At 46.2% G+C, this 65,291-nt stretch overlaps 3 protein-coding genes across 14 annotated transcripts; 1 reads left to right on the plus strand and 2 right to left on the minus strand.

Moving 5' to 3' along the window:
• Positions 1-12,100: 12,100 nt before the first annotated feature.
• Nfya (nuclear transcription factor Y subunit alpha) lies at positions 12,101-34,895 on the minus strand. 11 transcript variants are annotated; one of them, XM_076915367.1, is made up of 10 exons: positions 34,728-34,895; positions 25,744-25,886; positions 24,319-24,399; positions 20,574-20,720; positions 18,288-18,419; positions 18,025-18,130; positions 17,129-17,277; positions 16,664-16,837; positions 15,932-16,033; positions 12,101-13,898 (listed from the first exon to the last, which is right to left on the minus strand). In XM_076915367.1, the coding sequence occupies exons 2-10, from the start codon at positions 25,816-25,818 to the stop codon at positions 13,845-13,847; spliced, it is 1,020 nt and encodes a 339-aa protein (XP_076771482.1). In that variant the 5' UTR covers positions 25,819-25,886; positions 34,728-34,895; the 3' UTR covers positions 12,101-13,844. The 11 variants fall into 11 exon arrangements, with proteins under 11 accessions (XP_076771482.1, XP_076771480.1, XP_076771481.1 ...); XM_076915365.1 differs by having other exon boundaries at positions 24,316-24,399; XM_076915366.1 differs by having other exon boundaries at positions 24,319-24,402.
• Positions 34,896-35,128: 233 nt separating this feature from the next.
• On the plus strand, positions 35,129-41,871 carry Oard1 (O-acyl-ADP-ribose deacylase 1). 2 transcript variants are annotated; one of them, XM_034521237.2, is made up of 6 exons: positions 35,129-35,488; positions 35,954-36,030; positions 36,376-36,520; positions 38,865-38,923; positions 39,841-39,953; positions 41,306-41,871. In XM_034521237.2, the coding sequence occupies exons 2-6, from the start codon at positions 35,992-35,994 to the stop codon at positions 41,406-41,408; spliced, it is 459 nt and encodes a 152-aa protein (XP_034377128.1). In that variant the 5' UTR covers positions 35,129-35,488; positions 35,954-35,991; the 3' UTR covers positions 41,409-41,871. The 2 variants fall into 2 exon arrangements, with proteins under 2 accessions (XP_034377128.1, XP_034377127.1); XM_034521236.2 differs by having other exon boundaries at positions 35,130-35,488; positions 35,951-36,030.
• Positions 41,872-43,845: 1,974 nt separating this feature from the next.
• On the minus strand, positions 43,846-57,311 carry Apobec2 (apolipoprotein B mRNA editing enzyme catalytic subunit 2). The gene is made up of 3 exons (XM_034521585.2): positions 57,051-57,311; positions 47,828-48,391; positions 43,846-44,261 (listed from the first exon to the last, which is right to left on the minus strand). Exons 1-2 carry the CDS (start codon positions 57,179-57,181, stop codon positions 47,848-47,850), a joined length of 675 nt encoding a protein of 224 aa, XP_034377476.1. The 5' UTR covers positions 57,182-57,311; the 3' UTR covers positions 43,846-44,261; positions 47,828-47,847.
• Positions 57,312-65,291: the final 7,980 nt, after the last annotated feature.

Below are 65,291 nucleotides of genomic sequence, written 5' to 3' on the forward strand. Positions count from 1 at the left end.
CTATGTCCTGCCAACTAGGGGCATCAAGTTTCTTGGGGCAAGTTTGATGTTTGCTAGCAGGATATCTAATTTCTTCTTGTTGTTTTTTTTTTCCTTTGTGCATGACTACTTAACAAATGTTGACCAACATCAACCACCAACCCACCCACCTCTCAGGGCCTCTATATAGCATTTATATACCCTCTGAAAAGTCCCCAGAATTCCAGATGTCACACAATTGCAGAAACTGTCTGCAGCTGGCAAATCCACACCCTTGCTAGAGCACGAGGCAAATCATAGTCAGCTGCTGTGAACCGTCTGAAGCAGCCTCATATCCCACACCTGGGATTACAACAAAGCCATATTCTTAGAATGTTTTGGTGTTTTTCAAAGAAGCCAAAGTTCTCACTATACAGGACTTAGGTGTATTACACTTCCTGTGTCCCTTTTGTCCTCAATCTGTTCATTTTATACTTTTTCCTTGCTCAGCTTTCTCTTTTTCATTGTAAATCTGCACAAGACTAGCAATAACAACACAACACAGTCAATACTGTACTGCTTTGAAATCTCCCTTGCCAATGCCGTTAAGCCAAAACTCTTCAATTTAGCCTCAGGCAGGATTTTTGGACAAGGGCAAAAGCCATAGTCTTCAACAAAATATCACAAGAACAATCTGTAGTCCACTTACTAATATTCTTCTTTTCTGAAATCTCTTGTGCCCAGCCCCACACATTTCAAATCACCCTCAGCACTGTCCTCCATGCTCCTACTAGGATGGACCCTTAAACCCCACTTGAAGTATCTAATCACTTTTTCTAGTCCAAAGTCCCAAACTGTTCCATACTCCTCCAGACAAAAACATGGTAAGGCCTATCGCAGCAATACCCTACAGTACCAATTTCTGTCTTGAGACACCATGGCCATGGCAGCACTTGTAAAGGAAAGCGTTTAACTGGGGCTGGTTTATGTTTCAGAGGTTTAGTCCATTGTCATCATAGCAGAGAGCATGGCATCAGGGAGGAAGACATGGTGCTGGAGAAGGAGCTGAGAGTTCTGAATCCACTGGCAGCAGGAGAGAGAGAGAGAGAGAGAGAGAGAGAGAGAGAGAGCACTCTGGGCCTAGCTTGAGCTTCTTAAAGCCCACCCCCAGTGACACACTTTCCCCAACAAGGTCACCCCTCCTACTAGTGCCACTCTCTATAAACCTATGGGGACCATTTTTGTTCAAACCACCAAACCAACCATGGCTCTTTAACAAAATTATCACTCATGGGTCCTAGTTAGGGTTACTATTGCTATGATGAAACACTATGACCAAAAGCAAGTTGAGGAGGAAGGAGTTTATTTGGCTTATACTTTTACAGTACAGTTCACCATCAAAGGAAGTCAGGACAGGAACTCAAGTGGGACAGGAACCTGGAGACAGGAATGATGCAGAGGCCATGGAGGGGTGCTGTGTACTGGCTTGCTCCTTATTGCTTGCTCAGTCTGTTTTCATATAGATTGCAGGACCGCTTACCCAGAGATGGCACCAACCATAATTGGTTGGGACTTCCCCATCAATTACTAATTAATAAAATGCCCTACAGCGTAGGGGCAGTTCTGATGCTAAGGTCCTGTTCCCCATTGGTTCTTGATCTATGCTATGGGCCAATTGATGGGTGGAAAGACTAGGCAGGACTTCTGGGTCCTCACAGGCAAGCAGGCAGATGCAGGAGAGAGAAGAAGAGAGAGTTTGCCATGCTTTGGAGGGAGAAAGGTCAACAAGCCATGTTAGATCTCGGGTGGAGCAGCCACAGGCCGCTTCTACAGGTGGGAGGTTGGGAGTGTTGAGCTGGGACTGAAGGTGGCTGGGCAACTGAAATTGAGTGCGGATTTAGGATGCTGAGCTGGGAGTACTGGGAAGGGCACGCAGAAGTAGCCAATAATCTGCTACCCAACGGTTGAGCCAATAAGGCAAGTTGAAATTAAACAATTATGTTTAGCTGTGTTTTTTATCTGTCGATTCAATAGTCTCTGGGTGGGGGCTGGTAGTGCTGTCCATTCCTGGAGCAGAGTAGCAGAAGCTACACACAACACTACAGTTTTGCCACAGCTTGATCTTAAGAAGATATTCTCTGAAAGTTCCTGCATCTTGGATGACTATAGCCTCTGTCAAATTGGCATAAAACTAGCCAGCACACTGATGTAAGGCTCTAGGTTTGTTCTTAGAGTCAGAACTAGGACGCCACAGAAAGATAAAGGCTGTTGACACACCTTCAAGGAGACCTAATGGGGGCCACTGCTATTCAGCCTTGCCTTGGGCTAAAGAAGGGACACAAAAGAATCTTTCCAGAAGGACATAGAAGCTGGGTGGAAAATGTCCTTAAAAGCTTTTAGAAGCCCAGCTTGGTGATGTGCAGCTATAACTCCAGCACCCTGGAGACTAAGGCAGGAGGATCTTGAGTTCCAGAATAATTGGGCTAAATAATGAGTTCCTATTTTTAAAAAAGTTATTCAAAATATTGAATAGCCTCTGGAGAGATGTACAATAACTTAAACGATTTCTATGTGCCCCTAAAATTCTACCCTCTCCCACAAACCCAGGATGAGACATTACTATGTAGCTAGGGAGGTGTGGACCCCCCCCAGCTATGTTCCTCTGAGAGATTATTTATTTTATTATTATTTTTACGTGCACTGGCATGTTTGCCCATGTGTGTATTCATGTGAAAGTGTCAGAACTCCCGGAACTGGAGTTATAGACAGTAGTGAGCTGCCATGTGGGTGCTGAAAAATTGAATCCAGGTCCTCTGGAAGAGCAGCCAGTGCTCTTAACAGCTGAGCCATCTCTTTGCTGCACCCCCACCCTAAGAGATTAGAACAGAGCTACACTCAATGTTTAGTGAAATACAGATAGTCATCAAAGGGCCATACAATAATCCTATGAACAGAGAAGGCAACTGGGCCAAAATATGTTGTCAAGGTAGGAACTGGGGTGCAGGACACATGGAAAAGGGGAACAAAGAAGCCCTAGAAGAAGGACACCTGCAAGTGGCATGTGCTCCTCAAACCTTAAAAGACAGGGCACAGGCTATGGCTTAAGGACAGGCCCATGGTGACCTGTGGTCCAAACCTTGGGCTCCATCTGAGGTCTGGATTCCTTAGGAATACAGCAGAGCCCTGGACAAGCTTTACCCTTCTTGTTATTTTTTTTATTAATTTTTTTCACACGATATATTTTGATCACATTTTTCCCTCTCTCATCTCCTGCCAGATCCTTCCCATCTCTCTATCCACCCAACTTCAAGTTTGTTCTTTCTCTCCAAAACAAAACAAAACAAAACAACTTGTTTGTTTGTTTGTTAAGATTTATCTTCCTTATAAAGCAGCAGATCTAAGTCAGTAGAGAAGCAGGCCAGGCCAAGGACATCGTGACCTTGGGGAATGTCTGCCCATTGACTCTTCCTCCAATGGACAAAGAGCAAAACTGAACAGCCAGGAAGCCAGCGGAGGAGATGAGAGGAGCGTATGCTTTCAAAGCAATCCTGCATCTTAAAGATCACTTCACAGTTCTATTTATACGGAGAACATCTGTGCCCAGAATCAGAACTGTCTCCAGGCATAGAATGTGGGAAAATGCCCGGGGGAGTGGAATGACTGCAGTTTTTCTACTTTTCTGCAAGGGCATGGGGAGGGTCAGGGCACAGAAGAGCATATTCACAACTTTCAAATAAATTCCAGTTTTCATTTTCACTCCAGAACCCCTGACCTTAAGATACTTCTTCTTGGTGAGCATCACTGGAGTCAGAAGCATACAAATAGATGGGAGTGGGGGGATGGGGGTGGGGGGGCGCAGGTAGTGCAGAAGATGGGGAAGAAAGGAACATGAGGCAATGTCAACCAAATTAAGTATGTGAGAAAATGCCATAAGGAAACTGGCTACTTTATATTAATTTAAAACTAAAATAATCTTCTGAGGAGATGGCTCTATGGGTAAGGATGCCTGCTCGGTAAAAATGGGGACTTGCGCTTGGATGCCCCCAACACCTACATAAAAACCAGCTGCTTCCCCCTCTGTTTCCCCCTCTGATCCTCCCAGCTGCTCCCCAGCTGCTCCTGGTTGCTGTTGCTGTAGTTTGATGAAAAGTTGGAAATATCCTGACAAAGAAGATTGGACTTGCCTCCAGAAACTCAACACCCCAAATCAGTAGGAAGTAGTCTAAAGAGGTCTACACCCCCTTTCCCCTCTCTCCTTCTTTCTCTAACTAGTGTTGGGGGGTTGGAAGGGAATAAGATGAAATAAAGGTTGGAATGGAGGTAGAGATATAAGAACCCAATAAAATAGTTTAAGAAAATACACCGACAGTATGTTGGTCTAGCTATGGGCTTGAACACTCAGCCCCAAACCCAACACATCTAAGCCTCTGCTCCCATCTGATAGCCAAGGTAGAGTCTGGTGTAGCATAAGGCTCGAATGGGCAGGGCCATGGTCAGCAGTCCCTTTCTGAAGAACTCTTCTAAATGAACAGCTGTGCACAGAGCGGCCATTTCTCTCTTGTCCATGTTCTGAGAGGATCGCTGGAGCTCTACAGAGGCACTGGCAACCTGAAGGACACCAAACAATCCCACCGTGCATTCTTTTGCTGTTTCCACATGGCTTCTTTCTCATGTCAGCTCAGCACCTCTGATAGTGTCTGGGCATCAATCTGCCTGCCTGCAGGGCCCTCCACAGCGGCCAGGAAATGGCTCCTCCTACCTCCATGCGTCTAACCTTCTCACTGCTTGGCCTGTAGACAAATTACTTTCTCTCCATGCTGTTCCTTAGACACTTCAGCCCAAGGGTTTCTTCTTCAGTAACACAGACCAACCACTTCTTTTTGCTTTTTTTTTTTCTAATGAAAAACCCGGAGTCTTGCTCTTTAGAGCCCTTCCCATCCAATCCGCTTCCTAGATCATTATTTCAACCACACACACATCTAACACAGGATTGGCTCACCTCTTTCTGTGCATGTATACATGTCAACCTCAAGTGTGGTTCCTCAAGTATCCTCCACCTTAACTTTTATGTCAGGGTCTCTACCAAAAATGTACTTTTTAAGCTAGGCTGGCTGGCCAGGAAGCCATAAGTATCTGTCTGTCTCTCCTTGGGTTAGAAGTGCATGTGACCAGACGTTGAGTTAGAAGTGCATGTGACCTGTGCATGTGACCAGACCTGTGGGCTCTGAGGCTTGAACTCACATCCCATCCTTGGGTGGAAAGCACTTTAGGAGCCATCTTCCCAGTCCCAGCCTCTAAGGACACTCTTTTTCTGCCTTCTTTGTGTACCTAGATCACCACGCCCTCTTGTTTTCCTCCTGGCTGCTTTTGCTAAACCAACACTTTGACTTTTTTTTTCTACACTCATTCCATTAATATCCTGTGCTGGTTGGTTTTCCTCAACTCGATCCAAATATGGACATAGCAGGGAAGAGGTACTCCTCCATCAGATTGGCCTGTGACCATGTCAGTGAGGCATTTTCCTGATTGCTAATTCATGAGAGGGGCCCAGCCCACTGTGGGTGGTTATATTCCTAAGAAAGGGAAGTATAAAGAAAGCAACCCAGAGGAAGCAAGCCAATAAGCAGTGGTCTTCCATGGTCTCTTTTAGGTTTCAAACCCAGGACTCCTAACCCTGTTAGTACAGAGGCAATTCCTGTATGTTGGCACCAGGTATGTCAAGTGTGTGCTGCAGATAAAAGGACCTGCCAGTGACCCCAGATCCCCCCTCTCTGTTTCTCTCTGCCTCTCCCTCCCTCCCTCTATCACCCTTTCTCCTCTCTGTATGCTCACTCCCTTTTTCTCTCTGTTCTTGTCTCTCTTGTCCTCCTGTCTGTATAGAAATTTCCCTGACCTTGTTCTCTGAGACCAGGGAACCTGCCCAAGAGTTGCCTCCAATAAACCTGCTTTTATACTTTTAATTTGGCTTGAATTGGCTTGCTTCATCCACAGAGAAAACCTTTTAGTTTCTGCCTTCAGGTTCCTACCTTGGCTTCTCCCCATGTTTGACTGTGATCAGTAAAATAGATGCTTTCCTCCCCAGGTTGTTTTGGTCATGGTGTTTCTCACAGCAACAGAAAGCAAACCAGGACATGCCCTCACTCCAAGTCATAGGTCTCCGGAACATCCATTCACTGACAGCTTCTACATTTGTATTTCTAGTCTGGTCTTTTCCTCTGATGTCAGACCCATGCACTCAGAAGCCTCCTCCAGCTCTGCCTGGCTGCCTCACAGGCATCTCCAGCACATGCTTTCCAATCTTTACCCAAATCTGTTTCTTCTGCAGCTTAGAATTATTTCCACCCGTCTTGAGACTCAGGAAGTAGATCTGGGGATTATCCTTGACTCTTAAACATCTCACATTCCAGGACAGAATCACAAGTGAGTTGTACTAGCTACATCTAGACAAAAGGGCGCTCCTTCCCACTCTGTTGCTATCATGGTCCGAGCTTGGAGGACACAGTGACAAGTATGTATATGTATATATGTATGTGTATATGTGTGCATATGTGTATATGTATACGTACATGTATATGTATGTAAGGCCCTGTGTCAAACAAGTGAGGACCAACATTAGGGATTACTCTGACCTCACAGGCACACCATGGCATCCCTCCCACACAATAAATAAATATAAATAAAAGTAAACCTTGCTATTTTGGCAGGCTCCACCAGTGGCTCCCCATTTCTTTCAGAGCATACACCCAGTCCTCCAGTGACTTGTGAGGCCATCTGCCAGCCTTCCCTCCCCAGGTCCTTTAGCTCACCTATTCTCCCTCATCTTTCCTCCTCACAGAAGGAACAGCCATGCACCCCTCCATCTACGCCTGTTCACTGTCTCAGATCTGGTATTCCTTCAGGTATTTGCTCTCATGTCATCCCTCTGCAAGACATTCTCCAAGCATTTGATTAAAATTGGCCTCCCAGAATCCTATATTGACAAGAGCCATGTAGGAAAGGCTATGACAAGCAAGTGAGTTTTCTGGAGATGGCCCACTGTTTTGCATGACTGCCATGGATGCACTCTGAGAGGCATGGACCCCAGAGACTTCCTTCCAGGATTGCTTCTCATTGCTGATATGCCTGTCCTGCCACTATTACAAAGCCTAATGACTCCTGGGCATTAGCCCACCCTATTGGTAGAATCAATATGAAGATGTACTTTCATGTAATAATGCTGTCTAGACGAAATGATGATTTCATAATTCCTGATAATGATTATCTAGAACTCCTGAATTGAACAAGTAATCTCAAGGTCCCTGTAGGAAAAAAAAAAAAAGCTACAAATAGAGTCCTGTAAACCTTCATGTTTCTGGGCTAAATGCACTAGGAAAAGAAAGCTGGCTTGAAACAAATTTATGATCAAGAAAAATATTTCTTCTAGGTTAAAAACCATGTAATTAATTATCCTGCTGTAACAGTTCTACCTGCTATGGGGTAATTTTTTGTCTAAAAAGGTATAAAAACTAAGAACAACAATAAAGTAACAATGTAGCCCTTTTCTGCTTCATTCAGTGTGTGTGTGTGTGTGTATATATATATATATATATATATATATATATATATATATATATATACATACCTGACTTTCTGTTTTTTCCTTTCCTTTTCCCTTCCCTTCCCCTTTCCCTTCCCCTTCTTCCCTTCCCTTTCCCTTTTTCCCTTTCCCTTTTTCACTTTTCCCCTTTCCCTTTTCCTTTTTTTCCCCGTGTCCCTTTCCCTTTCCCATTACCCTTCCCTTTTTCCCCTCCCCCTTTTCCCCTTCCCTTTCCCCTTTTTTCCCTTTCCCCTTTTTTCCCTTTTTCCCCTTTTCCCCTTTTTTCCCTTTGCCCCTTTTTTCCCTTTCCCCTTTTTTCCCTTTTTTCCCTTTTTCCCTTTTCCCTTTCCCTTCCCTTTCCTTTTCTCCTTCCTTTCTCCTTTCTCCTCCTTTCTTTCTCCTTTTTCTCCTTTCTCCTTTTTCTCCTTTCTCCTTTCTCCTCCTTTCCTTTCCTTTCCTTTCCTTTCCTTTCCTTTCCTTTCCTTTTTCCTTTCCCTTTTCCCTTTTCCCTTTTTTTCCCTTTCCTTTCCTCTTTCCTTTCCTTTCCTTTCCTTTCCTTTTCTTTCCTTTCCTTTCCTTTCCTTCTTTTCTTCTCTTTCTCTGTAGCTCAGAGTCAACAAACTCTGAGCCTCCTGCCTGGCCAGTCAAGCAGCCCCTGAGTTAAAGAGTATAGAGCCCAAGTAACTAAGTTTCTATTCTTAATCCCATGCTGTGATGCAGGAGTTAATTGCCAGAAGCCATCAGCTTTTGGCCTCAGAATAACAAGAGAGAATTAAATAGCCAAAAGTAACCAGCTCTTGGTCCCACCAATGCCACACCTCACTGCCTTCCTCAGTTTACTCTGGATGCTGAGCTGGCTTTCAGCATCATACCTGCTGCTACTGTTCATTTGTGTTCACCACCTAACACACACGCACGTGCTTTCCTATATCCTAACAAGCTACATGCATCCCTAGAGCCCAGTTAAGTTTCTAGCACCAGGATCTATGGCTTCTTTTATTAAAAACACTGAGTAGGCAGGTATAAGGTAATGATGAACACTAAAATTATAACAACCAGTTTTCCTTCATTTTTCCTGAGTTAGTGGTTCCAATACCGTTTACAAACATGGACTCTGGGAGAGTATGATGAAAGCTATGATTATCCTCATCAAATGGTCCTTTTTATTAGCCTATGTATTGATTGGATGCTTTGAGAGTTTGGTGTTTAATTATTACAGTTTTTATATCTTTTATACATATTTTTTCATCCCTGCCCGGCTTTTATGTAAGTGCTGGGGATTTGAACATGGGCCCCCTTGCTCACAGCAAGTGCTCTTACTTGTTGAACCATCTCCCTAGTCTCCTGGATATGAATCTTGTCTGATATATATATTGGATGTACTGGCTGGTTTTGTGGACAGTTCTTGACACAAGCTGAAGTCATTAGAGAGAAAGGAATCTCAGTTGAGGAAATGCCTCCATGGTGTCCAGCTGTAAGGCATTTTCTCAATTCATGATCAATGGGGGAGGGACCTGCCCATTCTGGGTGGTGCCATCCCGGGGCTGGTGGTCCTGGGTTCTATAAGAAAAGGCTGAGTAAGCCAGGAAGCAAGCCAGGAAGCAGCACCCCTCCATGGCTTCTGCATCAGCTCCTGCCTCCAGGATCTTGCCCTGTTTGAGTTTCTGTCCTGACTTCCTTCAATACTAAACAGCAATATAGAAGTATAAATCAAATAAATTATTTTCTCCATGTTGTGTTTTGAGTTAAAATGGTCCCCGCTAGACTATAGGTAATGGCACTATTAGTAGATGTGTCCTTGCTGGAGGAAGTGTGTCACTGTGGGAATTAGGCTTTAAAATCTCAGTTCAGGCCACTTTCTCTCCCTGCTGTGTATGGATCAAGATATAGAACTCTCAGATTCTTCTCCCGCACTATATCTGCCTGCACAGTGCCATGTTGCCATGACGATCATGAACTAAACTTAACTGTAAGCCAGCCCCAATGAAATGTTTTCCTTTATAAGAGTTGCTGTGCTCATGGTGTCTCTTCACAGCAATAAAAACCCCAACTAACACAGAAGTTGGTACCAGGCCAGGGACTGGGGTATGGTCATGGCGGCACATACCTTTAATTCTAGTACTCGGTAGACAGAGGTGAGTAGATCTCTTGAGTTTGTTGGATTTTAAAGATCCAAAACCATGGGATGTGCTCCCCCAGAGATACTCAGAGAGGACTCGCTGCAATCACATGAGGTTTATTAATGAATTGATAGTAGCTGGTGCACCGGGGCCCTTCTGCTCACAGGCGAGAAGGAACCCCGAGCTGAGGCAAAGGGTGGTTTATATACAGAGTTCACAAGGACAGTTAATTGCTTCTTGGACAATATTAAAAAGGTTTTTTTTTTTTTTTTTTTTTTTTTTTGGTTTTTCGAGACAGGGTTTCTCTGTATAGCCTTGGCTGTCTTGGAACTCACTCTGTAGACCACGCTGGCCTCGAACTCAGAAATCCACCTGCCTCTGCCTCCCAAGTGCTAGGATTACAGGCGCGCGCCACCACTGCATGGCTAAAAAGGATTTCAAACAGTCGTTCCCAAGCCTGGTTTCCGTTTCTGTTCCCAGGCTTGGTTCCTAAGTAACTCAAATTTGCACTTTTATCTTTATAAGGGGGGCGGGGGGAATTTGTGTAAGTGGCTTCTGTTTATCCAGGTGTATTGCATTAAGGGCTCATCTCCCTTATCTTGGGCCCTTTCCTCTGGAATGTTTGTTCAAGCCTTTGAAATGTGCTTCTCCCAGGATATGTCCCTGGGGGAAGTTAATGTTTGAGTTTAAAACTGAAATAGGAGCTTTTTATTAATTTTAAGTTTCTACAAGTTCATGGCCAGCCTGGTCTACAGAGCAAGTTCTGGGATACCCAGTTTAAGAGGTGAAGGAAACCGTTGAGAATAAATGTGGTGAAGATGTAAATCAACAAGGGGGATTATTTTCTAGCCTCAACAAACTGCAGAACTTGGCAGCTTTGGCTAAGTGGCTCTGGTTTTAGAGTCAAACAGAATAAAGGGGTTATGAAATCTTCCATAACTAAGGAAAGGTTCTGAGGCCAGGTATTTGTCAGGGGTGTCCCTACATGGAGGCCTAGAGAGGCCATTATGTGAAGCTGGGTTGCCTTGGAGACCCTAAGATGTTGGAGATGCCAGATTTGTGAGCTACCTGCCAGAGATCTGATAACAGAAAGTGGAACCAGCCCAAGAGAAAGAAGTGTGTTGTAGTCAACAAAGCTGAAAGGCGTCGGACACCTGAAGAATGCTCAGCAAACCCCATGGACTGTTCCATCTTCACATCCTTGTTACTGAGAGTGAGTCTGGGCTCCACCATGCCTTTTGTACGTAGTTTCTAGAGCTCTAGAACTGAAATGAGACCTTCAGGCTCGGACAGCACCAGACTGGATTTTGGGTCTGCTCAAAATATTAGAAGTGCATCTTCACTATTTAGGTCTATCAATGGAAAATGAGGGCTATGGCAGTGATAAGAGGCTAATTCTACCCAGGGGGTTACTTATTTTGATATCCATTTCTAAGGGGAATTAAGAGAGCAAAGCGGAGTGGCCTGACCGACATCATGTTTACATCGGATAGTCCCGTCAGCATTGTAAATGAGTTTCCAGGCGCAGGACGTGCAGATCCCTCAGCTGTCACCCATGATGGTGTGGGGTGCACACCAGGCAAGGCAGGAAGATCTTGAGTTGGAGGGCAGTTTGGGCTACATAGCCAGACGAGGTCTCAAAAAAATAAAAAGCCCCCCCCCCCCGAAAAAAAAACCCACAACCCAACAACAGGAAAAACAAACAAAACCACCCAATGCCCCTCCCTCGACAAATGAACCCACAAAAAAACAAAAGATGAAAACACCAAAAGTCAGGCCACTTTTTAGTATTTTTATAAATTTATTAAAAAAGAAAAGCAATTGCAATGACATCAGTGATCACCTGTACTCCCCTCGGGGGGGGGGGGGGAAGGGGGGGTGGGGAGACCTACATAGTTGAGTCCCAAAGAAAAATCAAGACATTATTATCAGGCACCCTGTAGCCAGGAGAGGCTGTTGGTGCAGTGGTCTAGACACTGGCGTGTCCCATTACCAGTGCGATTAAAATATATACATTTAGTTTTCCTGCAACAGGAAGTAGAGTGCCCAGTAGACCAGCAGCCCACTCCTCCACTTACTCTGTATCTTTGAAGCCATCACTACAATCACAAGAACAAACAAGTAAAAAGAACTAAGTTAAACAAATAAACAAACAAAAATAAATCCAAGTCAGCCCCCCAGGCCTCTGTTAGTCCTACGCTGTGCCAGAGTTAGAATGACCAGAGACAGGGACAGGAGGCAACTGCAATGCAGTCACAAAATGGAAACCCAAGCATCTGCATCAAAGGAAAGAAAACTCAAACTTGCCTTCCTCAAAATGAAACTCAGCAACAATAGGAGGTTAGGGTTATGTACAAACTTACAGACACAAATAAATAGCACTCTACAATTGCTGGCTGAAGCACTACAGTTAAGTCTGAGGAATCCCTGAAGCCCCCCCTTAGAATCCTCTCCATCTCAAAGGTAGAAATTCCTCATGGTTTTCAGTAACATCTGGAAGCTCATGTGAAGAGCCAGAAGTTTGTAGTGAGTTTACTAAAAAATAATCAGCCCCCTCTGACCTCTGGAAGCCAGAAGAAATGGCAAGATTCCTGGGAGTAGGAAGAGATGGCTTACTTCATGCTTCTCCAATTAAACTAGTTTCCCCATGATATTTCTTCATAAGGTCTTTCCCATCTTTAACACAGAACAAAGTCAAAGAGCCAGTCTTTAGACTTGACTAGTATTTTAGTCTTTAGAATGGCTGCGTTTGACTTTGATCGCAGAGAAGGCAGCCAACTCTTCTGATGTATCATCGTTGGTCTTTTCTTCCAGGCCTCAGCATCTACGGGGCTGGGGCATGTGTGTGTGTGGCTCAGTGGTAGAGTGCTTGTCCAGAAAACACATTTCTGAGGCCCAATTCCTGACCCTGCAGGAATCCTCACAGGCTGTAGTTGGTCCCTACAGCACTGATGCAGTGAGCAAACCTTGCTGCAAGGCCTACAGAGAAAGGAGAAAACAAGTGGAAACTGGCACCAAAGAATCAGCTGCCATGGGAAGAACATTCACCCTTTGGGTCAGCACCCAGGCAGGGGTGAAGCACACGTCTCTCCTCCACTCTGCACTCTGGCAGTGCTCCAGTCTGCATCCAGGACAGCTGGCTCCACAGTGCTTCTTCAGGCAATAAGGACTCTCTTTTAGTGCACGTCAGAAGGTGTCAGTGTGAATGTGACTTGGTTTCTCCAGCCTAAGAGCCATGCCTGGTGTCCATCCACTGGAGAATCGTGCTCTCCAGCGGCACTCGGGCTGGCAGGGCACTTGCTGTCTGGATTGCAATGCACAGATCCTTCCTTTTGCTACTTGCTGTCCTAAAGCCCATGATTAAATATCCTAGGTTTGCCTCTGTTGAAGAACAACTGTGAAAGTCCTCAACACTTCAGCATAGATGTTGTGAAGTTTTGTTCTCTACTCTCTAAACTGTCTCTAAAGTGGCCACAGGATGAACTATGACCTAGATGGCCGTTAACAGAAATGAGCAGATCACAGTCAAAGCTAAAAATGTACCTTTTAGGTCCATCTATCCTTTTATCCTGAGTCCAAAATATCCTTTTTGTACTTTCTTGGCTGAAGTAAAAAAAAAACAAAAAACAAAAAAACCAACCTAGCACGTGGGCAGATCCCTGTCAGCACAGGTCAGAAGACTGCAGCTCAGTTTGTTGCTCCGAGTCCTAACAGGAAGCTTCTTTGCTTGGGAGCCACCGGAGTGCAAAGTGTCTATGCATCAGGCAGCCCACCATCCCACCAGGGGATGGATGCTGTTCAGACTCCACAGGGAGGCAGGGCCTGTGGCTGCCTTGGCTGAGGACCAGGTTGAGAAGGCTGCTCTCCCCTACTGCAATGGCTGACTGGCTGGCTTTACCACTCAACCTAAGTGCTGTGTTTGTAATGCTGGGCTGGCAAGTACCTCTTTTTATCATTCAAATTTGCAAAAGATCAGTGTCCAACAGTCTGAAACAGGTCCTCAATGAAAGGGTGAGACAAGAGCTGGCCACTTCAGTTCATCAGCCATCACTGCAGCTGTAATACTGAGCTAAGTAGTTTCTGTCCTGAGAGAGGGCAGAGTAAGACTGTTAGTGCCCCACTGGAAGTCAGTCCATTTCCAGGAACAGTGGAGAGGACTGTGACTGATCAGCTCGGCCACCCTCCTGTGGTTAGGAAACTCGGATGATCTGTGTCATAGCCTCTTCATCAGCTTGGTTTGGATCCTACAGAGAAAGACAGCACAATAATCCTTTATACCAGCAACAGGAGTCCCTGGCTCTCACAGCTTAAGGATTTAGGTATTTGGGTGGCTAGGACAAAGCCCCAGAGCAAGCACAATGATACGCTGTAGTTTTGTGTCATTATTTATCATCCCCAAAAATAGAATCCCAGTAGTACTGCATTCCACAGATGAAGATGCAGATGGAGAGGTCAGCATGGAGAATGACATGGAGAATGAGGAGAGCCTCTAACACCACAGCCTACGGCTGGCAGCTCCTAATCACAGACGTGCGCGGACACTAAGAACATAGGGTTGTCAGGATGTTTGCAGTGTGCTTCACTAAGAAAGAGGAACCTGGAGACTGCCGTGGCAGATTATAAAAAACCTTCAGTATCCGATACGGCACTGCCCCTGGCCAGCTGAAGGAGCCTCGAGTGTGAAGGAATTCCACACTGCTGATAGTAAAGTGAGCCAGCAAAAGGAATCCATGAACTCAACTGGCAGTGAGCATTTGCTCAGAACTGGATTCTAACCAACCCCCAGACTACAACAGAACAAAGCCTTCAATTTTAATGTAATGAACTCTCCAGTAAAGGACGCAATGTGGACCAAATAGAAAAAAAAATCTCTTGATGGTTATATAAATAAATATACAAAATAAATATATAAAAATCTCTAGATGGTTTTTATAAGACAAGGGATGAAATTACAGGAAAGCCCAAGAGTAAAAGAGCTCTACGAGAGATGAGAGCAGGCTCAAGAGCCTCTCAGATCTAAGCTGGGCCTAAAGCAAGGAAGACGAAAGCTGTCTGTGGTGGCACGCTCCTAGAACCCCAGCACTTGGGAAACTGGGGCAAGAGTACTGCCAAACTGAGGATAGCCTAGGCTATGCAGAGAGAAGGGATAGTCACAGAAATGATGGAGAAAAGAACATTACAGACTAGACACTGAAAAGACAAGGACCAGGCAGAAACAGATAAATGGGTAAATGGAGAGCAAATAAGAACAAATGAATCTAGATGAAGAAACACGCTGACAGGCCACGGTGGAGACTTACAAAAGGGCTAAGAAAGCAAAGGCAGGATAAAGTGTGATGTGATGCCTGTCAAACACCACCCTGACATGTGGAAAATGCAACAGTTGGATATATTAATCTAAACCAAGAAAGAGGACTAAGCCAGACTGGCATCAGTTAGGAGGGTACAATTACCAGATTCAAATTATGTTTCAGAAACAGAACCAAAAGTACTTCAGAATCTGAACCATCTACACTGTAATAACTGGGTGGTGACAAGCCACCTGTTTAGGTAACAGAATAATGATCAAGTACTCCATTGTGGACATATAGATTCAGAAACATGTAAGTGATAACTAATGAGATTCTACTACCCGGGTTTGAATTCAGTTGATGGGTCTGTTTGTGGAGGAAGCAGGATTTGAACCCAAAGCCTCAAATGCCAGTCAAACACTCCCCACTACTGAGCTAGCTACACCACTAGCCCTTTATGAGAATGAGTCTCACTAAATCAGCTGGTCTTGGTTCACCTCTAGCCCAGGCATGGCCTCACCTTGTTATCTTCTTGCCTCAGCTTCTAGCGTAACTGGGAAGACTGGACTGCACTTCCAGGGCTGACTGAGCAGTGCAAGTGTCGGCCTTGGGCAAGCAACCTAAGGTCGGTCTCAAGAACTCATAGCCAACTGTGAGAAACGGTGATGTGCTCCTACCCTACAGACCTGAGGTCGCCAGTCAGCTGGACAACAGTAAATAGAAGCTTCCTAGAATGTGTGACACAGGAACTGCCATATAATATTACATGTTACCGACTCTAATGGCACACTAAAGAAAGTAAAACCCTTTGCTTAAACAGGAAAAAACTGAAAAAAGGGCCATGGGGTTGAAAGTCTCAGTGCTTCCTAAAAGACAGGAGGTTAAACAACCGACACCACATGCTGTCTAGAGTGTGCTCTAATGACAGACAGGCTGCTGCTGACAGAAGGCTGGCAACAGAGAAAGGAAGTATTCAATGTCCTTACCTGCATGTGAGGACTGTCCTTTTCTTTTGGAGAGAAGAAGCGGCCCCCTTCCCCACGCTTCCGTGCCATGGCGTGCCGATGCCGAGACTCATGGAGGTATTTCTAGACAAGAGAAGTAAGATCCTCAACTGTCAGTGACATCCAGCAGTGACCTACCGCAGAGTCTATCATTCCCAGGCAGTGCAATCAGTCAGGGAACCAGGAAAACTGAACGATGGAGAAAACAGTACAGTGGCCCTGGCATCTAACCTCTGTGAGAATGCGATGCTGACGGAACTGGAGGGAACAGCAGCGATCACTATCGCCCTCCTAACACTGACCCTTCCTCTGTTTCAGGAACTCAAAGAGGTTTGGTTGAGCAAATGGCAGTTCAGTCATTTTTATGCTATCTATAAGTATGTTAGACTGGGTCACTGGATGCTGGCTAATGTGACCGATGGACTCCTTTAAAATGAGAAGGCTGCTTTCTTATTCCCTTGGCTCAAGCCCAACTGCCATTTCAAACCACAACCAACATATGAGCACTGCAGCTGTAAGACAAGAGGAAGTCCTGAGAACACGTCTTCTCTGGACTTCTTTACCACAGAAAGGGGAAAGACCCTTGCTTTCAAGACACTTTGTCATCAGTCTTACAGTAAACCCTCCCGCATTCCAATGTTTCCAAAGGACAAGGTAACACACATATACAGAACTGTGCTGCTTCCTGTTTGGCACCCCCTAGGGCATACACACCCTTCTTTCCTTTGGAATTTTCCCTTCTGCCTCTAGCTTAGCCCGTGCTTGTCTCCTTTTAAGGATGCGGTGATACTGTTTGGCATTCACATATAGGGGCTCTTCTTCCAGCATCTCTGCTCCAGGTAAAGGGATTCTTTGGATAGCAGGCACAGAGCCAGCTCCTGGTACCATCTGCATGAACAGGAGACCAGACCTTATTACTAGCATGAAAATTCTCCATAACATTGCCCGTTCACACCCATACTGCTGTGTCTCCAGCATCTAGACTAGTGTGCTAACTGGGAAGGCATCAGAATGAACTATGCTTCCCATGGATGTAGACCACAACTAGTGCCTAAGAGTGGAGTTAGCTTCAAATCCCAAAGTGACCATCATAAACAACTTCACAAGAGACACTAACTTGCAGCTCAAAGACAAGAGAACCCTGCTGAAAGCACCAGTGCCAGGGGACACTTTCCTTACCATGACCATTCCTCCTGAGTTGACCACATTCCCTGCTACCGGCAGTGTCACAGTGACAGTCCCTTGTCCACTGCTGGTTGTGTTGGTATTGGCTCCTGTCTGAACGATCTGTGCCCCTGCCAAACTGGCTGCTGGGATGGTGATCATGCCTGAAACAGGGACTGTAACTTTAAGAAAACAAAACATAAAACAAAAACAGAAACAAAACAAAACAAAACAAAAAAACAGGTACACAGAACAGAAAGAAGGGAAAACAGTTAGTCCCTTCCACCTGGCTCTCTATACCCTCCTGGATAAACTAACAAACACCACGGAAGAAATCAAGCATCTTCTACTGCTTCACTCTGTTCTGCTAAGTAAGTAGTCCATGTGAGTTCATTTTTAAAAGTTTAACAGTCTAGGGCCCAATTCCAAATAAATTATACTTCCACCCACCACTACAGAATCTGGCTGAGATATCCTTTCTAGACTTAGCTTCCAAAGCATTTAAGTCTACTTTGTGCATGTTTTCCCTGAAGCCAAGTCTAGATTTCTCACAGAAGACCTTGTCTTCACACATCTCTTACTAGGGTGTACTTCTCTACGACTCTGCACTCTGTATGGTGTTTACATCCTCTTAGCCAGACTGAGGCTTTGGGTGTCCTCGTGACTCTAAGTAAACACCTATGTGAATAGATGCAGAGGCCTACAATAACACGGAAGGAACTCTAGTCACCAAGTAGCATCAAGCTGGTCGTATGTGGCAATTGGCAGTCACTGCAGATGTGGTGAAAATCCTGTTGTTGTTTAAACATGGCATGGACTCATGGACTTCAAAATGATTCTGAAGCCCTCTCAGGTACTCAAAGGCTAAAACTAATGCCCTGAAAAGGGCCACTGCAATAGTGGCAGCTTACCTTGCTGGAGAATTGTGCCATCTGCATTAACTGGCTGGTAGACAATGGTCTGCCCTTCAGCAGTCTGGGCCACTTGCTGTCCCTGGACAGCAATCTGTTGTTGTGTCTATAGAAAACAATGACATACTTAACAGATGCCAGAGACCCATGGAGACTCCATTTTGCTGATGCTTGTCATATTCACATTCTATGTGAACCAAGTGGCTCACTGTTTGATCCTTCTACATCAGCTGTACTGATGCTAGTGTAGCCGGTGGACTCACCTGCGTCTGGCCAGCGGTGACTGCAGTCTGTGGCTGCTGAATGATGATCTGCTGGGTTTGACCCTGCTGACCTTGCACCTGCACAGCCTGCCCACCCTGGATCTGGATCTGTCCAGGAGGCACCAACTGTATCTGTGAAAGAAAAAACACAAAAAGTTTGGTACCACATTCACACTACTCCTTATTTGTTTTTGCTTTTATTTTAGGTGTGTGGGTATTCTGCCTGCATGTATGTGCACCATATGCGGGCCTGGTGTCCAGAGGACATAAGAGGGAGTTGGTTCCCTTGGAACTAGAGTTACAGATGGCTGTGACCACCAGGTGGTGCTGAAAATCAAATCTGGGCCCTCTAGTAGAAAGGCTAGTGTTCTCAACGGACAAGCCATCTCTCCAGCCTCACTCTGGTTTCTGAAAATTAGCTGAATAAATTCCACTCGAGACCAGGAAATAGCAGGAGAAATGTGCCTGTAATTCCACAACTTGGGAGGCAGAGGCAGGATTATCAGGAATTCAAGGCTAGTCTTAGGGACATAAAAGTTTCCCTTTAAGAAATATTTGTTGGTGGCATGGTTAAGTATATTTATCTACTTAAACATACTCCAAAATGCTGTATAAATGAATAAATAAAACAACTTTTAAAATATATTCTTTGCAACATAAATGTCAGGCTGATGGTAGCCAAGGGAACGCTTTGATTAGGTCCTTGATAGACAGGGATCAGCTGTCAAGACTCCTGAGTCACAGAGATTGAGTCACAGAGATTATATCCACTTGATTGGATATAAAATCACATGAAAACAAACACCAGGCTTGTCTGTTAAAGGAGTCTCTAGATTAGATGAACAGAAGTGGCATCCTCCGAGCTGGGGTCCCGAACTAAGAAAGGAGACAGAAGAACAGCAAGCAGCATCTGTCACTCTGCCTCCTGCTGCCATCTGTTCCCCACCATGCTGAACCAGCACCCTTAAACTGCGAGTCAGCAGAAAAGGGACTAATACAAAATGCTTCTTGCTGTAAGCCAACAGCCCCTGGGATACAGTGTTCCACAGCAGCCAAGAGAGACAAGGTTCCAAATCCGTCACTTCCCTCAGCACTGCCGTTAGTGTTCACTAGCTCTTCCTACCTCTACCCTGCAGGTTGTAGAGCGCCAAATCTCACACTACAAAGATGGAAAGCAAGAGATCCTGTGTGGTAATCACTTATCTGGAGGATCATCAGAATCCTGACAAGTTTTAATATTTTTCTTTGAAATCTTGTAGTTTGACAAAACGAAAAGCCTTAACGCTTTGCTCAAGGAACAAAATCCTATTTTCTTGAGTACAGGATATAAATCTTTAAAAGATTTGACGAGAACACATTTTAGGAAGGCCCCACAACTCAAAATTTCTAGTACTTTATATTCTAGAATACGCCTAACCCAAGCCAGGGTACCCAGCTACTTAAAGGAAGTCTGGCCTCACCGCACCCCAAGCCCGAGACCCCACCTTCCTTCTCACTGGCTTTGCAATCATCTGTCACTGCTCCTTTGACCGTCTGGAGCATTCCCAGATCTAGAAGCCTGAAGGATGTGCCAGGAGCCTCAAGTCCACACCACTCTCCAGCTGACAGACTGGAGGTGGGAGGAAAAGGGAAGGAAGCAGGCCAATGGCCCTGTGTCTTAGAGACATCTCTAGACCTTTCTGTTGGGCTACACATTGCCCAAGTTTTCTTAAGGACTCAACTACTACTTAACTCATAAGTAAATTAAAACTGTAGGTCAGCAAATGCATCTGTTTCACCTGGAGTGTTTTGCTCCTGGGTTTCAGGTAGCAAGGACCACATTACTGTGCTCCTGTTATGTATTACAGTACAACAAAAGCACGAAGGCTAAGCGCAAAATAAGGGGTAGGACTCAAGAAAAGGCAGCTGGGTTTTGGCTTTTGGGTTTTTTTGTTTTGCAGCAATTTCTTCTTCAGAATGTCTGCTTGAGGCTAGGGAAACAGCTCAGAGGTAAGGCATGTGGTGCACAGCACAAGGGTCTGATGGAGCCTTGGCATCCACAGGAATTCATGGCAGGATGAGTTACATCTGCAGCCCTGGAGCAGAGGACGGGCATGGGTGTGGCAGATACCAGGGGAGTCCCAACTACCCAGTTCATAAAAGACCTTGTCTCAAAAACTAAGGTGGAGACACCTGGCCTCCACATGTATGTACAAACCTGTACACATATGAATATATACACCATCCACACTCATACCAGACTTCTACTCTGATGTACAACCTAAATACTTAAACAATACCACTCACCTGCTGTAAACCTTGTGTTCCAGACACAGGTACTTGCATGATAGTTTGGCCTTGTCCACCAGGCACAGCCTGTACCATGATGGGTTGGCCAGTTGATGTAATAAGCTGGCCTCCACTGACTTGCACCATTAATGGCTGCCCCTGGACCTAGAAAGAAATAAAATAACAATGAAATAGTGTAAAACACAAGCAGCTTCACTAAGACAATCAGTCACTGCAACTATTTTGCTGCCTGGAAGAGGGGAGGCAAGGCAGATTTAGGAAAGTCAGTCATCCGCCTCCCCACCAGGGACTCTAGCACTAGCTGGCCTTGAACTCAGATACCCTGCCTTTGCTTCCAAGTGCAGAGATTAAATCCTGGCCTGAGATAGTGTTTTTAAACTCTAATATTCATATTCTCTCCCTGCCTCCCTCTCTTCCTCCCTGTTTGTGTATGTGTGTGTGTGTGTGTCTGTCTGTCTGTCTGTAGGTTAGTGCACATGCTACAGAGAGCGAGACATCAGATCCCCTAAAGCTTGACTTACAGGTGATTAAGAGCTGTGTGACATGGTGCTGACTGAAATGAGACCGTCTGCAGCAGCAATATGCACTCTTAACTATTGAACCATCTCTACAGAGCCAAGAAAAGTAAGTCTTACGTTCTTCAGATACTTCTGATTATTTTTGATCAAGTGCCAAGCTGGCTATTCAAAGGTCAAATATAACAGAACCTATATAGAGTCTGGGAAATCCCAATAGATGTAAGGCATTCATCAGCAAACACAGGCTGAATCCAAGAAAGCAGCCAAGTTACCAGGACTGTTTGCATGCTCAAGGTGCTCCTCAAGCCCGGCAGTGGAGAGAGAGAGGGGCGGGGCTGAGAAGTGAACAGAAGGCAGCCCTAGCTTTACATCCTAGACAGGAAGAGTTCTGAAAGCCCGCTTGAAGCTTCCTCCAGGGCCTCGAGAAAAAGCGAAATATTTATTTCTAATCTACTCTGAGGATTCCAGGAATGGCTGCTGCTTAGAGTCTACCACTAAAGACTTGTGCACAGGAAGCTGAGGCAGGAGCAGCATGGGTTTTAGGACAGAATGGGCTGCAGCGAGTTCCAGGTAAGCCGGATGAGACCTCCTTTTCAAAAAAAAACAAAGCTAAGAGTGGTCAGAAACATTTTCCAGCCAGTCTGTGATCATTAAGGTAGAGTCTTTCAAACTGCATAGTAAATATTTACATGGTTGTTTTAATTATCAGAAGCAATGAAACCCTGAAATCAGACAGCTATTGTGTGTAAATAGAGCGTCCACTTTTCAAGTCTTCCGCATCAACAGACACTCTGGAAAGGAAGCAATGCAAATGCTCAGTCAAACCTTGAACCCCAGTGTGAAAACTCAAGAATGCCTTTCAGAGGCCAGACAGAAGCTGCTTTGGATAGAGGAGTAACAGGACAAATCCCAAACTCTCTTGGAGAGTATGTCTTTGCTTGAAGGAAAATGTGTTAAGAGAACCGACTGGCACACTTGTCCTTAGTCCCAGCAGAAGTCAATTCCAACAGCATCAACCCCCTGTGCAGTTCCTGTATCCTAGGTGTGTAAGGTGTGTGAGGCTCTCCTCTACTCTCCATCAGAGCCACCAGCCCAGCCTCAGGGTTGTCCCTGAGAAACACAGGACTTTGCAGACTTTACGACCTATTTACTCTCTCCTCTTAAGTCTCCATCGATTCCCTTTGCTACACCAATGCTTTTGTGTGCTGTGTTAGGAAATGTGATCAGGAGCCTTACTGCGGAGTAGGAGAAAAAACTATTTGAATTCTTCTAACACGATGAGACTCACAGAAGCCCCCGTTCCTTCCATTTCTCTTTAGTGCAATCTAGATCTAAGTAAGCTGACCCAGCTGTGGTGTTCTAGATCTAAGTAAGCTGACCCAGCTGTGGTGTTCTAGATCTAAGTAAGCTGACCCAGCTGTGGTGTTCTAGCGCACCGGAAGAAGTTCTTGGTGTCAAAGCGGAAGCCAGAAGCTGACATTGGATGTCATCTTCTACCACATGCTGCCTTGTTTTGAGACAGTCTCCTGGAGCTCCCTGCCACAAGGACAGCCAGCCAGTCACAGGTTCTGCCTGCTTCTGCCTCCTAATGCTGGGGTTACAGGACAAACCTACATATTTAAATGACTTCGATGGACCTAAACTTAGGCCTTCACACTTGCATAGCAAATGGGGCACACTGAGCCATTGCTTCAGTCCCCAAAGTTGACACGAATTTAAAACCACTTTATTTTCTGGTTATCCATCACCTGCCCTCCCCAGCCCCTCCCACACTAATATGCTACATATGCATGCGATAAAGGATTTGAGACTGAGGAGCTCATGTGTCTACAACAAATGATCACAAGGACTCATGCATGAGACAACAAGCCACACAGTTAAGAGCATGGTACATTCCCATTCACACAGTGGTTAATGACAATCCCAGACACCGTTTCATGTATTAAAAAGATGAAGCAAGCAGAACAGAGAGCTGCTGCTCTCCCCATACTCAAACTGTGCAGGAAGAGAAAACAAACTTCTTTTATTTTAATATATGTGTAGAATTGGTCGTGTGCCATCACCAAACACTACTAAGTGTCAGGGTTGGGACAGGCTGAGAGGGTTAAGTGCTTACAGCAATGGTTCTCAATGGGTGGGTCACAACCCTTTGGGGGCCGAAAGATCCTCTCACAGGGGTTGCCTAAGACCATCAGAAAACACGGATATTTACATTATAATTTGTAACAGTAGCAAAATTACCTTCATGAAGTAGCAATGAAAAGAATGTTATGGTTGTGGGTCACACTTTGAGGAACTGTATTAAAGGGCTGCAATATTGAGACCCAGTGACTTACAGGGAAAGGTGGTGGCCTGCAGGAGAGTCTCAGTAACATTCCCAATAAAGTGAGATGCCAGCTGACTATGGAGGCCCTGAGTCAGTCCAATTCAACAGAGGAAGACAGTGGGCAGCTACAGAGTCTTGCCAGTTTCTCAAAGCCTTTACTTCTTTAATGAACCCAGAGAAGACCAAGGCTGTTCCTCTTTTTCACAGGAATTTAGATAGTTAACGAGCATACATAATACTGAAGAACAGCATTGGTTAGCTCCAGGTTTGTTTTTTTTTTTTTTTTTAAAGCATATCAATGTAACCAGTAATAGCTTTTTGCTTCGTCTCAAACTCTCATTCCTCCTGCCTTCATATCCCAACTGCTGGACAATATACATGTATCATCACTATGTCCTATGCTGCCACTTAGAGATATGCAATCATCTGTCCAGAGCTTGTAATGAGACATGAGAGGTATGTGATTCTCAGATAAACTTTGCTTAGTGCAATGGCTGTTCTGTAGTCAAGTTGCACATTTAGCAAAAACAAAACAGTGTAGCCGAGTCTCCCCATGTGTGCACCCCCTTCTCCAGTGTAACACAATTCATGAAACTCTGACCTATGCCTGGATTGGGAGCTGAGGACTGAGTAAGATCTGAAGCCACCTGTAGAATTTATTCCTGTTGCTTGCTTCCCAGTCTTTCTAAAGCAACATACTTAGTGCACACTTCTGAGAAAACAGACATAGCAATCACTACATGTCTTGGCATGGGACACTGGCATATTGGCCTCAGAGACAGGTTAGCAGCACAAAAGGCATGCGGCTTTGCCATTCAATCTGAGATCCGAACACAAACAGCAGCAGACAGGCAGTGTTCATGCAGCGCTCACAGAGAATCAGAGAGGGCACCACTACCTGGAGGGTCTGGACTTGCTGGCCTGAGGCGGATGCCACCTGGGCCTCAGTCTGCAGCTGGACAGCAGTGACACCACCCTGCTGCTGAGAACAGGAAGAGGAAGAACTTGAAATGTATCAGGATGGAAATGTGCAGCTCAAGACAGCAGATCACTGAGGGAGACGGAGGGGTGTCTCTAAAGCACCTCATCCCACACAGGAACTTTCAAAGTGTGGACTCCTATATTCAAGCTGTCATGCTGCAAGAGCTGTCCCTAGAGTAGACCTCACAACATATTTCTATGACTTTAAATACAAAGATTTATAATGCAGTCCTCCCTAGGAATTTTCCCCTTCGGCTAGACATATATGTTAAAGGAACTTTATTTCCTTAGGGTCACAAGAACAAAACTACCAGGTTTTAAAGCCTTGAAACTACAGTGAAGAGTTTCTGGGGCTTTAATGCGTCCCTGTGAAGGAACTAGCCACGGTGACTTGATCCAGATGCCGGCTTGCAGAGTCTACTGCTTTTACATGCCCAAATGAAGATTTATTCCTATCCAACTGACTGCTCAGACGCAATGTTTCCAGAAAGTCAACCTTATTTCCTGGGGAAGTCCTCACAGAAGAAAGACCCACTAACAAGGCTCTGCCCATAGTTGGAAGGCCCCTCCAAGGCACTTCAGGAAGCTGCCAGTACGACAGCATAGTGTGGACAGGCAGCCACCATGCTCAGCCCATTTCCCCCATCAGTGGCTTGGAACTCACCATCACTACTCCCTTCACCCTCTCTGCTATTCTGTATAGTGAACCTCTGTTCTCAGGAGAAAACACGCTAAGAACAACAGTCTTGGCCTATAATCAAATAGAAACAATGTCTTTCCCTCCAAAGTCCAGGAGTAGGGGCGGGGAGAGATTCACTAACATAAACCCAGGTAAAAGCATCAAAAAATGGTGTCTGTGCATTAATTCAAACATCTGACCAACTTCACTGTGGAAGAAGGCAGTGGCAGGCACTCCTTTTCAGTATGTACTTAGCTGCAGAGTAACACCCAAATATTATTTTATTATTAAACCACAACTGTTCAGAATTAACTCTGAACAGACTGGTTGGAATCTGACAATTGTCTGCTGTGGCCAAATTCTTACTTTATCACAAGTAAGCATAAAACAAAGGAAACAAGCAGAGAAAAGCAGGGCAGGTATCATTTCAATGAGCTACAGGAGGGTCATCTAATCTTCTTTTCAAGTGATTTTCAGGAAGAACAAGTACCAGGTGGCAACAGACTGATTCATAGTGCATGAGACAGGAGCTATGAAGTCATGAGACAGGGGACTTCCTAAGGTCTGACTGGGTCTAAGTCCTTCCACAGAAGAACTACAAACAGTCCCGCTGCTCCATCACTCTGTGGTGCTGTGATGGCTGAAGTGCACTTGCTCTCATACCTGCTGCTGAATCTGGCCGGCCTGCACCACGATCTGCTCTGTGGAACTGTTGCTGTTTGTCGTATACTGCTCCATGATCCGGCCACGTTAAGAGTCCTGAAGCTTCACTCTACAGATCCCAGGCAGCTGCCAGGTAGGAACTCCTATTAAAAAGGGAAGGAAAAAAACCTAAAATGAGCCAATCAGTAAAGGCTCTCTTCTGATACTTCTTATACATGCATGCATGCATACATACATACTTATTTGCAGTATTTACAATATAAAAGAACTCCAGTGGGAGATGCTCATATATTCTCTTGGGTTATTTTGTTTTTGTTTTTTAAATAAAAGAGGACTATATAGCACAGTCTTTAAAAAAAAAAAAAAAAAAAAAAAAATCAGGCTAGTAGTGGGTATCTGCAATACCAGCACTGGAGAGGCTGAGGGAGGATGCTGAAAGTTTGAGTCAGTTTGGGCTACACAAACCAATTCCCTCAGAGACTAACCAACAAACAAGCCACAGTATTTAATTTTCACTTTAACTGTGAGGATGTGTGGGGTTTGAAAAGTACATGTTCACACCATGGTGGCCAGGACATAGAGAATGAATACTCCAAGTGGCTAGGGTAAGATCTAGTCCCCAATAACAAACACTCCTCTCAGTAACCCACCTCTAACTAGGCCCCACTTACCAATAATGATATCATATAAATCAACCCAGATCAGAACCCTCAGGATGTGACGCTCCTATAAACAACATCCTCAAAGACAAGCCCAGGTGTGCTTTACTTATTTCCTGTTTCTTACCCAGTTAAGATAATAAAATTATCAATAACCTTTCAATATTGCCAGAATAACACTTACAAGCACTGTCAGACCATCTCTTGTTGCAAGGCCTACTTTCAAGGCAGCAGGTCTACATCAGAGAATTTGTATAAACATGTGGGTCCAAACATGCTACTCTCTTGAGCCACATATGTAACAAACGACCTCAGGCTAGAGGTTTGTTACTAAGTAGTTCAAATATTTTGCTTGTCAAAATTTCCAGTCTACCTGGGCCTGGGGTGTCTTATGTTTATAGTCGCAGCACTTGGCAAACAGAAGATGAGAACCACCTGTGTCAGGCCAGCCTGGGCTACACAATAAGTTCAGGAAAACCTATGCTTGAGTGAGAGAAACTTTGCCTGTAAACGAACTCCACCTTACAGAATCATGTCTATTATAAACAAAACACCCCCCCCCAATTTCCTGTGTACAGTGATGCAGGCTTAAACTCAGCAGATAGATCTGAGTTCAAGTCTCTACTGGGAGTTCACTTCAGGCCAGCCAGGGCTACATAGTGAGACCCTGTTTCAAACTCCATTAAGTAGCACTAAGTAGGAACACTAGCAAAGTTTTGGGAACTGTGCTATAGTCCAGGCTAGTGACTGCAATGAAATGGCATCAATAATAGCAGGCATTTAAAACTTGGTAAAGCACAGCCTGTTTCCACGTGGTGTGCCAATACCCAAACGGGGCATTCAAAACCTGGTTTAGCACCAAATCTCATGTATACTATTCTTTGCATATTTACCATGCAGCAAAGCCTAAACAGTGAACCCAAATGAACATTTTCTTGGTTGATTACTTCAGGTTATTTCTTAGAAACTAAAAGGTACTGTCTTAGGGTTTCTATTCCTGTACAAACATCATGACCAAGAAGCAAGTTGGGGAGGAAGAGGTTTATTCAGCTTACACTTTCCACACTGCTGTTCATCACCAAAGGAAGTCAGGACTGGAACTCAAGCAGGTCAGGAAGCAGGAGCTGATGCAGAGGCCATGGAGGGATGTTACTTACTGGCTTGCTTCCCCTGGCTTGCTCAGCTTGCTTTCTTATAGTATCAAGATTACCAGCCCAGGGATGGTACCACCCACAATGGGCCCTCCCACACTTGATCACTAATTGAGAAAATGCCTTACAGCTGGATCTCATGGAGGCATTTTTCTCAACTGAAGCTCCTTTCTCTGTGATAACTCCAGTTTGTGTCAAGTTGACACACAAATAACAATATTCAAGTGTGTGCCTAAACACTGAGATATAAAACTTCTTTTATATTCTACTATACTTTCTTCAAAATATTTTCTGTCCATATTGTGGCACCATTTTTAGGTATATAATCTCTATCCACACAAACATCTACTCACCCACTACCACAGAAGTAAAGCTAGGATGGCCTGTATGTGTTAAAAGAGTCTGACTTATCTTGCTAAAATGTAACATGCATTAGTTAGGGTTCACTGAAGGAACAGAATAGAATAAATCCACATATGTGTCTATGTGGAAAAGGTTAGACTGGCTTACAGGCTGTGGTCGAGCTAGTTCAACATCGACTGTCTACCAACACAAAGTCCAAGAATCCAGTAATTGTTCATCCACGAGGTTGATGTCTCAACTGGCCTTCAGTATAGGTCAGGAACCTGAAGAAGTAGGCCTTATGCCAGTGAAGGCAAGAGCAAGCAGGCCAAGACCCAGTGAGAAAGTTTCTTTCTTCCAAGTCCTTTATATAAGTTGGCACCAGCAGAAGGTATGGCCCAAAATAAAGACAGATCTTCCTACCTCAAAAGATCTGGATTAAAGATGTGTCTTCCTACTACTTCAAATGATTCCAATCAAAAAAATTCTTCACAGGTATACCCAGCTCCTTGGGTTTTAGTTAAGCCTATATGTGGTCAAGTTGACAACCAAGAACATCCATCACCTAAAACTTTCCAGATTTGTTTTTCTTGCAAATTTCATTTTTATGGCTGTATAAAATTCCATTTTACATATGCATGGCATTTGCATTATCCATTCTGTTGATAAAACATCTAGGTAGGTTCTACTTCCTTGTTGCTTTGCATAGAGTAAAGTGCTTCTGACATAGCACAGAATTCTTTGAGTACAACCAAACCAGCAGTGTGAATAACTAAGACTCCTCTACCCTACATCCTCAGCAGTGTGAATAACTAAGACTCCTCTACCCTACATCCTCAGCAGTGTGAATAACTAAGACTCCCCACCCTACATCCTCACAGCATTTGTTGGTCTTTAGTTTCTAGATGAGAGCTGTTTTGACTTGGGTAGGAAGGTGGGGCGGGTAAGTCTTGAGTTGCATGGCCCCAGTGGCTAAGGAAATGCTGGCCCTTCCTTTTGTGTCCTTCTGAGAACTGCAGAGCCCATCTGACTGGCAGTTTTAGTCTTCTGGTGTTAATGTTTGCTGTTCTGGGAAGATGGCTCAGCTGGGAAAGTACTTGCCTCACGAGCAGGATCTAAGCTTGATCTCAAAATGCCTGTAACACTAGGTGTGCTTGTCAGTTTATAAGGCCAGAGCTGGGAAGGCTGAGACAGCACGACTTTTGGGCCTCTAGTTCAGCCTAATTGGTGAGCCTCAAAACAATGAGAGACCTTGTCTTAAAGGAGGGTAGTTACCCTGAGGATGAGTGGTTTTCTTCAACAGACCAACACACTAATGGTATCCTGGCAAAAACTGAGATTCTAGAGGCTATTTACTTTGCTAAATTTTAATTTCACAAAACCCCATTTGTCAATTCTTAAGACTTACTTCCAGGGCCAATTCGGCCCTACTCATAAAGTTCATATCCTTTAGTGTCACACCACACTGGAAAAGCCTGACCTTGTCTTATCTCCCAAGCCAAGCAAGGTGGGAATTGATCAGTCCTCGGTACTTGGGTGAGACAGTGTTCTTTTCTGGGTCTATATCTTAAGTGTTTCCCCCCAGTAGTAACTTACTCTTATAGTAATAAAAAATAAAATGAGTTTGTGAAGAGATGGACCAGCATTTAATTTGGCAGATGGTAATTATAGAGTCTAATTAGTAAGTACATGGATATTCAAAACATTCTTTCAGCTTCACTGTCTGGAAACTGCTACATTACAATGAAGGGGAAATATTCAACAGAAATAATGATCAGGCTCATCACCCATAACCCAAATAGACCACTGTGCCTGGACTGTGGGCCCCAATGGACTACTCAGTACAGAGTAGACCACTGTGCCTGGACTGTGGGCCCCAATGGACTACTCAATACAGAGGAGTTTCTGCCTCTGACTTGAACTTACAGACTTACAAAGGGAAGGTAATATGAATGGCAACATAACTAAATTGAATCACTACCTCATGAGCAATGTATGCAAACTTGATTGCTACTTTTTACTAGCATGTGTTCACTTTATATAACAATGGTTTGTATTTGTATGTTTTTACAATATACATAACTTGTCTGAACTACTCTGACCCCATTTTTCACTTTACAAATAATCCCCCTTTTTGTCTTAGATTATGTATTTGAGAGACTGTATTTGGTATTTTTATTTCTGAGTATATCTTCTTTCCCTTACTACAAAGCTCCAGTACGATCCATTTCCCTACAAACAACATAATGTGTAATCCATTGAGCACACACAGTTTTTCTTTACCAGTTCATCACTGACTGGTACCTACAGATTCCCTAACTTGGTGGTGAAGGCACAGCAATGGAGTGCTGCACCTTTGGTATGTGTTGACTCTAGTTTCCTCAGGTATACACCCAAGACAGTAAAGCAAGATCACATAGTGGAGGGTTTGTTTGGTTTTTTTTTTTTTTTGGGGGGGGGGGGGGGTGTCTACAATGTGATGGCTTTTCTTGGTGTCAACTTGATACATCTGGTCTTAGCTAAAACCCAGCAGCTGGACACACCTGTGAGGAATTTTTTTTAAGTTAAATCATTTGATACAGTAAGGCCTACCTTTAATTTGGCTACACCTGGTGGCAGTCCATATAAAGGAACTGGAAGAAGTGTTTGCCCTTTGCCTGCTTGCCCTTGCTGGCAAGTTCATTCCTTCACCAGCTGTACAGCTGTACTTCTAGATTCTGGCATATACTGAAGACCAGCTGAAATCAAAATATCCAGCCTAATGAACTGAACGACTAGATTCTTGGCCTTTCTGTTGGTAGAAAGCCACTGATGGACTAATTGGATTACTTATAAGGAACCTTAATCACACATACAGTCAGTCTCTGTTCTATTCCTGGAGAACTATGACTAATACACCAATTTCCAAAAACTTGAGAGGGGCAGAACTGACTTCTATTCCAACCCATAATGTTTAAGAGCTTTTCCCATCCTCACCGGCACTCTATTTTCTTGATGACAGCTACTCTGACTGGTGTGAGGAGGAATTACAGTGTAGTTTTGATCTGCATTTTCCTGATGGCTCAGCATGTTATTTTTTAAACACATCTACAGGCCATTTGTATTCTTTTGAGAACTGTCTAATCTATTTGCTTGTTTAATGCTTACATTATTTTGTAATTTCTGAGCTCTTTCTATAATCTGAATACTAATCTCCTCAACTGAAAAGTTGGCTATGTTTACAGATTTTTACACCAGCCTTTTTGAGCCAGTTAACTGAGCTGGTTCTTGAGACTCCAGGTCCAATATGGAAAATCAGCCAAACTAAGTGGCTCCATTAGGGAAACTAATGTTTCCCTTATTTGGGGTGAGGGCGCTTGAGGGTATTGACAGGTGGCTGCATGGTCCAGGCTGCCCTCAAACTTAAGAGATCCACCTGATTCTGCCTTCTGAGTGCTGGGATTAAAAGCCTACATTATCATAGTCCACCCAATGTTCCCAAATTTTACCTTGTGTCTAACAATGTATCTGTCTCCAGACTAACAAACTGAGGCTACAATATAAAGAAGCATGTCCCCATGATAAGAACTTCTGATAACAGTAGCCTCCACAGAAAGCAAATGTGAATTCCTTGAGCCTGAGGGAGGGAGGTGGGGAAACTGAATGGAGGTGCTGTTCTAGAGATGACCAAATTTCCTCAAGTGGAGACTGTACAGGTGTGGAGAGCTTTAAAAAGTCACCAAAATACATACATATACAATGATTATATTTTGATGTAAAAAAAGAAAAAAAGATATTAACATCCGTTGTATTTCAACACTTCCACTAGTCCCAAGACTCTTTCTTATAAAGCTTTCTTCTTGGCTAAATTTCCTAAACCTGCATCGTATCAGATTAAATGCAGAATGGAGCTTGGAGTGGGTATGAGGGCTGGAATGACTGTAAGGAACATTTGGATCTAATTTATTTATTTTGCTGAAACAAATGTTCCACTCTCAGGCCATTGAGACCTACTGTGCTTTGAGGGTAAAAAAGAAGGCAGCTTCAAATCCAGCAGTCATTCTGCATTGACAAGGAGTGACAGAGCTTGGCGTGCAACCCTCAGGCTGCTCATGGTGCCTGCTTCTTGGCTCCAGTGCTACATGCTCCTTCCTTCGTCAACCTCAGCAAGCAGAACTGTGACACACTTCCTTTCCTCAAGATTTCTTTGCCCAAGTTTATGACAGAATTGAGCCAGCTGGATTTAGTCTGTCTAGCTCTTCTACAAACTTGTGAATGTGTTTTTAAAAGTGAGACTATGAATGAGAACGGATTCACTCTGGCCTGAGACATTCTCTCTCCATAGCATTCCTGCCCATTTACATGTCCCAGAGCAGTTGGCCAGCACCTAGAAAGTTAATCTACAGAGATTCAAAAGCTGAAATGCCCAGAAGTGCTACTACAATGAGCATATGATCACCAGTCCACCTGACTTGACAATCACAGACACCAGACTGCTCCAAATTTGCTCCTTTTCTACACTAATAATATATCATGAATTAAAAAAGAAAGATTCTAACTTCAAAGACTTGGATTTTAAGTCTAAAAAGGAGCAAAAATATATATTAGACTCCTAAAGGGAAATAAAGTAAATGGAGTTTGGGGGACAAAGGCTTTTCCACTGGGGAAAACACTAGGAATGTGTGTCATGTGAATTAGAGTCACAGTGACCAGAGGATAACTACCTTTTGTCCACAAAAACATTTGGCAGTTTTGAAGTGGACAGATGCAACCATTTTTAAAATAGCAACCAAAGTGTGAACACCCAGTCCAAAGACGAGACAAATATATTCTTAAAAAGCCTGAGGGTGTCCTGAGGCAGTCCGTTTACTATTGCAAATGTGAGAAGTTGTGCTGACTAGTTTGTCAACTTGGCGTAAGCGAGGGTCTTCCAGTATGAGGAAGCATCAATTGATTAAATGCCTCCTTAAGACTGACCAGCAGGCAAGCTTCTGGGGCATTTTCTTCAATGTGGGAAGGCACAAACCTATCGGTGCTATCGAAAGAGACCCACGCTTAAGGCTGTGAAAGCCATGAAGAACATGCCAGTAAACAGCACCCTTTCCCTTTTTGGCTTCTGCTTGAGTCTGGTCTTTACTTTCCTTCATGGTGGAAAATGAAATACACCTCCCAAGTTGCTTTTGGTGTGGTGCTTATAGCAATAAAAAAAAAGGAAAGAAAGAAAGAAAGAAAGAAAGAAAGAAAGAAAGAAAGAAAGAAAACAAACTAGAATTTAGAAAACAATTTAAAGAAAAATGTAAATACAACCCGTTTTGGCTTGGAAGGCACATTGGATTTGTTTTCTCACACCCACAGTCCACCTGACTGTGAGTTCGGCAAATGGGACTCAAGAAACCACACACAGAAAATCCGCTCCCGCTTCACCTGAGTAAAAAATAATTTCCCTCTCCCAGGTAGAAAATGTTTTCTTCCTTTAAAGAAAAAAAATCCAGCTATTATTATGGGGTAGAAAGAATCCTCAGGTCAGCAACCTTTCCCCCCAAGGTTATGGGAGTAATCCACTCTAGATCACTTTTAACTTCCAGTCAAAACTGTTTTCAAGAATGCCTTTGTAAGATCTGCCAAGGTTTTTACAAACTGGACTTTCCCGCCTAAACTCAGTACTACTGGCCTTCTCTGCGTCCAATGCACTATCTGTTCCAGTCATTCTTTTCACAAGTCTATCCTCCAACACCCAATCAAAAGTGTGGCGATGAAAATAGGCTTCCTCATGCAAACAGCACTCCTCTGTACTGGATTAGACCCCTATGAAACACTAACAACAGTCAATCTCCACAGAGCAGGCATGGCTCCTCTCCCCCTTGCAGCACTTTAGTGATGCCCGCCAAAGACTAATAGCTAGCAGCCCTTTGAAGACTTCCTGTCGCCCGAAGAGGAAAAGAAAATCTAGGCATTAAGTGTTAAGTTTTACAGCATCAGTTAAGAAAACGTTCGCGCGGGATTTCAAAGTGTATTAATAGACAGGAGTGGGCTGAGCTATTCAGTGGAGACTGTCACAAAAAGATTAAAGGAAAACAAAACCAGAGAGCATGGGAGAAAGATCAAGGGAGAAGACATGGATAACAGAACAGCGAGATGTGTGCCCCCAATCATTAAGAATGCACAAGGTTATCAGTTCTGCAACATCAAGGCTTCTAACACCGAGACATGGAGCAAAAAGAGGAAGAGCGCTTGGTTGGGCTCCAGCACCGAGGTGTGCCGACACCGCAGACAGAGCGGGGAGGAAATGACGAGCCAGAAAGGGGTGGTAACGGCGCCGGCCCGGAGCCCCGGTGGCGGGCCGAGAGGAGGGGCGCGCCAACGGCCCCGGGGTGGGTCTTGGAGGCCGCGCCGCGCGTCTCCGCCTAGCCTCGCTCCGGATCTGTAGTCCCAACTGCGCAGAGCTCAAGGGTACGTGGGCCTCGTCGGGGCCCGGAACGCGGGGACACAAGAACAGGCCGTAGGATGAGGCTGGAACTACGTGGGGAAACCGCCACGGCCCGTGGCTGGACGGTCAGCCACCTGACCTCCGGGGACCCGAGGATCGGGGACCAGCGGCGCATCTGCCACCAGCACCCGGAGAGGATCCAGGTCCCGAAAAGCCTGGCTCCAGGGCGCCATCCCAAAGCTGGACGGCCCCGGTAGGCCCCCCACAAACACCAAGCCGGGGCCGCTGGCTACTCAGCTCGGGCAGCCTCGGCTCGACTCCCGGGCTCGACGGACGCCTGGGCCTCTCCTGAGTGGTCAGCGAGACCCGCCAATCGGGGCGCTGGGGCCGGCTCTGGGCCGCTGGATATTGGCTCCTCATACTCACCGTGCCTCGCTCCCCCGGTTCGCTGCCCGCGCTGATTGGCTCCAGTACCGGACCCCGAAACCCAATCAGAGGCTCCAGCCGCCGCCGCCGCCGCCACTGCCGCTGCCTCGCAAAATGGCGAATCTGAACAAAGGGGAATCGGGCCTCCCTCCAACAGCCTTCGCGCAAGCGCCTTCGAGACCACGCCCCATAACCCCGGACAACCTGGCCCCGCCCCCTAGCGTGAGCACCGCGCAGGCGTTCCAGTGGCCACACCCACTTCCTGGATTTGACACCGCCTTCTGCCAGAGGACTACGCAGGCGCCTTCCACAAGCTCCGAACTCTTCTTAAAACACCGCCCTGAGTTATCTACTACGCAAGCGCTAACACGCCTCCCCCCCCCCCTTTTTTTTTTTAAACTGTCCACCTATTTCTAAACGTCCACAGGGGCCCACCCCCCTAGGGCCAAATGCGCAAGCGCTCTTCTTCTGAAGTCGGGGTCCGCATCTTGGTACGCATGCCTGAGCGGCGGCCGGAGACTACGGAATTTACCGCCGGAAACTCTGAAGCCCTTCCTACAGAGAGAGGGCACCGCTCCCTAGCTAGAGAGGCTCACTTCCGCCCCGTTAAGGGATGGGGGCGGCCATTTTGAGTGCTTACAGTCAAAAGGCTTTGGCGGGATTTGTCCTGTGCTGGGCTCTTCTGTTGCTTCCCACCTACGAGGGTTTCATCTCGAACCCTTCCCTGCGTGGAGGAGGGCCTGCTGACGGCCGATTCCTTGGTAGGTGAAGGATGACCCTAGCGCCCACTTTTATACGGGATCCCAGGATTGCCCTCCTTAGGGTAGGGGGACAGACCCTTCCTGCACCTCCAAGACAGATGGTGACCTTTCCCTGAGAAGCTGTTCTCTCCACCTGAGTTCGGTTCACTCTGATCGCCGCTCAGTGTGCCTGCCTGCGGCCAAGTCTTTCTTTCCCATTCTAAGCCATATTCTCTGGGAAAATACTGGAGTGTCCTAAACCTGCCCTGCTAGGAGAAGGCTTGAAGTAAGGAGGAGTGTCTTGGGACCGCCTTTGCTTCCGCTCCTGGAAAGCTGTTCTGTGTTGCCTCTTAGAGGCTGAGTGGACTCACATTCAGAGATAATACCTTAAGGAGGTGGGGAAAACTTTAAGTGGGTTGTCGGGGTGATCTGAACAAGCTGTGTTCAGGCTGCCTGAGCGTTTTTGCTTTTTCTTTCCATTAGCAGAAGAAACTCTTAAATTCTGGAAATAGCGACTCAGTATCATGGCCAGCTGCCTTAATGAAGATCCAGAAGGAAGTCGAGTGCGTAACAACTATTAAATTTATCGGTGAAGTGAAATTCAGAATAATTGAGGTCAAAAGCATAAACACTTTTTAACTAAACTAATAATTGGATTCTCACATGTTTGTTTCTCTCTAGCTGATTTACTTAGGAAAGGCTAATACAATCCTAGGCAGATAACAATCATCCCTCACTTTCCTTTTACAGATACTTTAAAATATAGTGGTTAACTCCTTAAGATGGGAAGCTTTGTCTTTAATTCAGAGCGTCAGAGAAGCAGGGCGAGACAGTGGGGCTCTGTTGAAGATCTGAAAGGAGAAAGAGTTTTCTGTTTTTAACCTTTGTTTTTCCTTTGCACATTTTAGATCACTTACGTGAAAGGAGATCTTTTCGCATGCCCCAAAACAGACTCTCTAGCCCAGTGTGTCAGTGAGGATTGTCGAATGGGTGCTGGAATAGCTGTTCTCTTCAAGAAGAGATTTGGAGGGGTGCAGGAACTGTTAAGTCAACGTGAGTTTGGGAGCATCGTAGCATCGTAGCCTGTTTCATGCTGGCTGGAGCCTGGTTTGGTCTTCCATTAGACTCTGCGTACATGTACAGTCAAAGAGATTTCTAGTGACTGCTTTTAACTGGAAAGGATTTTTTTGTTGTTGTTGCTGCTGCTGTAGTTTTTTAACTTCCTCAAGATTGCCCTCTGGTGTGGATCTTTACCACACTCGGAGTTGTCAAAGTTTCCAGTCTCTTCCCCTTTTTGTGTATGAGTTTGCAGTGTGTAGATACATACGTGTAAAGAGGCCAAGGGTGAGACGGCATCTCTTAATAACATAGAGTTTGTCCATTTAGCCCCATTGGGTTAGTCCTGGGCATCCTCCGCTGTGTTTTTCCAGTTTGGGCTGTATAGTGTGTACCTGACACCTAGGTTTTCTGTGGATGCTAGGGATCACACCAAGATTCTCATGTTTGTTCATTATTCACTTCACTAACTCATCTCCCCAAACCCTCAAACAGTTTGTCTTCCCAAATATTTCACTTCTCCCAAACTTTGGTTAACTGAAGGGCTTATCAAGTTCCATATGCTTTGGAGGTCAAGATCCTATACTAAATATTCCGTTCTTTCTTTGAAGCAGAGTCTCATTTTGTAGCCTAGGCTGGCCTGCCTCTTGCTATGTAACATAAGCTTGTCTTGAACTCTAAGCAGTCTTCCTGGCTCAGTGTCCTGAATACTGACATTACAGGCATGAGCCACTACATCAGGCTTTCTCAACTCATTCTTCAAAGTGTGGTTTGGACTAGAAGTGGTAGCAGACACCTTGATTCCAGCAACTGAGATATGGAGGGGATGGATCACAGTGAGTTCAAGACAAGCCTGATCTCCATGAGAAGTTTCAGGCTAGCCAGGGCTATGTACTTAGACCTATGAAGAGTAGTTTGGAAACCACTTTACAGACCCCTCCACCACTTTCTGCCAATGACTTTAAATAAGAACTATGTATTATGGTACATCTAGAGTTTCTCAGATGTACTATAATACATATCTCAGACTAGTTCATCCTATCCCTCTTCAGAACAGCTACTCCTCCAGACTTCTAAGGATATCTACCATTTGTTATGACTCTAGGCTTGGACAAAAGCAGCTTGCTGCTTTTGGTTACAGTTATTTTAAATGATGACATTAAGTTGGATGATGGTGGCGCATACCCTTAATCCCAACACTTAGGAGACAGAGGAAGGTGGATCTCTGTTAGTCCAGCCTGGCTTACAGAGTGAGTTCTAGGCCAGCTGGGGCTGTTACACAGAGAAACCCTATCTTGGGGAAGCAAACAAATAACAACAAAAAGCAAATGATAGTGCTGTTTCTGAGTAGACAATGTAATAACTAAGGGCTTTAAATGTTTCTCATAGCATCGTGTGGTTGCACACACCTCTAATCCTAGCAGTCTTGAGGCAGAGGCAGGCAGGTCTCAAGGTCAGCCTGGTCTACAGAGCAAGTTCTAGGGCAGCCGGGGCTGCATGAAGAAGTAGGGAGTGGGATGCAGAGGGGGAATGTTCCTTATAGTGTTTAATACTGTAGAAAGGTTGTTGTTGGGATAGGGGCATGATTCAGTCTGTAAAGTGCTTGCTGAACAAGCATGAAGGTGGAAGTTTCATCCTCAGATCTCAAGTGTTTGAGTTCATTTTATTTTTGTAAAGCTAGGTACAACGAACCGCCGGTGGCTCGGCCCTTAAGGCTCCCGCCCGCAGAGGGCGCCCCGTCTCTTGGTGCGCCGGTTCGAGTCATCTCGTGGGGAAAAAAAAAAAAAAAAAAAAAAAAAAAGAATAAAAAGAAAGAAAATATTAGATGGGGTGAGGTTGCTGGAAAGATGGCTCCGTGGTTAAAAGCATGTATGGCTTCTGAAGAAGACCCAAATTTGATTCTTAACATCCACATGGGGTGTCACAATTGCTTGTAACTCTGCTTCCAGGAACTCTGATGGTTCTGGCTTCCACAGGCACCTATACTTGTGCACATATGCATACATGAACATAACTTAAAAATAATAAAAGTAATTACTTTTAATAATTAGCTGGAAAGTAGTTGAGGAAGCACTCAATATTGACCTCTTGTCTGTGCCTACCTGTACACACACACACACACACACACACACACACACACACACACAGATCTTGTTGAATAAACTTGTCTGACAACTTTTGAAAGTAGTCCATTTTAAGACAGTTTTAAGACATAAGTGGGCAGATCACAGTGCATTAGAAATTGGGTTAAGTGTGGTCAGGTCTATAACAATTGTTTTATCATAAGGGTGGAAATAGACATTCTTTTTCATTTTTACTATTAAATAACTGTTTTTCTTAGAAAAGAAGTCTGGAGAAGTGGCTGTTCTGAAGAGAGATGGGCGATATATATATTACTTGGTAAGATGGGGCCAAATCTTCATACTGTGTAGATGGACAGGTAGATGGACTTCTCTGTATTGGTCATGATGCTCCATCCTAGACAGCAAAGAATGCCAAACAGTTCCCAGTTTTCTGTCAGCTCAGCTTCAGAGGTGCTGGCTGCTTAGAGCACTGAGGCAGGTGTACCAGGCTGCCCCAGCTCCATAGTGAGACCACTGTGCTGTCCTCTATGGGCCTGGGGTCTAAGAGTGGCAGATCTTGGCAATCGACTGCTATTTCTTAGTCATAGTGAGAGGAAACCCTATCTCGAGAGAGATTTCCCTGAGGCCTTTAATCTCTGTTAAGAGCCACAAAATGCCCTGTCCTCTGCTGCAGGAAATGTGGGATTCTTTATCTTTCACCCCATCTTTGGTCCCAGAAGAGGTAGTTTTGTTTACAGTTGGTGGAGGGTGATTTAGAGCCAGCCCACAACAAGCCTTTTCTGGACAGCAAACACTTGGGAGACACACTAACCTGCCAAGTGGGTCTTCAAAGCCAAGACTGCTTTTCAGTTAGAACTAGCTCTTGCTGCTGCTTCTGTCGGGAACAGAAAGCAGAGGAGCATGATTTCTGACTGAACAGACTGCTCAGGCAGGATGCCGGCTTGGCACGAGCGTGCCCCTTCACCGTGATCTTTAAGCAAGGCAGAGGCTTCAGCTTTCCTGTTCATGGCTTTCCTTGTTACTCAGCAGAGTCTGTTTCTCAGTCACTGATGGATTTTCCTGCGGCTGTAGGGTGTTATCGTCCCTGCTTTAGATGAATTGGGTGAATTAATCTATAAAGCCAGGTTTATTCTTGGAATTTTCAGGATGTAGAGGAAGCTGATCGATTCTTTGTTGACTGCTGTATTGGAAGATGGAGCTAATGAGAACTCGAATCCTTTCTTTTGTGTTCAGATCACAAAGAAACGGGCTTCACACAAGCCAACATATGAGAACCTACAGAAGAGTTTAGAAGCCATGAAGTCCCATTGTTTGAAGAACGGTGTCACGGACCTCTCCATGCCCAGGCAAGGGGATCCCAAAGTGACTGGTGGAGTTTAATCTCTAACTTCCAGGCCAAGCCTAGAGTGTAGATGTAAACAGGTCCCTGCTTTGGGAGCTCCCCACTGAGTGGTTGTGCTGGCGCAGCCTATCTGTATTCTCGCCTGACTTGAGTGAATCAGCTGAGTAACGGAAGGCACTCATCTGCCTCAGCTCCATGGGGAGTGGCCATGGTTGAATTCTTGCCATTGTGTTGAGGCTATGGCCTGTATTCCTAAAGCAGTGGAATCTTGGGATGGAGACTAAGCCGCTGATCTCCTCAATTGAATTTGGTGTTAGGAAAGTTGTCAGTGACCTCTGCCTTTTATGCTGCATGCCTGCTTGTGGTTCCTGTGGGTAGCAGTCAGGATGTCCTCGATGTCCCTTTGAGGACGTATATGACATTGGTCTTCAGTGACCCTTTGCTTCCTCTTGAGGACCTGGTCCATACCCGAGTAGTTTTCAGTCAGGACTAACCAAAGCTCAGGTGACTTTCAGTGTGACCACAACATCCCTTCTTTTTATTTTTTAATGTGCTTTAGTGTTTTGCCTGCATGTATGTCAGTCCAGGGGTGTTGGATCCCTGGAACCGGAGTTACAGATGTTGTGAGCTGACATGTGGATGCTGCAAATTGAACCCCTGGTCCTCTGGAAGAGCAGCCAGAGGCCTCTCTCCAGCCCATCATCCCTTCTTCAATATACTCGAGGCTTATGTATCAGAAACTTTTTTTTTTTTAAGTCACTGTTTGGGAATTTGATTGTCCTGCTGTCGTGTGAAATTGGCAGTTTTAAGCTTCCCCTTTGGCCTTCTGTCTGTTGAGGATCAATACAGTGTCACATTAGAAGGAAAGTGTCAGGTGGTAGAGTTGACCATCTGGTTAGAAAGATCTCACTCTGGGGCCACAGCCAGCAGCATCTCCGGACATTCCATTTTGGCTTCCTTTCTAAGACCCTCCCTCTGCATGCTCCCTAACATTCTAGTATTTTAAGTACATTTTAAACATACGGACATTTTCCCACCCACTCAAGTTAATTTTCATTGAAAGGGTAACTAGGCTAGTGGCCTTGTGTCAAAGAGTGAAATAATTAGAGATAATTGGAAAGCAAAGAGATATGAGGGCCGCCTAAGAGCTATCTTGAGTGACTTCACAACAAGAGTCAACTTGGAGATTCTTCATCATGACTTCCTATAGGTGTGAGCCCGGGTAACTGCTTTGGTTAGAGCCCAAAGGGGAAGCGGGTTCCTAAGTGCTTTCATTATAACCAGTGGAGGCTTGTTTTTTCACACTTCCTCTTAACCAAAAGACCAAGAAATGACGGTGTTTTCTTTTGTTCTCAGGATTGGATGTGGTCTAGATCGTCTGCAGTGGGAAAATGTATCTGCGATTCTCGAAGAGGTGTTTGAGTCCACAGACATCAAAATTACTGTGTACACACTCTGAACACATGAAGATCTTGGATGAGCCCATGGTCTTTTGTGTCATCTGTTAAGCTGTAGGACTAAGCAGCTGTAGGACCTTGTATGGGTAGAGAACAATCTGTGTGAGGGAGTCTGTGTCCCAGGCTAGAGGTGGGTCTCTGTACTCCAAGAGGATAGGTAGGGCACTGCCCCTAAGTACTAGCCAGGAAAACAGGTAGGTAAGCTGTTTTAGGGCCTGCTTTGCTTAGCCACTACTGGATTTGTTTGACTGGCCACTGGGTGGCAGCATTGGTTCTAATTCTCTTTTGAAGAGAAATTGTGGGAAGGGTAAACTTTTGAGATTCTTTGACATCTTTTGTGTTTGTGCACTTGGTTGTTAGTCTGTCATCAAAAATCATCATAGGAAAGGATTATGGTTGTTTTTAGTTACAACGTCACAATGTATCAAGACTGGGACAATAAACTTTTCTTTTGGGTTCACTGAAGTTTGCACATCTGAATGTGTGTATTCTGGATCTTAGGAACAGGTTAAACATTTGACTGAATTTTGAAGAGCCAGGGTTCCCTGGGAAGAGCAATAAGGTAAGAGGTAAATATGGACACGGACTGTGTCCACCTGGTCACAAGGTGGGGTTAGAGTGCTTGTGGGGACTCTTTACTGTCTGCTGCACAGCTGATTTGATTGGATATGCCTGGACTTAATCAGGAGGCCAGCAAAATAACACTAAAGACTCAGAGGCAAGGGCAGGTTCCGGTTTTGTGTTTTCTCCTCCCTAGAAGATTGTGACATGCAGCTAACTGGAATCTCACAAGTACTACAGTAATTATTGGTCCCTCTTCTGAAACTAAGGACGAGCATCATGTCTCTGGTGGGAAAATAAGCCCATGGATTTAGTCAGGGTTCTGTCATTAGAGCTATTGAGGCAACTAGGAGCCCTCCTACCCCACAGTGGTTGTGCTGCAAGTTCGCACGGCCAGACATACTGCAGTCTGTACTCCAGTGTGAACGCTGCTTGGTCAGGAATGGGTGATTCTTCCAGGGTAAAAAGAACAGCTAACTTATAAGGGGCTGAGGCGATACCAGGAGATCACTAGTGACGTGATCTTGGTAAGTGAGACATGTTCTTAGCACATTACAGCCTGCCGGCTCGGGGGTCTGGGGGCGGGGAGGGGGGGTGTAGACAAGTTCTACACTTGTGCTATAGGAGGGGCCCAAAGCTTTCATTAGAACCTTTGTGTCTCTAAAACGAGGGAGAGAAGGTGTAAAGACATGAAGCAGATGGTGAGAGCCAGTGATGGGTAGATCATTGTATTTCACTCTGGAATATCTTTATGTTCCTTCTCTCGCATGGGCTGAATCTGTAGCCTTTCGTGTCAGACTGTTTCTTCACCAACCCACACTTCAGCTCCTAGGGAAACATCTGGACACTTGCTCAGATCAGTAGCTCTCTAGGCTCCTTTGCTTTTAAGGGGATTGTAGTTCATAGTTAATTTTTGTCAGGGAGCCTGATTAGCTGTCAGTGGCATTCTGGACCTTGGTAGGGTTGTGGTTAAGTGTTTTTGGGTCAAATTCCAGCGACTTACCACATATGAAGCCTGAGGAAAGAGAAGCCGGCCTGATTACAGAATGGACACCATCTCCTCAGAAACCCAGTTAGAGTCTGCCTGACATCCAACACCCAGACAACCAGTGTGGTTTCACTTCTGCAGAGAATGCAAACACTTTGAGAAGTGACCCCTGCCACCTCCTGTCATTGTTTCCAAGGGTCTCACAGTGTGTCTGAACATTTAGCTGTTAATTACCCCCTCTTTAGGGAGAAGAAAGTTGCTTATTGCTTGGCCATTGAGATATGGCTATCTCATAAAATTCCATGAGCCTTGTGTTGTCCCACCATATTATCTTGAAAGGAAAGGAAAAGCTCTCCTTTACAAACAATCCAGGAACACATGTTTCTCTTTCTTTCATTGTTCAGTAGTGCTGGGGATGGAATGAGGGCCTTGCATATTCAACCTGCTGGACAGCCCGGAACCCTCTGCTGCCTCACACCTGCCTTATTTGGATCAGTCTCCTAGTTGCCACTGGGTATACCATGCTGCCTAGCCTGCATACCTTCAGGGGTTCTCAGCCTTCATCTTGGGCTAAGAGGGCAGACTGGTGCTTCTACATCCTGCTTTATATGAGTTCTAGGGATCTGAAGCCTGGTTCTCATGCTTACAGCAAGAGCTTTACACACTGAGCCATTGCCATCTCTCCAGCCCTCAGGAAGGAGATATTGTCAGGTCAGGACCATGGCGAGAAGTCAGTCTGGGAGAGCGAGTGCTTCACTGTCAAGACCCAGCTTTATCTTCCTAATGTCATGGCTTGGTTCTTAGCATACAATATCCTTGCACCTAGGTATCTACTCACAGTCCACTGGAATTTCCCAATGTCCCACTTTCTTAAAAGAACAGGCCACAAAAAACACTACTCCTTTTATTGATTTTGCTATTTTGTCTTTTTAAAAAAGCCAGCCCAATTCAAAACACTTTTTAAGATGCATTTTAAAGGTCTGTACCTTGAATCTGAGGATCTTTGTGTCAGGCAGCACCCCTGGAGAGGCAATAAGACCCTCCACCCCCAGGTACCTGCTGCTCACATCACATACAGTTATTTTCTTGTCTTCATTTTTCTTTCTTCCAATAGCCGTATTACAAAAGGCATAGCTGAATGAATGGCGGCCTGGGGTGCGGCCTGAGGTGCCTTCTGAGTTCTCTGAGGGAGGGGCTTGTCCAATGCAATTGGTTGATGTCAGATGTCCAACTCCAAGTAGAATTGGGAAGCCAGGCATGTCCCAGATGCCATCCTCGTCACTGCTCTGAGTGGCGGCCGGCAGACCTTCACGGGAAACAGCATGTTACTGAGAGCCCTGCTAACCGCTGACTGCCAACCCTCTGAGACAACTAAAGCCTCTGTACCTTCCCTAGAAGAGCCTGGTGTCTCTTCCAGGGCCGCCTGTGGTTCCTGGCTGAGGTGGTGTTGGGACTGTCTCCTTCGCCACTTTGGTGTGGTTATTACAGCCCCAGAGGTCTGTTTGCATTCTGTTCTCTTAAGGCAAACATGTAGTACAAACACTGCCGTGGAGATTCCTGTGGCCAAGAACTTAATGCGCAGACTAGACTCGAACTCAGATCTGTTTACCTCTGCTTCCCCTGGGCTAGTATGCTAGTCTTTCTTAAAGCAGAGATAAAAATGAGACATAGACAAATTGTACTTTAAAAGTGCTTGCTTTTTAGTGAACTTTAAGAAGGGCTGTCTGTTCTTTAGGGGCATTTAGACTCTGTCATGGTTTTTTTGGATTACATTTGACCTTCCCTCAGGAACACCCACAGATATGCCAAAGGAAGTGTGCTAATAATGGGTTCAAGAATTCTGGCTGTATCTGTATACCCAAGATGGAGTGCAATTCTTTTTCAAATTACACTTATTTATGTGTATACGGGGTGGCGTGCAGGTCTTAGGTTGAATAACTTTTGGGATCAGTCCTTTCTTTCCACATGTGGGTTCCATAGATAAACTCAGGTCTTCAGGATTGGTGGCCGGCACCTTTATTAGTTGAGCTACTGGCCCAAAATATTCCATTTTAAAATAAGCTGACTTAGACATGCACTTTCCCCTCATACTGGATTATTTACTGAGTATCAGTTTAAACTCCCAAATTTAAAACTTTAATCATTGTTGAAAATCACAATTTTAATGAAAGAAAATCCCTGAAGACTTGCTAGTGGGGTAGCTGGCAGAAGTGGCCTGTAAAAGTCTTCAAAGGGGCTGGAGAGATAGCTCAGTCAGTTAAGGATTGAAGCCCGACACCTGAGTTCTGTTCCCAGAACTTGAATGGTGGAAGCAGAGACCCAACTCTGGTAAGTTGTCCTCTGACCTCCATGTGTGTGCCTTGACGTGTGCCCCTCCCACACACAAATTAAAAAAATATATAATCCCGTTAAAAGCATGGGATTTTTGTAGGGGAGGCTGTTTTGTTTTGTTTTTGAGATACAGTATGTAGCCCAGGCTAGCCTATGAACTCTCCATTCTCTTCAGCTCACCTCTTGGTGCTGGGAGTATGGGTGTAGACTGCCACCATGCTCAAATTATTTTTATTATTGTTATTATCAGACCTAGAAATTGAATCCCATATGCATGTGTCCTGGACAAACATTTCACAACCCCAGACAAATCTTTGGATTTTATAAATATTCTACCACTGAACTACACCTACAACCCAAACTCTTGGGGTTTTTGTTTAGTTTTATTTTTGAGACAAGGTCTCATTAGGTAGCTTGGGTTAGCCTGAAACTTGATAGAATCCAAGATAGCCTCTAACTCGTAATCCTCCTGCCTCTCTGCCTCTCCAGTGCTGGGATTATAGGCACACAGCACTATATCCCTCTCCCTGTTGAAGACTGCGAAAGAACACACCTCAGGGTTAAAATAAAGTCAGCAAGCCGGGCGGTGGTGGCGCACGCCTTTAATCCCAGCACTTGGGAGGCAGAGGCAGGAGGATTTCTGAGTTCGAGGCCAGCCTGGTCTACAAAGTGAGTTCCAGGACAGCCCGGGCTATACAGAGAAACCCTGTCTCGAAAAACCAAAAAAAATAAATAAATAAAGTCAGCAGTCACCATTCTGGTGAGTCCTAATGCTGGCTAGTGGTGCTTACACTAACTAACGTCTTTGAGGAATTTTAAAAGCAAGTTCTGTATTTTCTGGGATCATCCTTGAATCTTTCTTTACTGCTATCATGACCCAGTGTCCTGTGTTACTTTATGGTACGAACCTACCTACAGCAAGTCTCTGCTCTGTCCTTTTGCCAAGGAGACTAGACTGAGAGTGTCCACTTGGACAGGAAGACGCTCAGCCTGAGGCTGGCTGGACACCCTATGTGCATGGCTAATAGCAAACACCTGCCAACATGCAGGTCCGGAACATCAGATTTCCAGAACGTGTCTGTGAAGCTGCATCTTCTCTTAAGGGTATTGGAAGCGAGAAGCATCAAACATAAATTGGATGATCTTCATGGATGCATGCTGTGTCCATGTTTTATGAATACAGGAGTCGTTCCAAAATTAAACTCGGGTAGGAGTGCAGTGAGGAGCCTTAGCTATCACTGGGAGATTTTGATCAGTAACTCTGGCCTTGGAAAAGGGTTCAGTCACAGCAGTTCTGCGGGAGCAAACTAGATCAGACCAAATTCAAAAGATAGTGAAGGATCTTTTACCCTCTTTCCTGAGGATAATTGGCCTGTTTCTGTGAGAGTCTAATTTACCCTCAGCAAGAGGCCAAATTGGCCTTAATTGTGTCCTAATTATTTGCCTAAACAGCTCATCTTTATTTCCAACTCTCCTATCACCTCTTGACATCTGTAGGAGACTACTTCTAAGCTGCTGTTTTAGTTGCAAACACCTCTTAACCCTTCAGACACTCTGGTATAAAGTAGCTCACTACCCTCATCTGAGTTTGACTCTTCACGAGTTAGTTCTCCTGGCGATTCCCAATGAGGACGCCCTAGCCGGAAGCATCCACATAACAATCACTGAGCCACTCAAAGAACAGCCCTCTGAAAGCAGGAGAGCAGATCTGGTTCAAACTGAAAGTAGAATACAAGGCTGGAGGATGGCTCAGAGCTTAAGAGTGCTGGTTTCTCTTCCCAATGACCTGGGTTTGATTCTCAGCACCACGTGCCTCACAACTGCCTGTAACTCCAGTTCCAGGGGGGATCTAATGCCCTCCTCTGGCCTCCTTGGGTACAAAGCATGCACATGGCACACAAGCATACATTCAAGCAAAACACCTACAATATAATTTTAAAAATGAAAAAAAAAAAGACAAAAAGAAATTCCCCCTCAAGAATGAAAACCCTGTATCACAGAAGAACAGAGGTGGTGATTTTAGAACTAGGAATCTAGAAAGCACCCAACAGTAAGGGTCTTGGAGTCTCTGGAGTTCAGGTGGTCTTAAGCCACCATGTGGGTGCTAGGAATCAACCTGAGTCCTCTGCAAGAATAACCAGTGTCCTTACCACTAAGCACCTCTCCAGCCCTTACTTTATATCTGTGTACATCTGTGTGTGGATATGAGCATTCCAGTGTCCGGAATCCAGAAGTGTTAGGTCCCCTGGAGCTAGAGTCACAGGCAGTTGTAAGCAAACTCAGTGTGGGTGCTGGGAACCAAACTTTAGAGCTGCCAGTGCGTTTAATGGCCAAACCATCTCTTCAACCCCAAGACTTGGCTTTAGATAGAGGGATTCAGAGGAAAGGGGAAATGAAACAATGTTCTAGAATGTTCTAAAACCAATCCATACAGAGGAATGCAGCCCGTGAGGATTGCATTTCTTCCTACCTGACCTCAAACTTTTCTACTGAAGTGAACAGTTAATACAGAGACAGTGCCAGGACGCCAGGAAAACTCACGGAAGGCTGAGCTCTGTCGCCTACTTCAGGATGTCTGCCAACTTCTCCTCATAGTATAGGAAGTTCTCCTGAATGTCCTCCCACGGCTCAAAGGCCTTGGATTCACCCTCTTCTTGCTCCACAAAATTCTGCCAGATGTACTCGAAGTCCTGGGGTTTCATGATGCGAAGTTTGCAGCCGGCCTCCTTCAGCTTTTTCAGAGCAGCCTGGACCTCTGGCTCCTCCCACATGAAGAGCCGGCTCACCTGGATGAGCAGACGCAGGTTCTTGGTCTTGCTGAGGGTTTTGAGAATTCGGTCAGCGCAGGCTGCACAAGGGCTGGAGGACACATACCAGGTGACATTATACTTCAGGGCCGGGTCGAAAGCTGGCAGGATGGTGTTAAAGAAAGCCTCCTCAGCATGGGCACCGGCATGTTCATCCTCCAGGTAGCCCTGCGTTGCCTGCACTTGGCCTCCCTTGCTCTGTGCTTCGACCACATAGCAGAGAAAGGTCTTATTCCTCCCAGAACTGTATTCCACATTCCGGAACTGAAACTTAAAGAAGTTGACCGGCAGCCGTACCCTGTAGGCCAAGGGGACAAGGCAGGGAAGAAGGGAATGGTGAGTCTTTGTTTCTAGGACCTAGAGCAGGCAGATCTCCAAGACCCATTCATTCTGACTGAAAATGAGCTGTGTCTATACTAACACAGAGCAGATCCCAAAGGTCATGAGGGCTTGCCACTCTTCTAGAGGACTCGAGTTTGTTCCCATGTTCAGCAACTCACAACTACCTGTAACTCTAGTTCCAAGAGCTCTGACACACTCTTCTGGCTTCCAAGGTCACCTGTACACACTCAGTGACATATACACATCAGTATAAAAATATCCACCCTTTGAAAACAATATGGTCTTTTTATGTAGTCCTGGCTGTCCTAGAATGAACTATATAGACAAGGTTGGCCTCGAACTCACAGACCTGCCTGCATTTTCCTCCAAGTGCTGGGAGTAAAGGCGTGAGCCACCTGAGCCACTGTGCTTGGTGCAAATGTAAATTTCTTACACAGAGTTTACTGGGAGGGACAGAGATAATGTGCATTTGAGTTTGTATTCTGATTACTCAACTGGGAAGTAGCTCGGCTACTTTTTGACCTAGTTTCCCTCCTCTCCTCATTTCTCTCTCTCTCTCTCTCTCTCTCTCTCTCTCTCTCTCTCTCTCTCTCGGTTTTTCGAGACAGGGTTTCTCTGTGTAGCCCTGGCTGTCCTGGAACTCACTCTGTAGACCAGGCTGGCCTCGAACTCAGAAATCCACCTGCCTCTGCCTCCCAAGTGCTGGGATTAAAGGCGTGCGCCACCACCGCCCGGCCCTCATTTCTTTCTCTCAACAGGGTCCAGTTAGCCCAACCAGCCTGGGACTCCAGCTTGTCTTGTCTCTGCCTCCCAAGTTCTGGGATGGCAGGCACGTGCCACCCCCACCCCATCAGCACACTCCACAGTGAGGCAGTAGGTTGTGAAATTTCTCTTGATGGAGCAAGACAAAGATTTCACAGAGCATCCCATGCCTTCCTTTCTCATTTGAAGCTCACATAGATCGCATCTTGGTTATGGAATAGCCTATATCGTGGAATCCGACTCTCTCTCAGTTGAAAGGGGGTTTACATGATCAGGAGCTAAGAATTACCTGTAAGATGACTCTACCCAAGGGTATACCACAGGGTGATTAAGCTTGAGTCATTTCAGTCTTGAAAGACTTGTCCCTTGGCCTCCATGTGACTGTCTTCTAGTGGCTAGAATCTAGTTAGACTACTGAGATGTAAATAAGTAGCCAAGAACTCTAGAACATTTCAGGAGTGGTCAGGAGAGGAACCTCTGCAGTGTGACGGTTAGTTTTTCAAGCTGACCAGATTTAGAATCACTGGAGATGCATCTCTGGGCATGTCAGTGAGGGTGTTTCCGGGGGGATTTACCTAAGAAGGGAAGAACTATCTTGAGTTTTAGGGATCATGGCATGGGCTCAGGTCTCAAGCTGACAGAAAGGGAAAAGAAGAGAAAGTGAACTGAGCGCCAGCATCCCCTGCTTCCTGCTTCCTGCTTCCTGCTTCCAGCTTCCAGGCTGTGGAAGCCATGTGACCAGCCACCTCACTTCTGCCTTCCCAGCTCCGACGAGTTATATCTCCTCAGACTGTGAGCCTAAAGAAACTGCTCTTCCATTGCATTTGGTTACAGAGATGAGGACAGGCTTCCGACAAATGTATGGAGGCTCTTCAAAGTTGCATCTTGGTTCATGAGGCCATACAAAATGTCTTCCAGTTCCTGAAAAAAAGTGAGCTGCAGGGGACCTCCAGGGAAGATCATAGTGGTGACACCGGGCTGATGCAGTATGGGTGGGCATAGCCTGAGGTTGATCTAAAGAGCCCACTAGATGTCTTAGAACAGTGGATTTGGTAAGTTGAAGATTTAAGGGGAGAGTTACAGCAGGCAATAAATGGAGCAGGAGAAGCCAGGCATTTTAAAGAACAGCCTGCCGTTAATAAAAGGAGAGGAGGCATCAGAGTTGATGATCGTGTCCTTTTAAAATTGTATTTACTTGTTTATTTATGGGGAGGAGGCACCTGTGCCACGTCACGTGTGTGGAAATCAGAGGACAACTTGTGAGAGAGGTTGAGGCTGGAGGATGGAGCTTGGGTAATGAGGACTGACAGCCAGCACCTTTACCTGCTGAGACAGCTTTGTAGCTCTCAAAATTGTTCTTACTTTCCTCATTTGTGAGTGTTTTCCTAAGATTTAGACCTGAACAGGTTTGGGGGCCAATGAAGATGAGATTTGTTTTCAAAGTCAGGAGTGGAAAGCTGTTGAATTAACGAATAAATCCCGGGGACAGTGTCGCTGCCTGTCTCAATGGTCTATGCTCTCAAATGAAAGACACACATATACACTGTTTGTATTTTAATATGCCCTATGCAGCACAGCAGCTGGGCCTAGCCTCCATGCTGCTAGAATCTACTTCCTGTCGATAATTCCGAGTTACCACTCACTAGCTTGTATGTTCCGTCTTGACTGCTCCAGACCCATTTGTGCAGCCCTCTGAGCCCTGCTTTCTTGGCCCAGCAAGCTCTCCTTGCTTTAGCTGCTGGCATCTTTATTTACCAGTCAGAACCAACTGAGGGCAGGTTCCCAGAAAGTAGCGCAGACCCTCTTGTGCAAACAGTTTTGGGGAAACATAATTAGCATTCATCGTTCATAATACAAGTAGCAACAGAAAGGAGAGGTGCCCGCCAGAGGGGCTGCTTTTCTTGCTATAACTAGTCCACTAGGCTGGGGTGTGGCCCCTGAGAGTGCTTGCCTAGCATGTAAGATCCCTAGTGCTGCAGAATAAAGCTGTCGTCTCCGCAACTGCTGCCGAACACGGCCCGGGACACCACTATCTCACTCAGTGCCTGCCTTTGCTTCTCTCTCCCCAGGAAGGTCAGCAGACTTCAGGGCTGCAGGGAGCACTCTCCCAGACCTTGGCTGCTTAAGGAGAAATAGCCGATTGTTAGAGATCCCCCATCTGGGGATTTTTTTTTTTTTTCCCCTTGCCAAATGTTCTCCACTCATGTTCCCACATCTCCTGCTGTCAAGGTAAAGTTTCCACTATGAAGATGGAGCTGTCTGAGGACCCAGCCCCAGGATTCCTTCAGGGCTATATTTAGCTCTCTGAGCCCTTCCATTCCTGGCTGAAAGAGTTTATTATTTACTTCACATTGCAATCACCTGATGTCTTTCCTCTTTTGAACTGGAAGAATATTTCCAGTTACTTAGTTTCACTCACTCACAAGGCCACCCTCCAGCTTTGTCTGTTCCCCCTCACTTCCTGAAAGAGATTTCTTTTCCCAGGGACACAGGGCAAGCATGGCTCCAGCTCTGTCTACTGTAGCCTCACTAAAAGCAAGAATTTGGCTCAGCCAACAGTAGCAAGCTAGCTCAATGGATGAGAACTCAGTACCGCTTGAAGTTCCTCCCTCATAAACTCTGACATTTGCCCCCTCTTCTTCTTCCCCGAGCATGAAGAGAGGACCCAGAAACCCTAAACCCATGGGAGAGGAAGAAAGGTCACCTCACTATAAATATCCATTCCTGACCCAGTCCTGCCAGCAGCCCAGGGCCTGCCCTGCCTCGCGCAGGGCCTCTGCTCTAGCTGCTTAAGGGAGGGCCTGCGGCCTACACGTTCCTCTGGCTTGGCTGGAGCCCGAGCTTGCTTGGCTCCTCACTAAGGCTTTCTGGTGAGAAGGAGCATAAAGGTCAAAGGAGGTTCTCGGGGCCTCCCATGGACTACCTCAACCAGGAAAAGGCTGGCAGAGGTCTGACATCAGTGCAGGGAGCTAGGTAACATGGGAGCTCAGGCAACTGGGGAAACACCAGAGAGGCCAAGACTACTTAGCCCCTTAGGGAAGAAAGGAAGCAGAGGCATCTAGTTTCTCCGCTTAAACCTTTTTTCCTCATAACACAGTGTGGCTGAGCACCACTCTCCGGTAGATTTCCCTGCTAAAGAAGCAGTGGGCATTTGTCTCTCTGTAACTGTGTACGTGTGCGCATGTGTATGGGGGGGGGGGTAGGCTAGAGTGACACTTGGCCGGAAGTCTTGTTTCTTTGTATTTAGTTACTTGTCCAGGTGTAGACCTGGGGTGTGGCTCCAGTTCTCTCTTTTAAGCACCACTTACACTGGGCATTAAATAGAACAAACAGGGAAACCTAGAACCTAACATCTAGAGAAAAAAAAAACAGTCAGCTGAATGAGTGGGACCTAATGTGGGCATATGTACTATGTATTTCCTCTAAGCTTTACAACATCAGTGTTTCCTGAGCTCAAATCCACAGTGAGAGGGAACGGCACAGGAGTCGCTGGAATCTAGCTGGTCAGAGATGAGCTTCTCTGCTACAAAACTAACCCTGGAGTGGAAAGTCCGCTCAGGACTGAAGATCAGATACTGACATGTTTGCCATGTTTAAGGTTACCCTCACCAGACCTGTGTGTGACACCTGTGTTAGAGGGAGAGCTTCTGCTCTCAGTAACCACCTTCCTCAGACTCGCTCACTATGGGATGCCGCTCAGGGAGAGGAGTGCAGAGCAAAGCGGAAGGTTCTAGAACTAAGGAGAAGATGCTAGATTGGCAGGGCTGCGTGAAGTTTTCTGCCCAGGGCAAGCAGGAAGTCTGTGCCTTCTCTGTGGGAGACACTCTTTCCACACTGTTTACCTCCCTGAAGGCTGAGGTGGCAGCGGGTGGGCTATTTCCTGGTTCTGGTAGTTCACTCCCCAGCATGCTCCAGAGACCAGGGTGGGAAAATGTGGCATTAGGAATAGGGGCGGGTGTTATAGCCGATGCCTTTAACTCAGCACTTGGGGAGTGGGGGTTGGGGCAGAGACGGGTGGGTCTCTGTGAATTGGAAGGCAGCCTGGTCTAAGTAATTAGTTCCGGGACAGCCAGAGCTACACAGTGAGACCCTGTCTCAAGAAACCTAAAGCTCAGTGGTTAAAGTGCTCACTGTGCAAGAGTCAGGGCCCAACTCTGAATCCTCAGACCCTAAGCAAAGAGTCAGATGTGGTAGAACCTTGTCTATAATCCAGGCACTCCTACGGGAATGTGGGAAGCAGAAACAGAAGACTCCCTGGCAGCTCATGGGCCAGCGAGCAGACACAGTAGAAAAAGCAAGAGGCCCTGCCTCAAACAGGTGAAGGTGGGGATAGACCCTTAAGGGGGTTCTCCTCTGACCTCCACACATATGTCCATCATGGTGTCCATGCTCCTGCACTCACTCAAATGTGTGTAGACAAATGCACGCGCACAAACACACAACTGGTGTTGATGGTTCACTGCATAGACATACATGTGAGCAAAACATATATTTGCATACAGTAAAATAAGTCAGTATAGAAGAGTGAGATGTGGTTAAAAGAAAACTCATTCTGCCATTTATCCTCAGTCTATGGTAACCCCTGTGACAGCAGGCCACGCTCTCTGCAGAAACATACACGATGCCACGCACGCTTAAAAGGATGGTGCTGGGTAGGGCCAGGGTCCCTCATGGCAGAGATGGAAAGATGGGGACCATGTCCTCGAGCATCCCTGTGCTCGCTGCTAGGGCATGCCTGGGAAATCCTGTCTGTGCTGAGAACTACAAGTCTCTCCATATTCTGCTCTTCTCTGCGTATGCATCCTTCTCTCAGGTTTGCTTCCTGTCACTGTGGTGTGCAGAGAGCCTAACACATGGACGTGCTCACTCATTAGATCCATTCATCTGCCCCACAAATATTGACAGAGTACCAACTGAGAGCTAGAGATAAAGTGATGAACCAGAGTCCTTGCACTCATGTAAGAGCTATTCTAATGGAGGCAAGCAGTAAGCGTGCAACTCATCGGTGGCAAATGTTTGTGAACATAAAAGCCCACTTTATGGTTTGTTTTGGGGTAGTGCTGTGCTTTGTAGTCATAAGATCCTGGGCTTTCTTGCCTTATGACTCTGGCTAACCTTGAGCAAAGTCCCTGTCCCTCTGAGGTTTACTTCTATATGCAAATGACAGTAGACACTCAATAAGTTGCAGCTAGTATTGGTGGATGATGTCTTCTCTAAGCCTCAAGTTGTGTCTTTCAAAGAACCATCCCCAGTTTAACCAAACTACAGAAAGAAAAACTTCTGGAACTGAGAGAAACATACCTAGCTCTTTGAGGGTAAGGAAAATATTCCCTAAGTTGTAACATGATTTTTTATATCACCATCACCACCACCACCACTACCACATCATCATCATGTGTATACATGCTTGTTGCACATACTGTGTGGTGTGGACACCAGTCTATGCATGTCATGCCACATGTTTGGAGGCCAGAGGACAATTTTGGGGAGTCAGTTTTCCCCTTTCACCTTTGTGAGGGTTCTGCAGGGCTTGCAGGACAAGCTCCTTGACCTGCTGAGCCATTTTGCAAGCCCAACATTTGTTGATTTCTCTCATGTAAACCCTGCACTGTGAAATCTTCAAGGTATCAGTGGAAATCCCTGGATACAGGCCAGGGAAGAGGTGGGCAGAGTCTCCTCTCCAGATGGGAGGATCTGCCTTCAGAAACCCTTTCCAGAATCTTCCACCACCTTTCTTTGTTCTTGTGCTCAGGGCTGCTTTCTGTCTGTCTGTCTGTCTGTCTGTCTGTCCATCTGAAGTACCCCATGTCAACAGAACCACAACAGACAATCTAAGGAGCATTTTAGGCCTGTTCCCTGTGGAGTCTAGACTAGAAAAGAAGGCTTTGCTGGCCCTTTGGAAAGGAGGAAAAGGCGAGCCGTCTTTGCTGGCCCTGCAAAGGCCCAGCCACACCTCTGGACTATTTTAAGTATCTGTTTATCCAGAGAGGCCCAAGAGACAGATCACCACAGCTGCTGTCTGTGTCCAGGAAACACGCAGAGCTCCACCTCCATCCAGAAGTGCTCTCAGAGATCTCAGGAGGGTGCCCCTCTGCGCCCCCTTCTCTAAGCCTTGAGTCATAGAAAACCTCTAACTCTCATTACCATGGGAGACTTGTGGGCTAGGAGTCCCAAGAACTACCGTGGTCTTAGGTGTATTGTTTAGCTTCCCTGAGTTGGCTTCTCTCTCTCTCTCTCTCTCTCTTTCTCTTTCTCTCTCTCTCTCTCTTTCTCTCTCTCTCTCTCTCATTGCCTGAGAGTAATAAGCATATTCTCTTGACTACGTGTTATGAATCCTTAGACAAATGTTGTTACTTCAGAGAACCTTCAGGCTCCACTGCTCTGGGACCCCAGTTTGTATTCAATTCAAAAATCAGTCTAATTATATTGTTGACCCACCTTGCCATGTACCTGGGATATCAAAAGCTGCATAAGAGTGGAAGGTATGTATGTAACCCAGGACAGCATGGTCCGGGACGCTCGGGTGTCAGTAAAAAGATCCTCTGCCATAGGCAAGCCACTGGAATGGAGGACCCTGCTGGCCTATTCGCCCTAGGCTTTCCCTGTGTCTATATTAGTCTGTGCCCAGCTGTTCCCTTAATCCTAGGATGAGAGCAAGATTATCTGGGTGAACAAGAGTGAATGGAAGTTCAATGGCTACTCACATCTCAGAAACCAAGCAACATTTCCCCCTGGGCTCTCTTAGAAGTTGGAAAATATTTGAGCAGGAAGGGACATTAAGAATCAAGTCGGGTAGCTTTCTCATGTTAGAAGTAGGAAATCGGAGGCCAGGCCTGGGGCAATACAGGTCAAGCATAAAACAGCAAGTCCAAACTACTCCCCAGGGCTGCTCTCTCCCTTCTCGCCTTTGTTCCTCCTGAGACTTGGTGCCCCCACTCGCCCTTTGCACATTGCTGGAGACTGCTATGAAGGGAGCCACAGTTCAGGGAGGACACTTGCCCTCCCAGCCCCTTCTTACTCTGCCTTGGATTTAGCAGCATCTTCCACTCTAGGAATAGAGATCAGGAGGAAGGCTACTTGAGTTCATTTCTGAGAATGGCACAATCTCAACAAGGGGGGACCCTGCAGACTGATTTGAACCCTTTGCTATAGGCTGTGTGTACACATAGCTTGTCTGTATAAGCTCCCAGCATCTGCAGTCTCGGAGATGACTGTCTTGCTGGGGCCATCTTTAAATATGCCATTCTCACTGAACTTGTTGGGATTGGACTATATGCATGGGCAGGTGATGCCCAATACGGGACAAGTCCAGGTTGCCACCAGGGCTCCTCTCTCTCCACAGCATACATACCACCACTCTTCCAGAAACTTCTCTCAGTAGGGCACCCATCCTGCCTTTGCACATTGTCAGAGACTGCCGTGAAGAAAATGTCATATAGTTTCATTCTGTGGGTTCCGTTCCCAGGGCACTCCTCTTACATCCTTCTGATTATGGGGTCCAGGTCATCACCTCAGAAAAGAGTAGCTGGATCTGGTGATATGTGCTTTTAATCCCAGCAATGAAGAGGCAGAGGCAGGAGGATGATCTCTGTGAGTTCAAGGCCTGCCTGGCCTACAGAGTGAGATCCAGGCCAGCCAGGGCTACATAGTAATACACTGATTCAAATTAATTAATTAATTAATAAAAATAAAATAAAGACAGGCTTTTGCCACCAGATTGCCACCTGCTAGCATGCTAGACACAGAGCTCACGGCTGACCTCGGCCTCCACCATTCCTGTCCTAACCTTCCACAGCCTGCTCAGACCCCACACTCTCCCAGGCAGGAGACCCCAGCCCCCACACAAGGCTTACCCAGTGACAATCTCGAAGGGCGGCAGATCGATCAGCTCCTTCAGCTTCTCAGGGTCTTCTAGGTTCTCCAAATCATCTCCATTCTGAGAGGCTGGGGCTGCGGCCTCAGCGGCCTCTTCTTTCTGAGCCATGGAGGAACTGTGACCGAGAAGTGGAGAGGTTGCCAAGCCAGCCAAGGGCCTGGCGGCAGAGTCCCAAGCAGCTGTCAGCAGCTAAGCCTGGCTGGGGATGACAGAAAGAGGACCAGGTTTGGTGCTCCCCACAACTCAGCTGCAGGTTTTATAAGCAGGGCCTCCCGCCCCGCCCCTGGAGTTGTCTCACTCATCTTTTTTTAATTGAATGACTGACGGGTGACAGGGTGGGGGAATGGAAACTCTGGCCATGTATATTCCCCTATTTATCAGCAGGCAGACAGGAAGCTGGCAGGTGGGGAGGGCTGGGCCACGTCTTCCCCATCTCTCTCATTTACCCCGACTCAACTGAGTTTTAGGGGAAAAGGCCTCTCAGTGGTTTAAATAGCTAAGGCCTGTGATGAAGGAGGGACTTGTAGAGACCCCAGCCATTCCTGAACTCGGGTTCAGGAAAAGAGGGTCTTTGTGGGGCATGAGACAGAAATCAGTGATTTGAGAGGAGAATGCCCGTTGCTACTCTGCATGTTGAATGCTTGTCTGTCGTGAGCCCAGGTGGGTGGGTCTGCTTTTGCGCATGCGCATGAGCATGTGCCCGCCTGTTAGTGCAGTGGTCAGAAGCCCAGATCAGGTGTCTTCCTCTATCAATCTCCACCATTTCTTTGAGGCAGAATATCTCCCTAAACCTAATACCTCACGGTCTGAGTTAGACTAGAAGGCAGTAAAGCCCCAGCCTCCCTCAGGCCTCTGCCCTGCTCAGAGCCCGGGTTCACAGGCGTTTCAAAGCCGCACAGCTTTTTTTCTGTCGGTGCTGGGATCTAAGCTCCGGTTTTCAAGGTTGAGGATCAAGTTTAACTCTCTCTCCAGCTTCTGACCACCATGAGTATAGCTGTAGTAATGTCATATTTACTGAGTTTCAGAGTTCCTAAGTGGGCAATGAGTTTAGTGGTTTACCTGTAGAAAACTATATTAGACTCTCCATAGCCCCGGGAGGCAACGTGCTGTTGTCACAGTTAAACACAGGGACTCTGAGGCTCAAAAGGGTCTCATTGCTTGAGATCATTTGACCTTAGGTGGCATTGGTAGGCTTAAAGTTTGGTGCAAGAGGCAAACTTACAGCCTTCATCCCCTCCACCAGTCCTGTGCCTGTCTGACAAATGCAGGCTGAGCAGATGGTCCGCTGGGATCTGAGGTGCAGAACAGACCAAAGGAAGAAGCAAAGGGAAGCCCTGCTCTTGTGGAGCTTGCAGGCTTCAGCCGCCATGTCAGCTAAGTCAGATAATGCCATATGTTCTGGGAAGTGCTGTGGAGAAAAGGCAAGGAAGGATCTGAAAAAGACAAAGGCTGAGATTACGTTTTTAAAAGATGCTTACTTTTTCTTTGTTTTTGAGAAAGAGTCTCTCTTGTTGCCCAGGCTGTCCTGGAACACCAGGCTAGCCTTGAACCCACAAAGATCCATCTGCCTCTGCCTCCCCAGTGCTGGGATTAAAGGCGTGTGCCACTAGACCTGGCCCTTATTTTTTCATTTTTAGTTATCTGTGTGTAAGTCTCTGAGTGCTATATATGCAGGTGCCTGCAGAGGCCAGAAGAGGGCGTCAGACACCTTGGAGGTGGACTAGAACGTTGTGAGCTGCCCCGTGTGGATACTGGGTTCTGGTCATCTGCAAGAGCAATATGTGCTCTTAACCACTGAGCCGTCTCTTCAGGCCCAAGATTACACTTTAATAGGGAAGGACTTTGGAAAGAAACGGAACAGCCTGAAGGAGACAAAGGAAACATTCATCTGACTATCTAAAAGGAAAGTATTCTCAGCAGATGTGGAGGGGGTGGAGGAAGAGGTGGAAAGGTGTGTGCAGGAGAATTCTTAGGGGTGGGGACAGAGGCCCTGAGATTTCCACTGTGCTACAGGAAGCAGCAGAGACAGCTGAGTGGAGAGTCTTAGGACGGGAAGCCAGAAGGAGAACAGGCTATGGACATGTTGGGACATATATCCCACTTCTGGTTTTGCAGGGTCAGTGTAGTGAGGCAGAGTGTAATCTCAGCATTTGGGAGGAGGCAGGAAAAACCAGGAGTTCAAGGCCAGCACTGACTATGTGCTGAGGATGAGGCCAGTCTGCGCTCTAAGAGATCCTTCTACAAGCTATAACATATATAGTCTGCTCTGCTCTGCTCTGCTCTGCTCTGCTCTGCTCTGCTCTGCTCTGCTCTGCTCTGCTCTGCTCTGCTCTGCTCTGCTCTGCTCTGCTCTACTGGAGGACCCATTAGAAGACCAAGCCAGATCGAGGAGTTGAGCTAGGATGACATTGTAGGACAGCTGGGCAGTGTGTAGCTCATGTGATGAGGACTTCCCATACCCCCTTCTACGTTTCTATACTTGGGGTGGTACGAATACTGTAGAATTCTCAGGGAAATGTAAAAGTGGCCAAGACCACCTGCTGGTTGAAATGAGGACTCTAAAAATCTTGGTTGCAGGTAGATAGGCTTGGTACGTAACTTGGTACAGTGCTTGCTTAGCATGCCAAAGCCTTGAGTTTGATTCCCAGTAATGAAATAAGCCAGAGATAAATTCCGAACTGGGGAGGTAGAGGCAGGAGGACCAGAAGTTCAAGGTCATCTTTGGCTATGTAACAAGTTTAAAGCTAGCCTGACCTACATGAAGCGCTGTCTTTAAAAAGAAAAGGGGTATTCTAGGGAAGTGGTCTGGAGTCAGGCTAGGCAAGAGGAGTCAGAATGGGCTGGGTGTGGGGCTCCCTTTTCCGGAGTTCTGAGCAGCACAGTGTAGCATTAGTGTGGTTCTGAGCCTTTACAGTGCCCAGGATGGTCATGTTGCTGCCTCCCTGCTGCCCCATCAGAATTACTACAAAGGTTGCTTTTGTTACCTGAGAATTTTCTAGACGGACAACAAATTATATGTTTTTCCTGCTCATTAAATCGATTACAGATAGTATTCATGTCTGGAGATTACAATATAAATCTCAGGAGACTCAAACACAGGTTGGAGGAAATAGCGCCCATGAACACAAAGCAATGTCAGTAACAGCTGTAAACAGCAAGGAGCGATGTCCTGACACAAGCATGCAGCATTCGGATGCAAAGTGTTTGCTTCATTCTTTGGTTTAATCAACATTTACTGAGGTCGCCTGTGAGCCAGGTGCCATAGTGAATATCAAGAATGCAGGGGTGAATATGCAGGACCTGCATCTTTATAACATCTGGGGGCAATAATCCGACACTCAAGCATGCTCCATCCCATTCAGTCTCACGCATGTGAATTATTGGGCTCCCTTTGCAAGTTAAGGGGCTGGATGCTTGGAAAGGAGCATTGATTTGTGTAAGGCCAGCATGGGTTTGTGTTCAGGGCTTCCGAGTCTAGCTAGCTCTATGCTCATTTCTCCAGCTGCATCCAGATACTCCTTACTTGGCATCTCTAAAATGTTGTAAATATGAGGCTGGGGGATGGCTTAGTGGTTGAAGGGATGGCCACGAAACGACTAGAGTTTGGATACCCATAACACACGAACATGCCACGTATATGTCTTGGCTCACCTGTAATTCCAGCCTCATAAGGCAGAGAGACAGAATCTCCAGAAAGATCTGACTAGCAAGACTAGACGTATCTTGAGCTCTGTTTGATTGAGAGGCCCTGCCTCAGTATAATAAGATGAGAGAGTGATGGATCAGCCCTGGGCCTTCCACATGCAATGCACGTGAGCATGCACGCACACACACATTAAGCCAAAACTCACAATACACGCATACATACCAACAACACATATGGAAGACATGGAAAAAATAAGACATTGCAAATAGGAGCCCCTCACCCTCTTTCCAGTTATGGTGATGTGCTTGGCTCAACTGAGGAGGGGCCACGGGTCTCTGGAGGACAGATCATGTCTACTGACTGGTCCTCAGGGAAAGACTTTGTCCCTAAGGACCTGTTCTTACATCTTAGTTCTCAAGTCCAGCCTTGGATTAGAAAGAGAAGGTAGCCTAGGTCAGACCCATCTTAGCCGCTTCAGGGTGGGATCTTAGGCAGCTACTTCACAGCTCTGGGCCTCAGTTTCCCTCTCAAGCTCCTAAGCTATTGTTCTAAGGAATGGAATGCTGACGTAGGATGGGTGGGCAAAGACCACTGATACTGATACTGATGAATGCTGGCTGGAGTTTCCTGACCCTCCCCGTGGCTCTGAGAGACTCTGGGAGAGAGTGTAGGGATGGATAGCCTAGGCTGGCCCTTGCTTCTACAACACCCTTAGATAATTTTCCCTTAGATCTTCTGGGAGAGTGCCCTGGGCCTGTCCCCAAGTTGATGACTGCAGCTTCCTTTTCCATGGTTTCCTTCCAGCTTTCCTACCCTCTTTTCCACCCCTGGAGGCCCTCTGGCCAGTGCTGGCTATTTATAGCATCTCCTAGGGACCTGGATTCCTAACTGGTCCCTGGCTCTCCTTTCCAAATCAGGCCAGTTTCTCTCATAGGGCCCAGAATGCAGCAGCTAATCTAGGGGGATCGGGTGCCAGGAACCTGGCTCCTCCCCACGCAGTCGCCCCTATACTCTCTTTAGGGCCAGCACACCCTGTCTACTTTGAAGTCTATCGGGGCATGGTCTATGGGTCCTCTTCCTGTACAGCAGGGTATTTGATTCAAGGTCATACAAGGAGTTTAGCGGGGTACTGAAATTTGAATCCAGCCAAGGCTTTTGATGCCTGGAATTCAGTAGCTTGGAGTGAAGGCATTCCTAGTCCCTGGCTGCTAGCGTGACACTTCCCTGAACACCTGCAAATGGACTTATTTCTTCCTCGCCAGGATATTTTTTCTGGCTGGTCTTGTGTTGGATGTCCGTTTTTTATTGAAAAGGAAACCGAGTCCAGGAGGTTGAGTGACTGGCCTAAGATGGTCCCACCCTCTAGGGAAGGCAGAACTCTTGGCTTCTTGTTCTTAGCCTTTATCAGTCAGTCACTACTGCTGCCGGGCTCCCAGGCCATCTGAGGAATGGGATGGGGAGAGGAATGGGGGAGGGTGCAGGGGGGGTGGTGGAGCCAGAGGGTGCGGGGGGGGGGAATGGGGGGGGGTTGCGGGGGGTGGACCCAGAGGGTGCGGGGGGGGGGAGTGGGGGGGTTCGGGGGTGCAGGGGGTGCGGGGTGGGGTGCAGGGGGTGGAGCCAGATTACCCAGGAGTTCTTGCCCTTGCCGAGAAAGCTGGCTCTGGAATATATTTGGGGCTAAGCAGCATTAAGGAGTTACAGGGATAGAGACACCTCATAGTTTGGATGGAAACCAAGGTGGGGTCACTCCTGGCCTCTCTTCACATTCCCTTCTGCTGGCGGTAGTAGCTGGAAGGAGCTTGGATACACTGAGGGAAAGGGACAGACTTTTCTTTCCTCCATGGACCATTCCCCACGGTCATTTCAGAAAACATTCAGGGTTCTCCTGGTGGCCGAGGAGGAGGAGGAGTCAGAGCCAGGAACAGACATTCCTTTGTTCATTGGGTCCTGGAGGGGTACAAAGCTGCCCTCCCTGAGAAGGGGAGAAGCCAGCAGAGGGGCTGGCGGAAAATAGAAGCCCCATCAGGGGAACCTTTAAATTCTTACTCTGTGAAAGAAGATACCTCAAGAGTGTGTTGACAGAGTGAGTGTTTTATGTCCAGGGACAGCTGGGACCCTAACAGTGTGTTGCCCAGAGACCCAGCCCAGGCATGCTGCCCCTCTGGTCACTACTGAGACAAGGAACACAAACAACTGGCTGGGCTAGGCACCAGGCACCCCCTGGCGGGCAGAAGCCTGCCTTCTGTGGCAACCACTCTGTTGACATAAACATGAAGTGTCCAAGGCTTGGAGTGAGGGCTGGGGACAGGGGTGGAAGGCCAAGGGTCTCCCAGAGCCTGAGGCTGGGCTTGGAGAAGAGACCAAAATCGTAGGTCAGGCAGGGGTGTGCCTTCTATTGCACAAAACACAACAGTTGCCTTATTGTGAAGACACACTGCCCCGGGCAAACGGGCAGTGTAGAACTTTGGTCCTGGTCACCATGGTCTTCCATTCCAGTGGCCACTCCTAACACCACCCAAGCTGTTTGGCACTGCCCAGCTGGAGTCTTTGAGGAAAATGATCTGATAAGAAGATTGTTCATTAGTGTGACTAATAGTGTTCCTCTTTGAAGGTGCGTTTAAGGCCAACCAACGACTCCCTGGAAACACTATGAGCTCAACAACCAACACTGGGGAAGAAAATTTAGCCTGTAAGAAGAGAAAGGTTTTTAGAGTGCATTCAGGTAGAAAGGGCTTGGAAATGTGGGGGTACGTCCATGAGCAATGATTTCTGCAAGGTGTGGGGAACCCAGTGATCTAAGCCCTAGATAATGAGATGAAGGGGACTCTGGCTAGACACCCCTAAGGCTACACCCAGTGTAACCAAGATGGCTCCTTCCTGGTTTTGTGCTTGGAAAAGTGACTTGAGTGGGTGGAGGTACAATGGAGTGCTTTCAAAATGAGGGTTCTTAAAACATAGTTGTCCTGGGCTGTTACGAGCACATGTTATTATTGCAGAAGACCCCAGTTCAATTGCCAGCACCCACACTAGAGTCTAGTTCCAGGGGGTAGCAGATGCCTTTGGCCTCCAGGGAAACTGGCATTTACACACACACACACACACACACACACACACACACACACACACTTTGAAAAAGCTATTTTTTTTTTCTCCAATTGTTGATCCCTGTAGGAATATGTAAGAGAAGAGACCCTTGCCCTTTGGTCCCCACCCAAGAACCTGGTCTCTACTGCCAGGAACCTGCAGATATAGCTCATATAATAGAGTGCTTGCCAGCTTATAGGAAGGCCCAGGCTCAATGTCCAGTACCACAGGAACTGCATGTGGTATTCCACTCCTCTAGTCCCAGCACTCCAGAGATGAAAGCAGATGGGTCAAAGGTTAAAATTATCCTCAATGACATAGCAAGTCTGCAGCAGCCTGAGCTGTATACAACCATATTTTCAAAACAAAACAAAACAACAACAACAACAAAACCCACAAAAGCCAGGAGCTATTGAAATAGCTCAGTGGGTGAAGGTACTTGCCACCAAGCCTGGTGACATGAGTTTGATTACCTTGATTTACGTGGTGGAAGGACCTTTGCATGTTTTGAACAAAAGCTCCCTTCTGGCAAAGTCTGCTCACTGCTGGTCTGAGCCCCCCCCCCCCCAATCCCAACATACAGCACTGACCCCACAGAAGTCACCAGCAGACACAGTAAGCTCAGCTCTGTGTGTGAATCAGGTGTGAGAGTCACCAGCACCAGGGACAGGGAAGACTAGAGAGAGAAGACTAGGGCATGGGGCAGTTCCTTTCCTGGCTGATGACTTAGTGGTAAGGTGTGTGAGCCTTCTCTTTATAGTGAAGGCAGGGGCTAGGAGGCAGCTTGGCCAGGAGGGTGTTTGCCTAACGTGCATGGGGCCTGAGGCCCCATCCCCAGCACTACATGAACTAGGCCTGGTGGGCTACAAGCTGCCACCCAGCACTGGGGAGGTGGAGGAAGAGAGTCAGGAGTTCAGGGTCATCCTTCTATCCTGGACCACACAGAGAGATCAGGGCCACCCTGGGAGACATGAGATCCTGCCTCAACACACACACACACACACACACACACACACTGTGTTATGGTTTGAGTATAGAATATTACCCGACAGTCTCTCTGTTTAACCCGTGGTCTCCAGCAGGAGGTGCTGTTTGGAAGGTTCTGGAAACTTTAGGAAGCTGGGCCTAGCTGAAGAAACTAGGTGAGTGGAGGTGTGCCTGGGAAGGGTATACCTTATTCTTGGTTCCTTCTCCTTCTGCTTCAAGCCCACATATACTGTGAAAGGAAGACATTCTGCCCACATGTGCTCCCACCCCTTGATACTCTGCCCAGGGATATGGAACAACTGCTGACGGGGAGGAGCCTCTGAAGATGCTGAAGAACTCCTCTCTTGTTGGGGGCCGACTTTTAGCAGAAAGCGGCTATCAGCTTTGCAGCCATCTTGAGCCATATACCCTGACATGAGACTTGGATTACAATAGCCTACAACAGCTGAGCACACTCCGATAATCTTGGTTTAGATACCTTGGGTGCGTGAGATTAAAGGT

The sequence above is a fragment of the Arvicanthis niloticus genome, chromosome 17, assembly GCF_011762505.2.
Source record: "Arvicanthis niloticus isolate mArvNil1 chromosome 17, mArvNil1.pat.X, whole genome shotgun sequence".
NCBI lineage: Eukaryota > Metazoa > Chordata > Mammalia > Rodentia > Muridae > Arvicanthis > Arvicanthis niloticus.

What these genes read in the sequence shown, in the direction of transcription:
- Nfya (XM_034521229.2), bottom strand. Translation starts at nt 25,818, where the DNA reads ATGGAGCAGTATACGACAAACAGCAACAGTTCCACAGAGCAGATCGTG. An exon ending in GAACACAAGGTTTACAGCAG is followed by an intron (nt 18,420 to 20,573) that starts GTGAGTGGTATT and finishes TTTCTTTCACAG; the next exon opens with ATACAGTTGGTGCCTCCTGG. An exon ending in AGGACAGTCCTCACATGCAG is followed by an intron (nt 13,899 to 15,931) that starts GTAAGGACATTG and finishes CTTTCTCTGTAG; the next exon opens with GATCCAAACCAAGCTGATGA.
- Oard1 (XM_034521237.2), top strand. Translation starts at nt 35,992, where the DNA reads ATGGCCAGCTGCCTTAATGAAGATCCAGAAGGAAGTCGA. An exon ending in AAGATCCAGAAGGAAGTCGA is followed by an intron (nt 36,031 to 36,375) that starts GTGCGTAACAAC and finishes TGCACATTTTAG; the next exon opens with ATCACTTACGTGAAAGGAGA. An exon ending in ACGGACCTCTCCATGCCCAG is followed by an intron (nt 39,954 to 41,305) that starts GCAAGGGGATCC and finishes TTTTGTTCTCAG; the next exon opens with GATTGGATGTGGTCTAGATC.
- Apobec2 (XM_034521585.2), bottom strand. Translation starts at nt 57,181, where the DNA reads ATGGCTCAGAAAGAAGAGGCCGCTGAGGCCGCAGCCCCAGCCTCTCAG. An exon ending in CCCTTCGAGATTGTCACTGG is followed by an intron (nt 48,392 to 57,050) that starts GTAAGCCTTGTG and finishes CTTGGCCTACAG; the next exon opens with GGTACGGCTGCCGGTCAACT.